Genomic DNA, 72089 nt, shown 5'->3' with positions numbered 1-72089 from the left:
AGCTTTCAGTTTTTCCCCATTGGTTGTGGGTTTTTTGCAAATGGCCTTTATTATGTTGAGGAACTTTCCTTCCCTATCTAAAGTTGGTTTTTTTTTTTTTAATGGAGTCTCACTTCATTGTCCTGGGTCATTGCAGAGGCCTCATTGTAGCTCACTGCAACCTCAAACTCCTGGGCTCAAGTGCCTCCTGACTAGCTGGGACTATAGGCGCACGCAATGATGCCCAGCTAATTTTTCTATTTTTGGTAGAAACAGGCTCTTGCTTGCTCAGGCTGGTCTCTAACTCCTGACCTCAAGCAATCCTCCCTCCTTGGCCTCTCAGAGTGTTAGGATGATAGGAGTGAGCTGCTACACCTGGCCTTAAACTGTTGAGAGTTTCTATCAAGAAAGGAGGTTAAACTTTGTCAAATGCTTTTTCTGTGTTAATTGAGTCAATCATGTGGTTTCTATCTTTCATTGTGTTCATGTGATGTATGACAATGATTACTTTGCATTTATTAAACCAGGCTTTTATGCAATAGATAAATCCCATGTAGACATAATATATAATCTTTTTGATGTGTTGTTGGTTTGCTAATATTTTATTGAGGATTTCTGCATAGTGTTCATCAGAGATATTGGCCTATAGCTTTCCTTTCTTGTGGTGTCTTTGGAGAGAAGAAAGGGAGGAGGCTGAAAAACAATTTGAAGAAATAATGGGAGAAAAGTCCCCAATTTGGCAAAAGACATAAGCCCACAGATTCAAGAAGCTAAGGAAACCACAAATAGGATAAAACCAAAGAAATCATGCCAAGACACATTATAATGAAACTTCTGACAACTAAAAAAAAAATCTTGAAAGCCGCCAGAGAGAAAAATCCATTACCTATACAATAACACCAATTCAAATTAAGCTGACTTCTCACCTAAACCATGGTGGGCAGAAAGAAGTAGTAACGTTTTTCAAGTGCTGAAAGAAAAAACTGTCAACCACAAATTCTATATCTGACAAAACTATCAGCAATAAAGGGGAAATAAAAATATTCTCAGACAAAGGAAAACTAAAAGAATTTGTCACTTACAGACCTACACCTATAGAATGGCTAAAAGGAATTCTGCAAACAGAAAGGAAATGATAAAAGAAGAGATCTGAGAGCATCAGGAAAAAAGAAAAAATAAAAAAAATAAGTGTATATCGTAAATCATTCTTCTTGCCATGAGTTTTATAAATCATTTTTGTTGACTGAAACAAAAATTATACCATCTGATACTTGAGAATTTAAAATGGAGAAAGTAAAATGATCTAAGTGGAAATAAGTTTTCCATACATCCCTCAAGTGATGAAATGTTGGTATCTATAGATCGCAATAAGTCATATATGTATATAATACCCAGAGAAACCACTTAAAAAAAAAGACTATACAAGGAGATACACTCAAAAATACAATAAAAGAAAATCGTTTAGACAAATACAATAGTAATGAAATATGGGATTGATAAAATATGTAAAAGACATCTTAATAATTGTCCAAAAAGCATTTGACAAAATCCACCATCAATTCCTCATTTAAAAAAAAATAAATAAACTAGCAAAGTACAAATAAAAGAAACTTCCCTCAACCCGATAAAGTACATCTGCAACAGACGTATAGTAAACATCATACTAATGGTGAAAGACTGAATGTTTTTTTACTATGATTGAGAACAAGCCAAGGATGTATGTTCTCTCTATCTCAACATTATACCAGAGGTCCTAACCAGTGCAATAAGACCTGAAAAAGGAACAAAAGTATCAAGATTAGAAATGAAGAGGCAAAGCAGTGTTTGTTGGTAGACATCATCATCTACATAGAAAACTTGATAGAATCTACAAAAAAGATACTTCAATTAATTAGTGGGTTTAGCAAGGTTGCAGACTACAAGGTCAACATACAAAAGTAAACTGTATTTTCATATATTAATACTAACAACAAATACTTAGAAATAAAAATTTAGACTCAATACCATTACAATAGCATCAAAAATATGAAATGCTTAGGGATAAATCTGATAAAAGATGCATAAGACCTATAAAATGAAAATTCACTCATCACTGAGGGGAAATAGGGACGACCTAAATAAATGGAGAGAGATACCTTGTTCACAAGTCAGGAGATTCAATTTTATTAAGATTCCCAAATTGGTCTTTAAATTCAACTCAATCCTAATCAAAACTCCAGCAAGGTATATAGAAATTGCCACGCTGATTCTAAAAGTCATATGAAAATGCAAAGGACATAGAATAGCCAAAGGAACTTTGAAACAGAAGAACAAAGTTGGAGGGGGTATCATATCTGATTTCAAGATTTTTTATAAAGCTGTGTAACAAAAACTGTGTGTTTGGTATCTAGATAGACAAGTAGATCAAAAGAATAGAATAGAGACTAGAAATACCCAAACAAATATGGACAACTGATTTTTGACCGAGATTCAAAGGAAATTCAGTGGAGAAAAGACCTTCTTTTCAACAAATGGTGTTGGGATCATGAATATCCACATGCAAAATAAATAAAAAATAAACACATAAGACAGTTTGATCCCTACCTCAAACTACATACAAAACTTAACTCAAAATGAATTATAGACTTAAATGTAAAACCAAAAACTATGAAACTGTGGAAGAAAACAAAGGAGAAAATCTTGTGATTTTGGGCTTGGCAAGGATTTCTTAGATGTAAAGAGCAAAAAACATAATCCATAAAATTTTAAAATTGATAAACTGGATGTCAACAAAATTAAAAACTTCTGTTCTTTGAAATGCGCTGTTAGGAGAATGGAAAGACAAGCCACAGACTGGGAGAAAATATGTGTAGGTACTATATCCAACAAAAGACTTAAATTCAGGATATGTAAATAAATCTCAAAACTCGATAATAAGAAAAAAAACCTAATTAAGAAATGAGAAAGATATTTGAATGGAGAATTTCACCAAAGATATACTTGTTCCAGATAAGCACATGTAAAAATGCTCAAGATCATTAGTCATTTGTAAATTAAAACCACAATAATATACTACTATATACCTACTATATACCTACTACATACCTGTTAGAATGGCTAAAATTAAAGACTGATTAAATGATGTCAAGTATATGAAGAAACTGGAATTTCTATACACTGCTGGTGGGGATATAAAATGATGCAACTGCTTTGGAAAATTGCATGGCAGTTTCTTAAAAAGCCAAACTGACACCTGCCGAAGTATTCAGCCATTTTATTGCTAGGCATTTACCTAAGAGAAGAGGAAATATATGCCCCTGAAAAGACTTGTACACAAATGTTCACAGCATATTTACTTGTAAGAGCCCCAAACTAAAAATAAACCTTAATGTCCACTAACAAATGATGAATAAACATGTGTTACTCATATCATGGAATATTACTCAGCAATTACATGAAATTAAACATTGATACACTCAACAAATTTATTTTCAAATAGTTTTAAATGTACAGTGAAACAGATGAAATTAGTTTCAAAAATATGTTTTATTTAACACAATATGTAAAAAGTACTTTCACTTAAACATATAATAAACAAAAATACTGTATTTAAATTGAATGTAAATTAATTATAACTAAATAAAGTTAAATATTCAGTACCTCAGCCACACCAGCTACATTTCACAATAGCCACGTGAGGCTGGTGGCTACTGTGTGGGAGAGTACAGATCTAGACCATTTGAGGATAAAGTTTCTCAGTGATCTGCATTTAAAATTTTTTTTATTTTTAATTATTATGGGTACATAACAGTTGTATATTTTTATAGGGTACATGTGATGTTTTGATACAGGCATACAATGTGAATTAATCAAATCAGGGTAATTGGGGTATCCATCACCTCAGGTATTTATCATTTCTTTGTGTTAGGAACATTTTAATTCCATATTTTTAGTTATTTTAAAGTACATAACTTACTGTTGATTATAGTCACTTTGTTGTGCTATCAAATATTGTTCATTCCATCTAACTATCTGACTATATTTTTGCACCCATTGCCATCCCTACTTGATCCCTGCCTCCCCACTACTCTTCCCAGCCTCTGGTAACCATCATTCCACTCTCTGTCTCCATGAGATCAATTGCTTTTAATATTTAGCTGCCACATATGAGTGAGAACATGCAAGATTTGTCTTTCTGTGGTTGGCTTATTTCACTTAATATAATATTCTTCAGTTCCATCCATGTTATTGCAAAAGGCAGGATTTCATTCTTTTTGTGGCTATATAATATTCCATTGTGTGTATGCATCACAACTTCTTTTTTCTTTTTTCCCCCTAAAATTACTATTTATTTTTTTAATTCTTTTTTTTTATTTCAGCATATTATGGGGGTACAGATGTTTAGGTTACGTATGTTGCCCTGGACCCCCCTCCCCCACTAAGTCCGAGTTTCAAATATGTCCAGTCATCTGCTGATGGACACGTAGGGTTGATTCCAAATCTTGGTTATTGTGAATAGTGCTGCAATAAACATGGGAGCATAGATATCTTTTTGATATACTGAATTCCCCTTATTCAGATGTATATGTAGCAGTGGGACTGCTGGGTCATATGGTAGTTCTATTTTCAGTTTTTTGAGGAACCTCCATACTGTTCTCCATCATGGTTGCACTAATTTACATTCCCACTAACAGTCTACAAATGTTCGCCTTTCTCCACATCCTTGCCAGCATTCATTGCCTGTCTGTTAAAATGTCTAAAAGCCATTTTAACTGGGGTGAGATGATATCTCATGGTAGTTTTGATTTGCATTTCTCTGATGACTAATGATGTTGAGCACTTTTTCATAAACCCGTTGGCCATTTGTATGTCTTTTTCTGAGAAATGTCTATTTAGATCCTCTGCCAGTTTTTTTAATTGAATTATTTGATTTTTTTCCTGTTGAGTTGTTGCAGCTCCTTATGTATTCTACTTATTAATCCCTTGTCAAATAGGTAGTTTGCAAATATTTTCTCCCATTCTGTGGGTTGTCTCTTCCCTTTGTTGATTGTTTCCTTTACTGTGCAGAAGCTTTTTAGCCTGATGTGATCCCATTTGTCCAATTTTGCTTTGGTTGCCTGTGCTTTGGGGGTATTACTCAAGAAGTCCTAGCCTAGATCAATGTCCTCAAGCATTTCCTCCATGTTTTCTTTTAGTAGTTTCATAGTTTCGGGTCTTAGATTTAAGTCTTTAATCCCTTTTGATTTGATTTTTGTATAAGATAAGAGACAAGGGTCTAGTTTCATTTTTCTGCATATGGATATCTCATTTTCCCAGCACGATTTATTGAAGAGACTGTCCTTTCCCCACTGTATATTCTTGGCAACTTTGTTGAAGATAACTTCACTATAGACGTGTAGATTTATTTCTGTGCTCTCTATTCTGTTCCATTGTGCTAAGTGTTTGTTTTTATGCCAGTACCATGCTGCTTCGGTTACTATAGCTCTGTAGTATAATTTAAAGTCAGGTAATGTGATTCCTCCAGTTTTTGTTTGTCTGTTCAGAATGGCTTTGACTATTCTGGATCTTTTGTGGTTTCACATAAATTTTAGGATTATTTTTTCTATTTCTATGAAGAATGTCATTGGTATTTCAATGGGGATTGCACTGAATCTGTAGATTGCTTTGGGTAGTATGGGCATTTTAACAATATTAATTCTTCCAATCCATAAGCATGGAAGATCTTTCCATTTTTTTGTGTCCTCTTCAATTTGTTTCATCAGTATTTTACAGTTTTCATTGCAGAGATTATTCGCTTCTTTGGTTAAGTTTATTCCTAGGTATTTTATTTTATTTGTAGCTATTGTAAATGGGATTACTTTCTTGGTTTCTTTTTCAGATTGTTTACTGTTGGCATATAGAAATGCTACTGATTTTTGTATGTTGATTTTGTATCCTGCAACTTTACTGAATTTGTTTATCAATTCTAATAGGTTTTTTGTGGAGTCTTTAGGTTTCTCCAGATATAAAATGTTATCAGCATTTATGCAAAACACAAAGGTCAACTTATTTCTTCAAATACTTGCAACCCACCTACAACAAATGACTGAAGCCTCCATAAATAGCTGGAAAAAGGGAGGCAGTCATCTCTTCTCCTCTCTGTGTCTTAACACTTCATTTTTAGAAAGAGATTGCAAGTGGCATTTTGGAAACAGCTGGGTGTATTCAACTCGTCCTAGTTCTTTGGACCCATCCTCCCTCACCATTGGCAATCTCTAAAGCTCCCTTAGAACAGTCAATTACTTTTATAATTTCAGATTCCCCCACCTCAGTCTGCAGTGTGTCTCTTGTGCTTCATGGGGGGTCAGGGGGGTACCTTGTATTCCTAGAGTGGCCTTCCTACCTCCCATCCCAGGAAAGTCATCAGCTAAAATACCTCTTACCTCAACAACTCTTCCTCCTGCAAATCCTTTTTTATTCTCTCCAGCTACTGACCTCTGGAACTTCCTCCCACCCAAAAGGCAGATTATGTAAGAGATTATGGGAGAAAAGAGCAAGGTCAGTGGAAAAAAAAAAAAGTTTTACAACATCAAACTTTTCTTTTGTGAGTCAGAAGTGAGAGTGACTCTCTGAAGAAGTCCAATAAATAGAGGTCGATTTACAGTAACTGATTCAGCCCAGAACTGGTGGGTTAAAATCTGAAACTTGATATGGAGAGATATGCTAATTTCTTTAGTTTGTGTTTGACAAGTAGTTATAAGATTAACATTGTTGTACCACACTTACAGGGGGTCTTTCCCTCTTCTTTTTCTCTAATTAAAAAGAAGTTTCTGGGGCCTTGAAGTGGAGAAAAATCATTGTCATGGGAGCCTGATTTGTTGCCTTAGTCATGGGGGCTGTCTTTATGGGTGGGCTTTGTTTTCCAAGACATTTTCTTCAACTAAAATGAGATTTTATGTCCATCTTCTGTCATCTCTGTCTCTACCATGTGCCTCCCCACTCCACCCTGTAGCGTTTTGGGAAGAGGAGAATAGGATATGCGCTCCTCAGTTCCCATTGGTCCCAGCTCATGGAAATATGTACAGGATATGGAATGGGCAGAAGAAAAGGGGAGGGAGAAATGATTGAAACCTAGGACCTATATTACCTGTTTAACTCAAGCAAACTTCCAAACAACCAAAGCTGCACACTCGCCCTGAGGTTCCTATTCCTTTCCAGTTTGTGATTGTCAGAATACATATATAGAACCCTGATGACTCACAGGTTCTGAATGGAGTCAATGCTTAGTCTCTTCTCAGTTTAAAGGTCTGAACACCACTCTTTCCTTCAGGAGCCTCTAATTCCTACCACGGGTGATTGCAGCCAACATAATTAACATTCTGCTCCATAAGAACCACTGAGACAACCCGATTAGTGCTCCCTGCAATTTGTGGGCAAAAGAACAGGCTCCTGAATCACATCTGGACAGGTAAAAGGCAGGATGCTGTGGCTGGCTAGCTGCTCTAATTGCAAAGCGGTGACTGCATGGGGAATGTCTGAAACTGTCATCTGAGCTTTCCATGACCCAGACCTATAGCTTCTGAAATGGACTCTGCCTAGAATGCAATGTGGAGGAGCAATTATTAGCTTGTGCGCTAGCAGAAATTTCACTCAACAATAACGCGAAACTGCTGATGCACAAAATGTAAATGAATTATTTACATACGGGCAGCACATATGTGGAGCACTCTTCTGGGCTCCAGAGTACGAGTATGACTCTGCTGCAATGGGGGGCATGTGGTAACATCTACAAGCTGGCGATGTGATGATGATGTGGGCTGTGCAGGAAGAAGATGGCAATGCCATGGTGGCCTCAGTGATAACACAAAAGTTTGAAAATTCTCAATCATTTATATATTTAAGTGGGTAATGTTGTAAAGCACAGAATTATAATTATTCAAATGTATATTTTATATCCTGTCTCTTGATCCACTTAATGGATCAGAAAACAAACAAAATGCACCCAGAAGATGTTGGCACTTCATAAAAGGGCAACAAAAAATATACATTTTTGGAGATAAGGTAGCTAAATTCCAGGAATATCATTAAATCAGAACAGGTCTTATCCAAGACATTCTCTGTAGATAAACTTATTGTAGCAAAAAATGTTCCTTGGTATTGTGTCTGTGGGCAAAATTTAAGTACTGCTGCTTCCCTGAGCAAAACCTGTGATCAGATGACCTTTTAATTACATCAATACATTCCCAACAATCTAAAGCAGTATCTCCAAAAAGTTTATAAACTTCTTAAAGGAAGAACTGGGTCTATCATTTTTGGTTTTTTCCAGAGGGTCTTTATTTTGCACAGTTAATAAATGAACAAATAAATTAACATTAGTTTATAATCAATTTAGCTGTTTATTCTGCCTAACCCTAGTCAATTATGTTTTAGTGATGCTACATTTTCTAACCTGCATGAAATGATTTTATGACATGTTGATAGTGTGTGAAGTATAACAATTGCCAAGTTATGTGTCCTACAGTTGTCAGCAAGCTGCAAGGGGAAGGCAGAGCTGGTAGGAATGAGGAAGAGAATTAAAGGACTTAAAATGAATGAATCTAAGTCCCCAAAGACAAATGGGGCCAAATAAAAACAATAACAATAATACCTAACATATATTAGGCACTTATTGGCCGGCATTATGTCACTTAATAGTCAACGGTGTAATGCAGATGCTGTTGTTATTTTGGAAAGGTTGAACAACACATCCAAGTCACATGGTTAGTAAGCGAAAGGGCTGGGATTTGAATGCAGGATGCCTGAACACCAGGCTCTCAACCTCCCCCTCACATAGGGCTGCCTCCTGAGTCTACACGGCTTTTATTGGCAAGTTAGAGCAGTTCCTAAAATGAGCCAATTCAAAAGGGAAAAAAATAAATAAATAAACACCATTGTTTGGCATTATGGAGACAATGATGGGATTGAATTTGTGAACACAAGGCATTCTTTTTCCTCTGATCTGGAAAAATCACTAAAATGCCACTTTGTCTTTTTTTTGTAAGGTTTGTAATGTTTTATTCACTTATTTTTAATTTCAAAATATTAAGGGAGTGCAGTGTTTTTGTTACATGGATACCCTGTATAATGCTTAAGTCAGGGCTTTTGGTGTGCCCATCACCAGAATAGTGTTCATTGTGTCCAACAGATAAGTTTTTATCCCTCACTTCCCTCCTCCCAACACCCCCTTCTTGGTTTCTCATGTCCTTTATATTGCTTTGTGCCTGTGTGTACCCATGATTAAATTCCCACTTACTAGTGAGAACATATGGTGTTTGATTTTCCATTCCTGAGATACTTCACTTAGAATAATGGTCTCCAACTCCATCCAAGTTGCTGAAAATGAGACTATTGCATTCCTTTTTATGGCTGATTAGTACTCCATGGTATATATTTATACCACATTTCCTTTATCCACTCATGAATTGATAGGCACTTGGGTTGATTCCACATCTTTGCAATTGTGAATTGTGCTGCAATATACATTTGAGTGCAGGTGTCTTTTTGGTAAAATGACTTCTTTTCCTTTGGGTAAATACCAAGCAATGGGATTGCTGGATTGAACAGTAGGTCAACATTTATTTCTTTGAGGAATTGCCACACTGTTTTCCATAGAGGTTGTACTAATTTTCAGTCCCACCAGCAGTGTATTAGCATTCCTTTCTCTCTGCATCCATGCCAGCATCTGTTGTTTTTTGACTTTTTAATAATGGCCATTCTTATAGGTAAGGTAAAGTTATATCTCATTGTAGTTTTAATTTTCATTTCCCTGATGATTAGAGATGTTGAGCATTTTTCTTGTTTCTTGGCCATTTGTCTATCTTATTTCAAAAAACTTCTGTTCATTTCTTTTGCCCACTTTTTAATGAGATGGTTTGTTTTTTTCTTGCTGATTTGTTTGACTTTTTTTGTAGATTCTGGATATTAGTCCTTTCTCAGATATATAATTTGTGAATATTTTCTCCCATTCTGTAGGTTGTCTACTCACTCTGTTGATGTTTCCTTTCTGTGCAGAAGCTTATTGATGTAATCAAGCTCCATTTATTTATTTATTTATTTGTTTATTTATTTTTGTTTTTGATGTTTCTAGAAGAGTTTTTTCCTATGTTTTATTCTAGAATTTTTATGGTTCCATGCCTTATATTTAAATATTTTATCCATCTGGAATTAATTTTTGTATATGGCAAGATAAAGGGGTCCTATTTCATTCTTCTGCATGTGGCTATTCAATTTTCCCAGCACTATTTATTGAATATGGCTTCCTTTCCCCAGTGTATGTTGTCTGCTTTGTCAAAGATCAGTTGGTTGTAGGTAGACAGTTTTATTTCTGGATTCTGTATTCTGTTCCATTGTCCTATGTCTTTTATACCAGTGCCATGCTGTTTTGGTTACTGTAGCTTTATAGTATAATTTGAAGCCAGGTAATGTGATGCTTCCAGATTTGTTCTTTTTGCTTAAGATTGCTTTGACTATTTGATCTAATTTTTGGTTCCAAATGAAGCTTAGGATTATTTTTTCTAGATCTGTGAAGTATGACACTGGTATTTTGATGGGAATTGCATTGAATCTGTAAATCACCTTGGGCAGTGTGGACATTTTAACGATGTTGATTCTACCAATCCATGAGCAAGGGATGTTTTTCCATTTGTTTGTGTCATCTGTGATTTCTTTCATCAGTGCTTTGTAGTTCTCCTGGTAGACTCTTTCACCTCCTTGGTTAAGTATATTCCTAGGTAATTTATTTTCTTTGTGGCTATTGTGAATGGCATTGAGTCCTGGTTTGATTCTCAGCTTGACAGTTATTAGTATATAGAAATGCTACTGACTTGTGTACATTGATTTGTAACCTGAGACTTTGCTGAATTTTTTATCAATCCCAGTAGTCTTTTGGTGAAGTCTTTAAGGTTTTTTAGATACAAGAGTATATCGTCAGCAAACAGGGATAGTTTGACCTCCTCTTTCCCAATTTGAATACCCTTTATTTCTTTCTCTTGCCTGGTTGCTCTGGCTAGGACTTCCAGCACTATGCTGAATAGAAGTGGGTAAAGATGACCAGATGATCATACGGTTTTTGTTTTCTTTCTGTTTATGTGGTGAATCACATTTATTGATTTGCATATATTGAACCATCTTTGCAACCATGGGATGAAGCCCACTCGATCGTGGCAGATTATCTTTTTGATTTGCTGTTTAATTCAGTCTGCTAGTATTTTCTTGAGGATTTTTTCATTTATGTTCATAAGGGATATTGGTCTATAGTATTCTTTTATTGTTGTGTTCTTTCCTAGCTTTGGTATCAAGGTAATACTGGCTTTGTAGAATGAATTAGGGAGGATTCCCTCCTTTTCGATGTTATGGAATAGTTTCAGTAGGATAGGCACCATTTCTTCTTCGTAGGTCTGGTAGAATTTGGCTCTGACTCTGTCTGGTCCTGGGCTTTTTGTTGTTGTTGGGAGATATTTCATGTACTTATTTTGATTTTTTTAATTTGCTGAGATTTATTTTGTGGCCTAAGATATGATCAATCTTGGAAAATATCCCATGTGCTGATTAAAAGAATGTATATTCAGTAGTTCTGGGGTAGAATGTTCTTCTGTAAATGTCTATTAGGTCCATTTGTTCTAGAGCCCTGTTTAAGTGCAGTGTTTCTTTATTCATTTTCTGCTTTGATGATCTGTCCAGGTCTGTCAGTGGAATGTTGAAGTCTCTGACAGTTAAGATGCTACTGTTTATTTCTTTGCCTCAATGTAGAAGAATCAGACTTATGAAACTGGGAGCTCCAGTGTTGGGTGCATATATATTTAAGATTGTTATGTCTTCTTGTTTAATTGCTCCCTTTACCATTATATAATGGCCATTTTTGTCTTTTTTTTTTTTTTTACCGTCATTGATTTAAAGTCTAATTTATCTAATACCAGATACATTTGCTTTTGGTTTCCATTTGCATGTAACATTTTTTTACATCCTTTTACCTTGAGTCTGTGTGAGTCCTTGTGGCTTAGATGTGTTTTTTAGGTTGTGTTTTTTCATCCATTCAGCAAGTTTATGTCTTTTAATTGGGGTATTCAGACCAACAAGCTGAGTGTGCCCTCCAGTTGGCACACAGGGCTGGGGAGCATGGCCCACTGCACAGAACATAGGTCCACAGGGGCATGGTGCATAGGGCCTGGAGGGCTTGTTCTTTCAGTCAGTATATGGGACTTCAGGGGCATGGCCTTCTGTTTGCTGCCTGGGTCTGCATTGCAAGGGCTGGGAGCCTTGTTCCACTTGTAGGCACACTGGCTGCAGGGCGCTGGTTGCTGGATGGCTGGGGCTCTCTCCTCACAAAAGTCCTGCTGAGGCCGCTACTGTGGGACCTCTCAAACTCCGTTCCAGTTCCCTAGTGTGGGGGTGGGGAGCACTTTCCTCCTAGTCATAGGTGTGTGGAGCATCTGCTCTCTCTGCTCCCTTCCCAGCCCGGCAAGGTATGATGTCGCAGCAGCTGCAACAAAGCTGACCCTTGTGTAGACCAGGAGCTCTGGACTTGAGAGCTTAGAGGGGCATCAGCTGCGGCAACCTGGGAGCCAAGGCCAGGGGGTCCCTGCTGAGCCTGCTCTCCGATGCAATGTTCTCATAACGTCTCCAAGCAGTTTGATCAGCACAGAGGCCCGCAGTGGTGGGGGGTGGGGGGGGCGCTCGCAGCTCATGTGGCAGTGACTAGGTGGGGAGCATGAGGTCCTAGGGCTATCTCCTTTACCCCTTCCCCACGCGTAGAGTCCTCCCCCAGATGCCTCTGATCTTGGCAGGTGAAAATCCCTGTCCTTGCCTCCTTCACTCTGAGTGTCCTCATGGTTCTCTGATGATTTGCAATGCTCTCTCTCTCCAAGATGATCCATCCATAGGTGGGCACCTACTTGCAATTTTTGATCCTTTTCTAGAGCTCGCGTGTGATGGCTGTTTCTAGTCTGCCAGCTCGGCCCTCCCCGTCAAAGCCATTTTCATGTCATTCCCTAGACAGGTCTTAAAATGCTCCACCCCTGAGGGAACTAGGGGAAGCTCGGAGTGGGCCTTAGCACCGACCCTTGCCAGGGATCCATCCACTCTTCAATTTTTTCACTCTTCAATTTTCTCATTTGTGGCTTCATCTGAAGCAGCATGATGGTTAAGAAGGCTTTGGGCAAAAGCCTTTCAAAATTGCATCCCAGACACCCATTTGAAGCTCCTCAGCCTGTTGATAAGCATGTCTCCTAACTTCAGAATAAGTGCAGTGGGATCAATGCGCCCCCAAGACAGACGGAAGGAATTCCACACACTCCTGGGCGCTTCACGGCCAACTACCAGCCACCAAAGCCTAAGCTGAACCTGGGCCTCCTCCCCAGGCTCTAGATGTAGAAATGGCCATGTGGTTCCTTTCCGCCAAAAAAAGTATTTTGTGCTTGGTGCACAAGTACAGCTGGGGGTGGAAAAATTATGAAAATTAATTCTAATCAAAATTTTTGGTTTGTGAGTTTGCAGTTAGATAAGAGAAACAAGGAAGCAAATGGCCCCTCCGTTCTATTACCCAAGCAGGGGCTCCCCCTGCTGGAAATCTATTTTGAAACCCATAAATTGTAAATGTCACCTTCTTGAATTACCTATTTGGTAGTAGAATAAGAAAAGCACCCATAATTTAAACTTTTAAGACTGATATCATCTATCTACATAGGTAATGAGAGCTTTCCCAATACTTCTGGAGCTAAAATAAACGAAAGAACTTCAATTTGCTTTAGTATGAATTGCTTGAATATAGAATGGTACTATAAATCTTAGGAAAATGCCACTAGAGAATGCTTTGTTGTTGTTATTGTTAATTCGGCAGGGAAATACAATTGTCTTGGGAAATACCTAACAGAACCCAAAAGAGCAAAGAAAGTGAAAGGAGTGATTTTGTACTCAACACCCTGATTAGGACGATTAGGAAATGTTTCTTGGCTGCAATTTCTCCGAGATGTGGACTCATTGCATATTTCTTAGAGATTTAGGTCCTGACTAATCATGTAGGTGCTTCAAAGTGATTGCCATACCTCTCCAACTCTTAAACCTGCTTGCTTGAATGAGACAAATCAACATGGAAGATTTTATATCCTAAATCTCTGATGCAGTAACAAAGCTTGGGCATTTAAAAATCTTATATTACCTTGGCTCCATTTGAAATTTTTTTTAAAAAAAGGAACAATATAAATTCCAAATAATATAATTTGAAATTCCAAACATGTAGATTTAAGTTTTGGAAGGCACAGACTAGATTGTGAGTGATACAGTCTAAATGGCATTATCAGCTATGTCAAATCAATAGATCCATCAATTGTGACTTGTCTTGCAAGTCACAACAGTCACTGGTAAAAAAAGTGCACACGTGAAAACTGCAAAGTGTACAGAAAATGACTCTTTCCATAGAATGACCAACAAAACTAACATTTTATCTATACTAATAGAGACTGAGTTTATATCAAATTAAATATTTCCATCCTCAACACACACATAGACACACATGCACACTGACACTCATGCAGTCTAACCAGTTGGAAAGCTTGAACATCAAAGTGAGAAATCAAGATTCAATTCAACATTACTGAGTTCCTTCTGTGGACTCCCTGGGAGATTTATAACAAGGAGCCATAGCTAAAAGATTGTAAAAGGTAAGTGCATAAGGTATGTTCACAAATAAACGTTTAGAGTGTGAGTTAAGTAGTTTATTCATTTTTACATTGGAGATCCATGACTCCATTAACATTTTGACTTCTGATATATTCCAGTTTAGAAAAGTGTTCTCCCTCATGGAGCATATAGCCTGTTCAAAGCTGGACCCAGGCAATCTACTATGGTATTGTAGATAATCAACAAAAATGTACTGAATTAAGTTGAAATGAGTAGAATTATATTGAAATATTGTCTTATAGGCAGTTTTTATCATTTTACAATGCATTGTGATTTTATTCCCATTTTTATAAACATTGTTCTACATTTTTAATGTCTGGTATTTTATTTTATGTATAAATCATCATTTATTTAAATATACTTTTATTATTGTTTCCACATTTTCCTATTATAGACAACTCTGCAAAGAATATCTTTGAAGCTAAATCTTTGCATATGGCCTTAACTATTTCCCTAGAGTGAAATCCAATAGATAGAATTGCTAGGTCAAAGAATATTTTCATATGTAATAATTTTGATACACATTCACAAACTGTCCCCAAGGGAGGCTATATCAATTTATAATCCTATACTAATGTCTCTTCTAATTTAGTAGCCACAAAAAGAATCTTAATTTTTAATTTTTGATTCATGTTTGGCACCTTTTATAATTTTTCATTTGCAAATTACCTGATTATAGCCATCCATTTTTCTATCAATATGTTCATTATTTCTTATTCATTGGCAAGAAATTTTTATATTCAGTATCCTAAATAAGCATCCACTGATATATGCATTAGAAACATTTTCCTATTCATTTATTTGTATAATGAATATTTAAGTGTCTACAATGTACAAATATATATACCAAACTCTATAAACAACATGGGAAAAAAATCAGGTAATTTTTAAAAGAACAAAAATATGACCATTCATAGGCTCCTAAGATTCCACATTGAACTCCAAGAAGAGATCAAGTAGCATCTTGAGGTGAAAATTTGTGAGCTCAGCATTTCATATCCAACCAATGCAGCTATTCAGGTAACAGAAGTCCATTTTCATTTATTCACAGATTCAGAAAACACTGAACCCACATTTTCTCGAAAAATTAGCTGAAGATGTCCTCCAACAAACTAAAAGATGAAGCACATGTAAGAATTAAGGAATGAGGAAGCCATGGTATGAAAATACTGGCGAACGGAAAGCCATGAGAACAGTGATAGTGAAACATTTGCTGATACAGTTACAAACTTACAAAAATGATTGTTAGTGTTACAACCTATTTCCAAGTATATGTATGTGACAGGGTACAGGAAATGCTACCCCTTTGGGGTACGTCGGCATACGGAGTATTTTAAACTGAAGGAAATTGAGAAAAATGCAGAAAAAGGTCATTCTGACACTCTCTCTTGAAGACCCTCCAGTGACAGGTGTCCTCTCCTATATCCACAGGGAAGAAATGTTACACAGAGAGGCCAAGAAGAATCTGAACAAACAGGATTTGCTAAGTTCCCCCAAGTTTATTACCGTTAGGTCATACCCCTTTTTTGGCCAATCATATTCTGTACAACTATCCATTCTTCACCAAATCTAAGCATAAAAATACACAGTTTTCTCTGGGTGTTTGGGCCTTCATTTCTGAAGGCTCCCATGTCAGGTAAGACTTTGGTAACATAAATTTGTAATATTTTTTTCTTATTAATCTGTCATTGTTACAGGGGTGTTAGCCATAAACCTTGTGATGGGTGAGAAAAAAGATATTACTTTTTATCCCTAAAAATAGTAATATGAATTTTAAAAACCCAGTTCATCTTAATAAAAACTGAAAAATGGAGAATATGGGGGAAGGGGTGAGAAGTGAGATGAGAGGAAATGTGTATATGACACTTTCCTATTTCGCAGACGTCTGAGAATCAAGTAAACATAGGTTCGAGAGCTTGGAAATCCAAATGTAATGACTGATACAAAACAACATACAAGACATATATCCTCCAAAACACTGAAGAAGAGATCGTAGCAGAGAACACACAGTCTGAGCCAAAAGCGGACATTAAAAAGATGTTTAATATTAAAAGCAAAGTAAAGATATGAGCACAGGAGTATCGAAGAAATACAGACAAAAGAAAATGGGATGACAATGTTATATTCATAGAAAATAAAATACCGGGAAAAAAACATTAGAACAAGCAGGGCCATGTTACATTCTGCGAGGTGTAATTCAGACAAAGATATAGTCATAATTATTCCTTATACAATAACTATCATAGTATCAGCACTAAAAAAGCAGGAAATTATTAGAGATCCAGGGAAGAAGGGACAAAGAAAAATAATAAATTGAATGAAAGCAGGAAGGGAAAAGCAAGAAATATAAGAGTGCTAGTGATCTAGAAAGAACTCTGTGAAATTGATAAATATAATATTTTTCAATAAAATAAGAGAGAGAAACCATTACCAAGAAGAATCAACAGAAAGAGAAAACACAAATATGTAACACTGGGAACAAGAAAATGGATACAGGAGATTTAGAATAACTATTAGAAAATCCTGTATGACTTCAAGAAAATAAAATAGAAAATCTGAATAAAATATATAATTTCCTAGAACAAATGAATTATCAAAATAAATCAGGAGTTCAAGTGCTTAAATAGGACACAACTCATGGGACAAAAGTTTGAGAAAGGTGTCAGAGTCCTGTTCTTTAGCTGGTAGGATAACTATCCAAGAGCCACGGAGTTTTCCCTGATGAGCTCTAGCAAATTGTCAAGAAAACCAACAACACCTACATTACACAAGCCCTTTAAGCACACATCTAAAAGATAGAATGGTTTCCACTCATGTGACAGCCCTAATGTAACTCTAAAGTTAAAACCTGTTAAACACAGCATACCAAAACCTTAAAAATAAATCTCATTTATAAATATAAACACTAAGAAAAGCCATAATAAAATGCTAGCAAAAAATTTCCCACAATATGTCAAAAGAATAATGAACTAGTAAGAAGTCACTTTTATTTTGTTAAAAAAAGAATGATTCAATATTAAGAAAACTATTGATAAGATTCATCACAGTAATTGGTTAAAGATAGAAAAATAAAACAATGTTCTTGATAAAGACTAAAAAAATTGGTAACATTTAATATAAATTATGGTTAATCTTCCTGTTGTGAATTGAGAAATATGTACTTACTGAAAAAAAAAATTTCTAAATAACTAAATTATAAGCACTAGCATTCCCATTAAATTCAGGGGAAAAAAAATAAAATGACACCCACTATCCCAGCTATTATTTGGCATGTTCTAGAAATTCTAGGTAATCAATAAGGCAATTAAAAAATTAAGAACTATCAATTTGGGAAAGGAAGAAGAGACAGATACATTATCTCTTTTTTTCTGCTTTTGCTCATGCTGAGATTATTTATGTGAAAAGCCAAGATAGGAGAAATATTGGAGGAAAAAAAGACGATTCGTAAGGGAACCAAGCATAGAACAGGTTTAGAGAAATCAATTGTTTTCCGACATGCCCACAATAACCAACAATAAAATACAGTGAAATAAAATCAATTCAAAAAAGCCATAAAACATGTAAATTTCTAGAAATAAAGTTAATATATAAGATATTACATTTATTAATGAAATTCATTAATATATAGTTATTTTTATGATGAAGAAAAAAGTTCACTAGAGTATAAAAGAAGAACTGAATAGAGTTATTCATACTTTATCTACTTAAGAAGGTATCAATCTTACTCCAATTAATTTATAAGTTTACCATAACTCTTTCAAAATAGAAACTGAATTTTCATTTCCAAAATGGAAGGACCTTCTGTACAGTAGCTTGCAGCAGATAAATTCTTCTAGGGCTGAGAATTACTGGAAAATCTGGATAAAATTTAAAAAAAAAATCTGTTTGAAAGCATCAAGTATCTCCAAAGCCAACACCAGGACCTGAGAAGCCGGTAGATCAGAGAGAAGAAAATCCATTGAAGTGAGCCCAAACTCTTTCCTGAATTTCCCCTTAAGGAATTTGCCAATTGATAAACAACAGACCAAGAGCTTGAGAAGTCCAGAAAGATGCTAACAGCAGAAAAGCCAAGCACAGTTTTCAGCACCTAAAAGCGTTAGGGAAACAAAATTGGAGTTCAGGCATGCATGACTGGAGAACGTGATTCTGGAAAGAAGAGACAAATGCAACCAAGCAAGCCTGGTATCCTGAGTGAGCAACTATTTCCCTCAACGCATTTGCCATTTTGCAAACAAGACACTCCCAGAGTCTGGAAGCAGAGCAGAAAGCAGCTGCTAAGAGGGCAGTTTCTAATCAAAACTCCATTTCTGTAAATTCCTAAGATTGAAATATTTCTCAGAAGTGCTCAAGGATGGAAAATAAATGTCATTGAAATAATCCCCTGGGAAATCCAAGATTCTGTTAGTGAAGAAATATGTTAACTGTTCATCTCCAATATCCTGTTTTGCTTTATACTGCTCAGAAGGAATAAAAATCTCATCCCTTTAAAGAAAATAACCCAAACCACAAAAATAAAAGGTGTATTAGTTTTTAAACTGAAAGAAAAGACTTAATAAGAGAATTAGGAACATCTGGAGCAGACAGCTGTCTCTTCTTCTTTAACAGCTTTATTGAGATATAATTCTCATACCATACAATTGACTCATTTAAAGTACACGATGCATTGGTTTTTAGTACATTCACATTTGCGAAAAGAGGGGCAGCCATCACCACAGTCAATTTTAGAACATTTTCATCATCTCAAAAGGAAACATCGTACCATTTAGCTATTACGACCTTACCCTCCCATCCTCACTCCACAGCTCTAAATGACACTAATCTACTTTCTGTCTCTATAGATTTCTCTGTTCTGGGTATTTCATATAAATGGAATCAAATGTGGTCTTTTGTGACTGTCTTCTTTCACTTAGCATAAAGTTTTTTTTTTTTATTTCAGCATATTATGGGGGTACAGATGTTTAGGTTACGTATGTTGCCCTTGCCCCCCACCCCCAAGTCCAAGTTTCAAATATGTCCATCCTTCGGGTGGTGCGCATTGCACTCTTTGCGTATGCATATACCCATCCCCTCCTCCCTCCTCCCCCCTGCCCAACATCCAATAGATGTTATTCTTATATGTGCACTTATGTGTTGATCAGTTAGTACCAATTTGATGGTGAGTACATGTGGTGCTTGTCTTTCCATTCTTGGGATACCTCACTTAGTAGAATGCATTCAGCTGTATCCAGGAGTATACAAGAGGTGCTATATCACCATTGTTTCACTTAGCATAAAGTTTTCAACGTTCATCCACGTTGTAGCATGAATCAGTACTTCATTCTTTTTTATGCACAAATTATACATTATTATTGTAATGTCCTAGCATCATTCCAGGCATCAAGTAGTGTTTATCCGTTCATCAGTTGATGGGCTCAAGATGATGCAGGAAAGTGACTCCCAATGCCGGAAGCCACTTGCACTTCAAGTGGGTCCTTGGCTTCACATAAGAAAGAATTCGGGAGCCAGCCAACAAAACAAAGTGAAAGCGAGATTTATTCAGAAACCATAGAAAATCAGAAAGTCTACTCCACAGACAGAGCAGAGGAAAGTTCTCTCTGCAGAAGAGAACCAGGCCCCTGGCTCCTGTTGTCTTTCTGTTTAAGCAACGGGCTAAACAAGGGGAGGAATATTCATGGCGGGGCCACGTTCCTCCACCTTCTTGGTTCTAATCTGTTGGAACTTGCCCTGCCTTCATCTTGTTTTCATCAGGGCAATTAGAAACTTCGTTTTGAGACTTCCTGGTTTAGTAAGGTAATGTTGCAGCAATGCCCAAAGCAATGCCATACCCAAAGGTCGTTTCCACCTTTTGGCTATTATGAGTAATGCTGCTATAAACACCTGTGTACAAGTTTCTCTGTGGACATATGTGTTCATTTCTCTTGGGCATATATCTAGGAGAGGAATTGCTGGGTCACATGGTAACTCTATGTTTAATCCTTTGAGGAGCTGTCTTCTAAAGCAGTTGCACCATTCTCATTCCCAACTGCCATGTGTAGGAGGGTTCCAGTTTCTCCATATCCTCACCAACATGTGTTATTATCAGATTTTCTGATTCTAGCTAACCTAGTGGGTGTGAAGTGGTATCTCATGGTTTTGATTTGCATTTCCCTGATAACTAATTACTTAAAGCGTCTTTTCATGTGCTTACCAGTCATTTGTGTATCTTCTTTGGACAAATGTCTTTTTAAGTTTTTGCCCATTTTTGATTGGGTTATTTGTCTTTTTGTTAAAGTGTAAGAGTTTATTATGTATTCTGGGCACAAGGCCCTTATCAGATATATGATTTGCAAATATTTTCTCACGTGTAGTAGGTTGTCTTTTCACTTTCTTTTTTTTTTTTTTTGAGACAGAGTCTCTCTCCATTGCCTGGGCTAGAGTGCGGTGGCATCAGCCTAGCTCATAGCAACTTCAAACTCCTGAGCTAAAGCAATCCTCCTGCCTCAGCCTCCAGAGAGGCTGGGACTACAGGCATGCACCACCATGCCCCGCTAATTTTTTTGTTTCTATTTCTAGTTGCCTAGCTATTTTTTTCTATTTTCAGTAGAGATGGGGTCTCGCTCTTGCTCAGGCTGGTTTCGAACTCCTGCCTTCAAGGGATCCTCCTGCCTCAGCCTCCCAGAGTGCTAGGATTATAGGTGTGAGCCACCACACCCGGCCTTCACTTTCTTGACAGTGTCCTTTGAAACACAACAATTTTTAATTTTGTTGAAATTCAATTTATCTGCTTCTTCTTTCATGGCTCATCCTTTTGGTATTATATCTAAGAATCCTTTGACAAATGCAAGGTCATAAAGATTTACCTATGAGTTTTCTTCTTAGGTTTTTATAGTTTTATCTCTTACATTTAAGTCTTTGTTCCATTTTGAGTCACTTTTTGTATATGGTGTTAGGTAAGAGTCAAACTGCATTCTTTTGCATGTGGATATTCAGTTGTCCCAACACCATTTGTTGAAAAGACTATTCTTTCCCCTTGGATGGTCTTGGCACACGCTTGCCAAAAATCAGTTGGTCATGATATGTGAGTTTATTTCTGGACTTCCAATCCCATTTCACTTATAAATATATTGTCGTGACAGTACCACACTGTCTTGATTACCATTGTTGTGTAGAAAGTTTTAAAATCGAGACATTTGAGTCTTGCTACTTTGTTCTTCTTTTTCAAGATTTTTTTAATTAGTCTGGGTCCCTTGTGATTGCATTTGAATTTTAGATTCAGCTTGTCGATTTCTATAAAGAAGTCAGCTGGGATTCTGATGGGAATTGCACTGAATCTGTAGAACAGTTTGGGAGCACTGACATCTTAATAATGTTAAACCTCCCAATCCATGAACATGGGATGCTTTTTTGAGTATTTAGATCTTCTTTAATGTCTTTCAACAATATTTTATGATTTTCGCAGCATAAGTTTTACATTTATTTAGTTAAATTTATTCCTAAATATTTTATTCTTTTGGATGCTTAGTAGATTTGTTTTCTTTATTTCATTTTAAAATTTTTCATTACAAATATAGAAATACAATTGATTTTTATATTAACACTGTATCCTGCTACCTTGCTGAATTTGTTTATCAGTTCTAATAGTTTTTTAGTGGATTCCCTAGGATTTTCTATATACAAGATCATGTTATCTGTGAATAGAAGTAATTTTAAAGTTCTTTTCTAATCTGAATGCCTCATATATTTTTTTATTGCCTAATATAATGTTAAATAGAGGTAAGAGCAGACATCCTTATCTGATTCCTGATCTTAGAGAGGAACCATCTAGAATTTCACTAATAAGTATGATATTAGGTGTGGATTTTTCATAGTTGCCTTTTATCAGGTTGAGGAAGTTCCCTTTTATTACTAGTTTGTTGAGTGTTTCTATCATGAAAAGATGTTTTATTTTGTCAAATGGTTTTTCTGAGTCTATTGAGATGATCGTGTTGTTTTTGTGTTTTATTTTGTTGATACGATGTTTTACATTAGTTGATTTTCAGATGTTGAACCAAACTTGTATTCCTAAGGTAAATCCCACTTGTTTACGGTGTGTAATGCTCCTTATATGAAGCTGGAATTGGTTTGCTAGTATTTGGTTAAGGATTTTTGAGTCCATATTCATAAGAGATACTGGTCTATAATTTCTATTTCTTGTGATGTCTTTGTTTGGTTTTGATATCAGGGTAATATCAGCCTCATAGAGTTGGCAAGCGTTCCCTCCTTTTCTATATTTTGGAGGAGTTTGTTAGGAATTGGTATTAATTCTTTTTTAAATATTTGGTAGAGTTCATCAGTGAAGCCATCTGGGCCTGGGTTTTTTTTATTTGTAGGGAACTTATTTTTATTACTACTTCAATCTCTTCACTCATTATAGATCTATTTAAATTGTCTATTTCTTCTTGAGTCAATTTCAATAATTGTGTCTTTCTAAATTTATCCATTTTAACTAAGGTATCTAATTTGTTGGCATACAATTATTTATAGTATTCCTTTATAATTCTTGTTGTTGTTGTTTCTGTAAAGTCAGTCTATCGTCCCCGCTATCATTGCAGGTCTCCGAGGCAGTTTCCCAAGGCAGTGAAACTGGACCATGGGTGAGAGATTAGTAACAACCATGTCCACAGAAACTAGCAGCAGATAAGCTGTTTCTACTTAAGTGTTTTATTTTAACACTTTTCTGTTCTCGGTAGAATCCATGAGTTACATGTTGAAAGTAAGGCTCAACTGTCAATTGGAGTTGGCGTAATTTTTCTGGAGACTAAGCTGATAATACCTATTAGATTTTTAAAAATATGCCTGCCCTTTGTCTTGGCAACATCTTTATCAGGAATTTAACACTTGGACGCACTTTAAAAATTCACTAATATTCATGTATAAGGATGTCCACTGAAACATTAATAAAAATAGGAACACAATCAAATGCTTATCAATAGGAGGCTGGTACATAAAGATTTGTACAGCAACACAGTAAAATACTATGCAAAATTTTGAAAGAAAGAAACAGTGCTCATTAAAAAGAATGAGGTATATGCTAATATAAAATGATCTCCAGTTTTTATCATTGAGTGAAAAAAAAGGTACAGAACCAAGTGAGTAGTACGAACATCTTTGTATAAATTTTTGAAATACATAAATAGATGTATATATGTGCGCATTTTTTCCTGGAAGAAATTATAAAAAACTATGTCTTATAATTACCTTTGGCAAGAGATTATGGGTAGGTGGGAAAGAAACTTTCAGATTTTATTTTTCCCTCTAGAAATGGTTAGGATGTTATAATCTTGGATGTATTTTACTTTTTTAAAATGCCAACAGGGTTACTTAGTTGGGTAGGAAGATCTGGGGACCATTTTTGGTTTTCTTCTCTGTTCTTATCCATATTAATTTTTGATGAAATGTTATAAAAGACAGCCTATGAAATTAAAACAGATGCTTTCAAAGTACAATCTTGTGAAATAAAATTCTTAGTTTTCTTAATCACTTAGTCTCATATGGCCACCTTAAAACTATCTTAGTCAAAACCAGAATAGTGGGTCACTACTGAAAACCTCAGAAAGGAGAAGCCCTTCTGTCACAGATGCCCAAAGACAGGAGAACATGAGGTGCCTGAAGCTGGCTTCCCTCTGGGCCCTTGCTACTCAACGCATGGTCCACGGACCAGCAGCCCCAGCGCCACCCAGGCCCTAACTGGAAATGCAGACTCTCACCCTACCCAGACCTACTGGATCAGAATCTGCATCCTACAGGACTCCCAGGTGATTTGTCTAGGTGATTTGTTAGCAGCTTAAAGTCTGAGAACTCCTGGACCATCTCAGAGGTTTCATCCTTAGTTACATGCTGTAGGCACCAGATGTGTCTTTAAACCTCTCAACATGGACTCACAGAATCTGAATCTCCAGCGTGGGCCCCTGCATATGAGATTCCAATGTGCAGCTTGATACTGAGAACACCCCGTAATAATCAATATTTCCTTCTTCCGTGCTCCTCCAAACACACTCCTGTCATAACATTTGTGAAAACCACTCTAATTCATGGAGTGCTCTCTAGGGACCAGTCACTACGCTAAGCACTTCACCTGTATCACTTCCTTTTAGTCCCTGCAACCCTGTAACCTCGGCATTGGCCTCCCCATCTTACAGATGAGAAAACTGAATCTTAGAGTTTAAGTAACCCTCCCAACCCTCTGCAGCTGACAAGTAGGCTGCTTAACTTCTGTGCTCTTAACTCTATTATAATATAGTCACCGGTTTGCTTGTATCTCTCACTACAATGTGACCTTTCAATGTTAAGAATTATGTCATTCTTTCTTGATCTCTGGTGCCCAGTTCAAAATAGGTACACAATAAATATTTAAGAATATCAAATGCACCATTAGCTTGATATATTGCAGAGGCACAATAAAAGGTCGATGAGTAAAAATATGTATGCGTGAGACACGGCCCAGAAACCTCGAGCCAATGGCAAGGTCGGCCCTTCCCCTCCCTCGGGATGGTGTTAGGACCTCGCTTGGTGCCAACTAACATTTTATCTGAAAGTCTGGCCTCAAGTCCCCATCGTTCAGACCTTTCACCATGTCATACCTCAAGGTCAGGGCTCCGTACTGCTCATGCCAACATTCCCGGTGTATCAGGGCGGCTCATGGCATGCATCTGTGCTTCCCATGCAAGGCATCAGAGAACAGAGCACAAGAGAGGGCTGAGCAGAATGAGCATTCCAGGCCCTTCCGGTCCACCCCCCAGCTTCTGTTTCGGCTACAATTCCCAACTCTCTCCAGTCAGCAGACATTTGCACAGATGTCTGAAGGTGTCACGTGTTCCCCGTAGCCTGCAAAACAGCTATGATTTCAGTTCCTTAGCACCATCCTGCAGCCCAAATCACCACTCAACTTTGTTTGCCACTGAAGCTCTTCACCCGACCCTGACACACACCTTGTCCCCATGCCCAAGTCCCCACAAAAACCCAAGAGAGATCAGTAAGTTACTCTGATGTTTATTTTAATGCATCTTAGTCCACACAGTTGGTATAAAATCAGAAAAAGCAAAGCAAAAACAAAGGTCTGGAGTCTTAGCATCAGAAGGGCACCGTATATACATCTACAGTTGGTGGCCAATATGGGTCATTGCCAGACAGTCCTTGGAGGCACAGAACAGCCTAGATCCAGCCAAGCTCTGGGAACTCACAGTCCCAAGGGGTCTAGACACTTGTCCTGATGCTCTGACCGTAAGAAAAAACTACAGGAGTGAAGAAAGCTTTACGATTTACTCATTATGGTAATAACAGCAGCCTAGCTAGGTACAAAAGCAGTTATAAACCATTTATATTACACAGAATTATTCAGGTCTCCGTTCTATTTTACGCTGTAAAATCGTTAATTGAATCTCCAGTGAGTCGTTTAGATGATTAGTGATAATAAGGAATGGTAAATCCATAGCACCATTTCACAGATTTGTTGTCACCGATTCGCACTTAGATGCGTGACCGAGATACCCCACCTGCAAGGGCAAGTATTCCAAAGCCGCAGCCGTGTTTTTGCCGAGGGCTCCAGTTTGGGCACTTTGTCCGTGCGTGAGAAAGGCTTCACACGGAGCTTTAGGCAGCGATGTTTCTGTTGAATGCACGGGGTCACCCACAGTAGCAGGGCTCTTGGCCATGCGGGGTGTACCCACACTTTGGTTTGCTAAATGAGGTGGACTGGGAGGGAGGTATCTTCTTTCAAATGAAGGGGAGGGGGGCGAGACGGAGTTCTTTTGTTTGTGGGCAAAACGAATAAAAACAAAAATACTGAGCGTGATTATACTGTTAGGATGTAAAGTTCCTTAGCTACTTCTTTAAGGTTCAACACGAGGCTGATGGTCAACATAAAAAGCAAACAATACTATGTACATATATGTAAAAAGTGTTATAAATAGGTTTTATAAACCGTAGATATATACATCTTCAGTCAACAGCAACCCCCCCCACAACTGCTTTCTATTTGGTTTGGTTTGAGTTTGGGTTTTTTGGCTAGCTCTTTTTTTCTGTTTTCTGGTTTCCTTCCTCCCTTCCCCATGTACGCTCAGAGCCTCAGACTGACCGTCTGGGCGCCTCATTCGCGTTTCCGCAAGATCACGTAGATGACGCCGCTGAGAAGGGCCAGGGGGAAGGCCACCCAAGCCAGGATGTAGGCAAAGCCGTAGGAGTAGTCGGAGTTGAGATGCCATTCTGGGTGCCTCACCGTGTAGATGGCCGCTGCGCTCATCACGCACAGACCTGGGGAAGGAAAGGCACAAGCTGGGTGAGGGAGAGTTCACCGTGGGGCGCACCCCCTCCCCCGCCACCTCCAACGCTGACAACACGTGCAGGAAGCATATTTCTAACTCTGGAAGGAATCTGCTTCCAGATCCAGAATTGAGAGGAGGCGGCCGGAAAGTATAGGAGCAACGACAACAGCTTGCTCTGCGCTTCCAATCTTGGCCACCCAGGCCATAATCTTGAGGGTCTTTTCACTTTTTCTGCTCCATTTTTCTTTCTTGAACTGTCACCACTCCCCAGGCCACATGAGGTGACCAGCAAGCATTCAGGTTGCAAGACAAACCAGGCTGTCTCTTTTCAAGGGTGGTTGGGTGTGGGAGCCCCCGGAAACCCGTGAACCACCCTGCAGATGAGTGGTGGCGTTACCCAAACCGGGGGAAGTGAAATGCACTTCACCATTGCTAGAGTCGGGCCGCAGCAAGAGCACTGGTCTCCATGCAGACCACAGAGCGCCGGTGCCCCTGGCAGGGCTGCCACATAAGAGATGGAGCATGCCATACCCATGGGCACTGCTGGGCAGACGGAGGAACATGCGCAGGGGGACAATGAGGGGAGGGGGAAACGAGGAGGATGGAGACAGGTGAGTTGGAAGCAAGGCTTCAGAGGAGCAAGGCTGTCGAGGGCAAATTCCATTTCACTGGGTGCCCCCAGGATGAGGTCTGAGGACCAAACAGGGGCCCAAGGGCATCAGATGCACAGGTAGGTCAGGCCACCCTTCCTGGCCCACCAATGCAGTCCTTTGGTGTGTAAGAGAGAAGAAAGGCCTCCACCTCGGGCCTTGTGGGACAGCCAAGCTCAAACTGGTGGCTCAAGCCCACGTGACAGTCAGCGTCCCCCAGCAGGGAGGGGTCTGGTGATGTCAGCACCCTAGCCTGGAGCTGCACAAAGCCCAGTCTGTTCCCTCCTAAAAACAAGGTCTTTGAGAAGCTGTGAGTGACTCTATTATAAACCCAGCATGCCGTGTGGGATTCATGTGGTTCCAAAGCTCCAAATGCCCCCCTGGGCCACCTACATCTAACCTACGCTGCTATTTGGGCTGCTATTTTACTGGACACTGTAACTTTGTTTGACAAAGTGCAGAAGTGGGACTATGTCACATTAGCCACCCTGATAAGATTGTCCTTCTGCAACTCAGAGGAGAAAACTCCCACTCGATTGGCCCCTGTCGACAAAGCCACACAATAGTCTTGGAACTACTGTGGGATGGGATCCAGGACCTGCCACCTACACAAGGCTCAGGAGGCAGCAAAGATGTCCCTGTCAGGAGGGGAACCAGAGCTGGTGAACTGCTGTTTGGGGAGAACAGCAGTTTGACGTGCTGGTGACATACTTTATTTGCCGTGGGGTCTGGGACCCTCAACTATCTTGCCCTGCTGCTCCACGGCTCACCTCTACAGAGTGCTAATTCTTGTCTTTAAGACATAGTGAAGTTGTCTCTTGAGTTCTGTCTGACCTACCTAAGGAGGGCAAGGCTATAAAAAGGGAAACATGGCGTGTAAGAGAAAGCGGTGTTAAGAGAGTGCTAACAGGGCAGGACTACGCTTATCGTGCGGGCGGGGCTCTCAGACGGGGTGTTTGACCAGCGCAGGAGTGAAAAATGCCTCACTAGCTGACGGGACCAGCTATAGCCCAATCTCACTGGCAAAGAGAAAACATCGGGCTCCGTCCTTGACCAAGAGGGACAGAGAGAGGCAGGATGCACAAGTGCAGTGACTGACCAGACGGCTGACATGTATGGCTTTCGCCCAAGTAGAGGCTCAGAAATGAACGACTCTAAGCTTAACTGCAATAAGCAATACACTTGGATATCTACAAAGCCAGAGAGAGCATTCGTACTTATCATTACTGTTGTCAGGACACTGATGTCTTAGGGATATGTTATTACCAGGCCATCTGTATGGAAAGCAACAGATGGACCCTGAAACACAGAAAGAATGAAATTCTTTGGCTGGGTACCCTCCATCTGCAGCCCGGAGCAGTTGATGTCATGCAATAGTTGTCTCCCAAAGCCAGCTATTCTTCCTAATAAGTGGATCATGACTCACTTTCTCAGCAACCAGTGGGTGGAGATACGTCATCAAAGTCCCCCTGGTGAGGGCAAGCGAAGCCCTGACATGCAGGCAGACATTCTGCCTTTCCTGCAGATGAGCAATCTGCTCTTCGGCAGTGACCTGGACCCCCTGGGAGGGACGTGAGTCTGGGCATGGAGGTCAGCTGTGAGTGGAAATACACTGACCCCGTCCACACAGCAAGAAAGTGCTGGGCCTCCAGGTCACGAGTGTCTCTACCTGTTCCTGGATGGCTGGCTTGCAACAACTCCCTGAAAGTCCTCCCTAGCGCCCTTGTGAGGAGGAGGTCTCCAGCCAAGCCCCCTTAACAGCAACTGCAACCCCGAGTGAGTGATTGGAGCACGGAACCTTGGAAGGGAGCCCCCAAAGGCAAAGGGAGCCACGGCGATTCCCGCTACTTCCCCATCATCTGCATTCCCCCTGGTTCAGTAAACATGTAATGAGTGCCTACTGCATGCAGGCACTGTTCTAGATGTACCCAGATAAATGCGACAAGGCCCCTACCTTCAAGATGTGTCTGCCCAGAGACAGACGTACCCACAGACACTTTCAATGTAGCGTGACGGAATTTTGAGAGAAGGAGAGAAGCACACCAGGTGCCCCGAGAGCACAGATGGGCAATGAATCCCAACCGGGGCACTGGAGAAGCCACACGCAGTCTCGCATGACAAGCCGAGAGCTCCCCACCAGAAAGAGAGGGCCTTCGAGGGCACACAAAAGAGGCTGTGATGAGAAGCCTCTGAGGAACCTCGAGCGAAGGAGAAACACGATCCGATGTGTGTTTCAGGACGCTCGCTCTGGCGGCAGTGCGGGAGAAGGATTTAGGGGCGGGGACAAGGCAGGTGGCTGGAAGGGGCATGAGGAGAGCTTTGCATAGACGTGCTGGCGTTAGTGAGCAAAGACAAAGGAAGCGGGCACAGTGCCTACCAGGGATGCCACATGTGTTGGGACGTAGTGGCGGACTGGCCCCGGGCTGAGGCAGAGGCGAGAGGCCGCAGCACTGCCCGGTGTGTTCTCTCGGCAGTGGGAGCATGGGGATGTCCAGGAAGCCAAGCGAATAAGGTCGCAAGGAGCGAGCCGCCGGCAGTGTTGAAAGAAATGGCGCAAGCCAGCAGATATCAAAGTGCGCCTTGGAAACCCCCACAAACGCACCTGGCTGAAGGCCAGAGTGCAGCTGCTAGGAAGCGATGTCAGGGAGACCGCCAGGATGGTCTGGGAAGGCCATGATGACAGGCTGAGGAGCGAGTGCCTTCACCTCACCCCTCCTCATCCTCAGCGCAACGAGGAGGGCGGGGGCTGTAAGACTGTTCCCCTGAGAGCGTCGGGCTGCACGTGTGACTCACACAGAGGCTTCTCTGTGCTTCTGGCAGTCTTTACTCTTGCATTCACCGGACCCCTGCTGCCTGGAAAGCCACCCACACACAGACCCTGCTCTGGGCATGGCGGGGAGACATCCAGAATGACTCACTCCCACGAGAGCTGCTAAATATGGTGTCCGACGTGAGCCACGTTTCAATCTCCGGACAGAAGGGCACTGTACTTGTATTAATCCCCCCAAATTCTTTTATTCTAAATGCCTATATCTGTATTGATCTGTCTAAAAATAAAATCCAAAATGAAACAAAGTAAATTTAAAAAGTGAACCTCACTCAGAAGTCCCCACTATCTTTTCTGCTCAAATGGAACCACACATTTGACCTGCGTCTGGTTCCTCCAAGGAAAAGCAATTATCTAATCATCCAACCAATAGTTATTCAGGGCCTTCTGTGTGCTCTGCATGGAGCCAGTTGCTGGGTCTAAGTAGGGAAATAAATCAAAACATGCAAAACTTTCTTTCTAGGTCTGTATCTATACGAATTCCTTGATGGTTTCCCATCTAGTGTAACCGACCCCATAGAGCCGAGGAAAGGATAACTTCATCCAGAAACAGATGGCTATAGGTTCTGAAAATAAGAATGGCTCCAAAATCCAGATACAGGATGAGGATGTTCCTTCTCTGAGAAGGAGGTCTAGAAGACTCTATAGCCCATGAATGGGATGAGTCGTCTGTGAGGGAAATGTCCCGGAAGACTTTACAGTGGGATTAGAGCCAGCTTAATGGCTACACCAGTGGTTCCCAACCCTGGAAGCACATCAGAATCACCCAGGGACTGGCCCCAGAGCTCAATGAGACCCTCCAGAGATGATGCTTGAGCACTGGCATTTTTTAAAAAGCATCCTAGGTGATTCTGATATGCAGCTCAGGCTAGAAAGCACTGAACTGGAGGAAGGCGCCCTTTGATATGCACCCAGGAAGCAGCCAACCTAAGAGAAGTATGTAATCAAGACAAGACAGTTCTTAGCTGTGAGCCTTGTGGCTAACTGGAGAAGGGATGATGTGGCAAACCAGGGAGCCCTCTCACCACACAGAGAGCTGTAATCTAGAGCAGGGAGACGGAGCCCGAGCCCTGCGCACCTTTCAACCTGCCTTTCCTGCAAAGTTCATGTGCATGCTCTGTAAATACCACAGCTGGGCCCCCGAAGGGAAGCCGGTGCAGAGATAACCCAGCCTGGAACAGCCACTTGGGAGACTCAGCAGAGATTCAGGGCGTTTCCACTTGAAATGCACTTGCCCTGCACGGAAACCAGCTCCTGTGGAAGGCACACTCTTAGATTTCATATCCCATGACTGTGGGGCTACTTTCTTCTTCTTTCTTTCCTTTCTCCCCTCCTACCTTTCTTTATTATGTCTTTTGTTTTGTTTTAGCTTTTCTGACTTCTTCCTTGATGTTAAGTAGTCACTTCCAAGGTTTTCACTAGTTCTAGTCTCCAACAACCCTACCCTCATTTGCTCTCTAGTTACTAGCTTCTTAATAGTCCCTGAATTGGGAAACAGCATGACAAAGTTCATTTAGAACTGTCACATGCTAAAGGACTCAGGAGATCTCTGAGTAGAGTTCCTAACTCTTTCAGTTCTTAGCTTTAGCAGAAAGACCCTGCAGCAATTTCAAATGTAATATGCCAGAGAGCTGAGGTTCCTAGAGGACCAACTTTCAGATCATTTGGACTGGGGTTGACAACAAAGGGCAGAACATTCTCGGGACTTGTAAATTACACTGTTATTTTAGCTCATTTCTAATTCAAGATAACTTCCTATTCAAACAGGGGCCGCTAAACTGACCAGCTGATAGCTAAAAACTAGGTCTGTCTGTCGAGAGATAAGCAGCTAGATCTGAAAGGGGATAAGAGAGGAAGGGATCATGTGCTTTCACATCAGAGGTGTTCACAGCACAGTTCTAAACACTTATATGGAGTTCAGAGAGCAATCAAAGCAGTGAGATGAGAATAAATTAGTAAATACATTTTGGAAGGCTAGAAAATCTTGATACCTAAGAGAGTTTGGCTGAACTGAAATATTTTAACACACAGCAGTGCAGTTACTTGTGTGACTTAACGGTTCTTATCTCTGGGCTGAAGTTTTGGCCTAAAATGTTGTTAAGGAGATATTGTTTGAGAATTTAAAGCTGAAATATCTCAGTGGGAAGAATGAAGATGAAGGTGCTGCCTATTGCTCCTTCAACAGCATCTGAACTCTCCTCAGTCCCTATAGTTAGTGTGACGACGTCCGATGGTCCAGGTTCGTGTTCACCACAGATGCTCGGGAGCTTCAGAATAATGAAGGTGCAAATTTGCACTTCCCCTCCAATGAGGGTGATCAGTTCCAATGAAGGACAACGTGAAAACAAGGGCTTCTGCCTTGGATGTTGTGTTCTTTAACATTTTTGGTGGAGTCTGTGTCTCTAAATATGAGGAGACATGCCCAGCAATATTCAACCCGCATTGTGTGGAAGTGTAAGCACTCAATCGTCCCATGAGCTGGGTGACCTGGGCCTACATTTACCTCTCCTGGGCTCAGTTTATTCATCGGTAAAATAACAAGCTTGTATGGATTAAACATAAACATGTTATAAAAAAAAGTCTGGCCTGTAAGTCCATATAATTATCTAGAGGACACAGTCACTGATGCAATGGATATGATCATCATTCGATTTGATATCAAACCATGAGTGAGCAAAAGAAGAAACCCCAGAATACATTACAGCTTTCTTTATCCCATCTGAAAATGGAGCATAGCTCTTCACTTCAATGTACCTGGAAATGGTATCTCGTTGCATAATTAGTCACTTAACAGAGCTGGCAGCAATGCAGGAGCTTGGGCTTGGTATAATAAAACCTGTGCAAGTAGCAAAGCATCGTTTGGTTTTAAAATCCCCAAACCATGAACATTGAAATGTTGTATTTAAGTGTTTAACGGGGAGTGGCTCTTCAGTTTACTTCCTTTTTCCAGGAAAGGGTAACTCTCTGGCTTCTAGAAAAGGTCGCCAACACTCCCCCTCAGGCCGTGTCTTCCCATATGACCCTGCATAAGGCATCGTATCTGCCCATCCATGCAGCAAGCACGCACGGGCTGCTCTCAGCCTTCCGATGACTGCCCCTGAGCACAGGATGGTGACGTGGCGCCACGGGCGTCTGACAGCCAACCAAAACAAGAGATGCTGCGTCCTCTGTCTTCTCAGGGGGCCAGAATCCAGAGCATCTCCCAGTACCCAGAGCTTGTGATTTATGAACTTGGACTACAGAATCCACCAGAGCAGCTGCCTCTTACTCCTCTCCAAGGCCCTGCTGGCTCAGTCCACCGGCAGTCGACAGCCCGGGGGCTGGGGGGTGGGGAAAGGAAGAGCCAAAGAAGCAAGACACCGGCTAGAATCCGGAGACACTGTGCATGTGGATAACCTCTCCAATGAGGGAAGCTGAAGACAGTTTAGGGAGGAGATGAAGGAGACCATTCATGTGTTTTCATGTGTTGTCATGTTCGGAAATGATGCATGTTACCCAGCAGTGCAAATGAAGACATCAGAGGATGACAAGAGTAAATCAAAGCCCAGTAGAACCTAGCAACTAGAGTAAAGAAGGGCAAGAATTTATCGGTGTCACTGCGTCACAATCTACAGCCAGAAGACACATACAGAAGACACATGTGCCAGCTCTCAGCACATGAGGGCCATTTTCTACACTGAAGCAGAGGTTTCTTGGGCATAATGTAATCCGCAGGCAACAGCCCTCGAACTTGGCCTTTGCTCTACCGACATTCTCAGTATTTACCTCTGATTATGTGTCCAGGTTTAGCTTCATTCCTGATGATACAACTGGCTTGGGTGGGGACCTTCCCTCCAGAGCCTCTCAGCCCTTGTTCACATACACCCCATCCCTGGGAGAAGTGGAGAGCTCCCAAATTCTAAGACACATGTACACACGCACACGCACACACACCCCTCTGCACTTTACGAAAAGCGTCCACCGGGCAGACTCACAAACACCAGTCACTCTGGGGTGACATCCTTCTACTAAACAACTCATTCTGCAGGCTTGGACAGGCCCAGCTGCCACTCTGACTTGCCCACCCACAACTTACCAGCAAGGATCTGAAAGACTCCAGTGATGTAAAACCGGCCCCCTTTGGTGAGAGTGAAGAGCTGGCAGAAGAACAGGAACAGGGACAGAACACTGAAGATGACGGACAGGATCATGGTGGCCTGGACAGACTGCAGCCATTCTGTGGGGAAGAGACACGTGGTTAGGAGAGCTGGCCACAGCCAGGGAGGGCTCTGCCTCACAGGCAGCAGAAGCCCTCTCTCCTTAGCAGAACTCGGACAATTTCACTTTTGCCCTCTAAAAAGTCAGTCTTCATTTCAAAGTTTCTTTGGGAGAAAAAAATACATACATATATATATATATTATATATATATATAATGCATGTTTAATTGTGGACATTTTAGGAAAGGGCTGTAAGAAAATATCTACACTCTTACCATTAGGGGTTAAACTCAAGTTGAAATATATTGAATTTCCTTCCAGCATTTGTGCTAGTGTGTTACTTATGGGTATATATTAACGCATGTGTTACAGAGGGCCTGGGCCTCACCCACTGTCTTTCCTCTTCTTGCCCTCGGGGGTCTTTTAAGGGCTTATCAGAACTCCTATATGCCAGGAAGAACAGTTGAAAACCACTGTTCGAAATATCTGTATCCCCCAAGATGTAAAGATCAAGGGAGTGGCTGCTGGAGCCCAAACTAATTTTTTAGAGGAATGGAGGAAAACACTGATAAAGCAAGGTACGCTCTGTATGGGTCTGGAAGGCCATTTGCTTGGCCACGCCATGTGTTTTGTCTTGGTCAGTCTTGACCACGGCCATTAGCCTCTGCACAGCGCAGCTCGTGCTCAGCAGATCACCAGATAGGATCGAGGGTCACACTTCCTTATCTCTGTTGAACTGCAAACCTTAGATCAAATCTCAGAGCCTCCAACTGAAATTCAGACAAAGAAGAGAGGAAGAGAGTGTCCCTCGTGGTCTCTCCAGCTCACCATCCACTGCAAACTCATGGCATTTCAGGAAGGAAGAGGGAACAACCCGAATTCCACACTCTAGTGGGAAGGCCACGGGGTTTACCTAGAAGAGCTGCATCTAGCCTTTGTCCTTTCTTCCCAGTGCCACATGACAGGGGGCGGGCACTGCTCTCAAGAGGGAGCAGCTACTGCGGAAGCTACAGGGTTTCATCCTCTCACACATCAGTGCTTAACCCAGTACTCAAAGCCATGAAATCTGGATGGTCTATAATTAACTGAATAAGATAAACCAGTTTTGAGTCGCAAGTAGCTCACGGCAGAATTTTAAGGGTGCTGATGAGATTAACTGTTACTACAGTTTCACGTGAGATTTTTCCAAGACACAGACTGGAAGCATTTGAGAGTTGGAAGAAACCTGAGAGATCAAATAACGCAGCTTCTTTGCACGGAGAGAGATTTCTGGAGAGGTTCGGCCAAGCCCAGGTGACCCAGCCAAACCCGGGAGAACCTTAATTCCATGCTAGCACTCTGTCCACGGCAGCACTACAGACGCTTCTTTTATTTTTTCAATGTCTTTGTCAATTAAGGCAAGAAAATGATGTCTAATGGGTTGTGCACCATCCTGATTCCATTGCGACATAACCTTAATTCAATCTGTTTGTCTTTACCCAGCAGAGAGGTTCTTTCGGAGGAGCACTTTGCGATAAAGATAATGTTGCCATCATATTACTTTTTTTAAGTAAACGAATTATGTAGCACTCTGGTAGATGCAGCTGGAAACACAAAGAAATCTGAGACCTAAATCTGGAGCTAAACAAAGGGATTCACTTGGGCTGGGAAACGTTCTTCTCTGTGCGCTCTCACAAGGAACACGGCTGGTGGGGATGACGTCCTAAATCTCTTTCTCCAATTCTGAAAATTTACCTCTGGCTTTTACCTCCGCTGTCATTGTGAACAAGAACTTCAACCAGATACAGAGAAAACTTAAAATATTTATATGTTTAATCTACATGAGTAGGACATGTCCCTAAGATTTAATAATGGAACTAAATACTTCTTGAAACTTCTTTCACCAGTAAATTGAATTTTAGTTCCAACCCAATTACTGAGTTTTAGTTCCAACCCCATTACAAAAAAACTGAGTTGTTTTGCCACAAGTTGATTCTCAAATCAGATCAGAATTAGGGGATCAAGGACATTTTTATTCAATGAAGATTTGTTGAATACCTACTGTTTTGAGCCAAGCCCTCTGGTTGGTTCCGGTGATACAAAGATGAAAAGGTGGTTTTCAACCATAACCATGATAAATAAAACACATACATTAAGGCAGCAAGTCCAACTATATCACCAATCACGATATACGTGAAGGGGTTCCAGGCACTCATTATAAGACGTGGAATTTTATGTTGGATTAAATCATTCCAGCTATATTCTGATACAAGAAATACACTAAAACAAACAACAGTCGAAAACCAAAAGATTCTAAAAAGAAGCTCCACGCCAATGTTAACAAAAAGAAAGCAGGTAAAGTAGTAGTAGCCTCAGACAAAATAGAATTTATGCTAAAAGGATGAACGTGTCTAAAGAGGGTTGTTTCGTAAAGGAAAGATTCAGTTGACTTGACCTTTACTTCCAGTTCACTTGATCTATGAGTGAAGAAATCACAGCTGTGAACCTTCATGCGCATAATAACATGGCCTGGGAAAGTATAAAGCAAAATCAACCAAAGTAAGAGAAGAAATTGATAAAGCTGTGATCACAGTGGAAGACTTTACCTTCCTCTCTCAGAATAGATAAATCAGATAGGCCAAAGATAAGGAAGGATATAGATTATTTATACATAACAGGATTAACAAATTCGAGCTAATGGATATATAAAAAATTTGTGTCTAAATGACAAAGACTATAAATTATTTTCAAAGACACATAGGATGGTCTTACAAACTGACTATACATTAGGCAACAAAGAAAATCTCCATAAATCTTAAAGAAAGCAGAAACGATATAGGTACAACATACAACTATGACAAACAGAAATTAGAAATCAAAAACAAACTAGCCAAAATAAATTTGAAAATTCAAAAAATGTTCCAGATAATCTCTTCGATAAAGAAATCAAGATGAAAAGTAAATATTTCTTCAGCAAGGAATGATATTGAAAGCACTACATGTCAAACTTGTGGGCTGTGGCCAAAGCCATTCCCAGAGGAAAGTGTATACCCTTATGTGCATTTACTAGAAAAATACTGAAAACGAGTCAACTAAACTTTCAACTCAAGAAACTAGGAAAAAAAGAATGAAATAAATCCAAAATTAATTGACTTAATACCGATAAAAGCAGAGATTAATGAAATAGCACAAGTATAAAAAATAAATTTAGTAAAAATATCTGGTTCTTTGAGGGGAGACATCAATAATGCAGACAAAGTTCATTCAAGTACATAAAAGAAGCACTAAAGAAACAGAAACATACTATGTTCCTCGATGGAAACAGTTATAAAGATGCCAATTGCATCCAAAATAATCTACCAATTCAATGCTATCCTAATCAATATCACAAATGAATCAAAAATTCATCTAAAAGACAATGAACAGTAATAGTCAAGAAAAATTTTGAACCAAACACAACAGCCACTGAAAAATAAACAAATGCAAACCAGAAAAACAAATAAAACCGATGAGTCAGATAGCACCTACCAGATAGCAAACATATATCTACGCTATGTTTATTATGCTATGCTATATATCATATAATAAATAATTGTAAGTTTCCATAATAGCTATATAGTTATTAATAAAATATCTCATAGACATACAAAGCTTATATTTATGTTATAAAGTTTTAGTAATTCAAACACTATAGTATTAGTCATGAAAGAAAAATAAAAGAACGGGGCAGAATTAAGGCTTTGGAGGTATGCATGTAAATTTAGTGTATAATAAACATAGCATATGAATCAGAGGGTAAGAATACACAGACAATAAGTGGTGTTGGCTGTTCATTTGGTAAAACATAAAATCAGATCTCTAGCTCACATTATTCAGAAAATTAAATTCCGGAGTGATCCAAGAGCTAAATATAAAATTAAAAAGCCATGTGATTAGCTAAGGGGAATACAACTGGCCAAAGAACATATTCAAATGTGCTCAACCTCACTAGTCCTCACATGAAATCCATGAGGAATGTGATACCTATTTTTATCCATCAAATTGGCAAAAATAAAAAAATTCATAATATCAGCAGAGTAAATGTGTGATAGGTAACTATATACACTGTTTATAGGAATAATAATAATAGAATCCTTTTATGACCAGCAATTTGGCAGAATATATTTAAAATTTTCAACACCTGTAATATAATGACTCAACAATTTAATCACTATATTCTGGATAAATTCTTGAGCTTATACTCAAAGAGAAATGAATATGGACATTCATTGTAGCATCACTCCTATGAGGGAAAATAAATTAGGGGTATATCCCTACAATGGAATATTTTGCAGCAGTTAAAAAACTCATGAGTTAGAAAATGAATAGCCTTTGAAAGAGCTCCAAGACAATGAAAAGAGTAAGGTATATACCGAACAGGTCATCATTCTGTAAACACACCCCAAAAAACTATGTATGTGTATAGAGACATCCACATGCCAGCACATGTTCGAAGAAAAAAGGGCCAAAGATGTGTCAAGCTGACGTCAATGGGGACCTCCAGGAACTGGAGTTGGAATGAAGGAGCGTTTGGTTAAGAAGGCCTTTCGCTCCATCCTTATTCTTTGATTTATTTTTAATAAGGAGAATATTTTCATGTAATACATGTACTACTTGAATGATTAAAACCAATTTAAAAAATTACAAAGTTAAGAAAACACAGCAGTCAATAATATTAATAAATTAGGAGTTAGGATTTCAAAGCTCAGAGAGCTGCTGGAATCCTAGGCAGGACGGGGCTTCCATATGCAAGGAGAATGGGGACTTTTCCTTTCCCCAAACTCCATGGATCAGAAACTACATGGGGCAGCAAGGGAAAAACAGCCCAGCCCAGGAGGACGTGGCCTCCACGCCAGATCCAAATGAAGATTCGAGAGCCCTCCAAGCTGTTGTTGTTCAAAGGGAAGCCCACGGTGCCCTGCGGAGATTCCTAAGCTCATATGATGTTGCTCCCCAGCCAAAACTGTTCATCAGAACTGGAACAGACAGATGGCCAGGGCAGTGACGGACAGCAGGTATCACATGCTCCAGAAACGACAGGACGGGATCCCGTGTGAGGATGTGCAAAGCCTGACTCTACCCTGCAGTTGTGCGCTCCAGCTAGGACAGCCCAGCGCATGGGTTCTGTTGCAAATGCTGCTGACCACCTGCCTACCCTGCCCTGTTCCTTTTTCAGGCCTTGAATTCCTCTTCTCTAACTTGAAGTACTCACTCATTTCATACACCTGTAATGATCCAACCAAAGAGTTGCTAGAAAAGCTCGGTTAAAGGACGGTGCAAATAAAACAACCCCAGCCAAAGGCCGATGTGAGCAGCAGGGTAGACAAGCATTGCAGACTGTACCAGGGTACAGTTCCTGGGCCACACCAAGCAATATCATAATGGGGGCCCCAGTGTTCACACAAGCCAGGTCATAAGCACACCAACCACAACCCAAAGAGTGTTTTGATGCAACTTTGGCGTCAGTTCACGTCTCTCTCCAACACAGGGTGCGGCAGAGTCAGACAGCAAGTACTTTAGGCTTTGCAGCTTGTATGGTCTCCTGAGCAACTACACAACTCTTCCTTTGTAGCACAAAATCAGGCAAAGCCAAGGCCAGTGTGTCAGTGAGTGGGCATGGCCATTTATCCAACAAAATCTTATTTACAAAATTAGGCTGGATTTGGCCTGCTGGCTATACTTTGCCAACCTCTGCCCAGCAAACAAGTCAGATGTACAGAAAATACTTATTAGAGATGAGAGAAATACAATTCAAGGGAAGAGGCCGCCAGTTGCAAACTGGTTTTATATAGGTTGAACCTAATGTAAGGCCAACACCCCCAGTGGCAAACCTGTGGACTTCTGCGCTCACCCCAGTGCAGCAACTGCAACTCTGTCCCTCCCCCGAGTTGCAGTCTGCAGAATTAGAGCCCATGTCCAGTACCTGCTGTCCTTCCCCAGGCCTCCCACAGTGCCTGGTGCAAAGTGGATAGCTGGTAAATATTTGTGGAGTTCCCAGCGGCAGAGTTTTAAGCCAGTCTCCAACCTTCGTGCTGAGCACTGGAATTAAAAACTCTGAAGCTTTTTGAAGACCTACTGCTCTACTGTGAGTGTCAGGAACAAGAGCTTCTGACAGCCTTCCGACACGGGCTGCAGCTGCCCACAGCCCTGGCTCCCCCAGCAGATAACGGGAAGTTTGAGTTGCAAAACGATCAAAGCTCACGTCAAGGTCAGATTCCTGCTGCAGGAGCAGCTGAGCAACGAAGGAAATGCATCTGCCCCCTCAGCTGTATTCTTAGCCCGGGGCCCCCAGTCCAGTGAGCTAAGAGCTCAGAAAGGATAAAGCACTTTGAAATGTAAGGGTTCATCTGCATCTCTCATTATCAGCTTGGAGCCACCCCACCCTTTCCCCACCTGGAGTCACATTCTGGGCACTTAATTCATAAAAGCTTCCTGACTCAAGAGAAAAGGTTTTGTTGAGAGCAAAAAGAAAGACAGTTGCAAGAGAGTCAGAGAGACGCTGGGGAAGCTGGAAGAGGAAAAGCCACGAGGAGGGAGGCCATCAGAGGGTGAATCGCAGGGGCAAGAGTTCATACCTCCCATGGGCGTAGTGCCAGGCTGTCTTCAAAGCATGTGACCCCCAAGACCAGGACCCTCACACCTCCCAACCCACTTCCATCACACAGATCGCCATTTTCCTAATTTCTCAGTGTGGATGCCATTCCAGGAATAGCTGAGTTCCCAAGAGGCCCCCATCCTAAACAATGCAGCCTTTGCCTCTACGCTTTGCCCACCCACTGGTGCGTGTCCAGAGCCCCACGTGGCGCAGCCGCAGGAATTCAACTTGCTCCCCATACAGCCCAGGTGGTAGCTTGGCAATGGGACGCAGGGTGCAAGCTCATTTTGCCAGGGACCCTCAGAGAAGGCAAAGAAGACGGGGAAAGCTACCTGTGGGCCAGGAGCTCACAGAGATGATGAAGGCCACATGGAAGGCACTTTCAGCGGGTTCTTGTGGGGGGCATTTTATCTGGAGCAAACCCTGTGGGTGGTCACTAGTGAGCACAGACTGCCCAGCAGGTGGAAAGCATGTCTAGGGGTTCCTGCTGCACCCGACACAGTCATTCCAGTCACTGCACTCCTGATTCCCAGGCTTTGGGGCAGGCACAGGAACTAGTTTCAGAGTCTAGCTTTGTGGTTTGACACCCAAATTCTTGTTCTGCTAACTAGTACTTGGACTTGAACAGGGAATATCATGCAGCCACTGAGGTACCTGAGGTTACCTGAAAATAGTAAGCTGTTTGAGGCTTTTTTTATATACTTGCTGGAAATATCTAGAAACAGGAGGATCAGGGTAGGATGTATTTCTCAAAGAATTGTTCTTGGAAGATTTACTCCACCAGCTGACACTAAAGAAAAAAGAGAGGGGGGGCGCATGGGTTGCATGATCAAGGATATTAATATTAACCTCCCTCCCTGGACAGTCACAACTTACAACGAATTATCAAAGGCTATGAAAAGTCCTGCCATTTTTTTAAAAAGCCTGCTTAATTTTTAAAGTTTACTGGTTTTTTAAAACTGATTTATCGGGAAAACTTTTTTTGGTTTTTTAAGAACAGCCTACTTGAAAACGCTGAGTTTGGCCACAGAAAGTGGCTGGAAAGGAGAAAGACAGTTTCCAATGCAGTCATGAGCTGCACCAACAGAGACTGGACAGGGAATAATTGGGTTCCCTTCAAGATCTTTGGGTTTAGAAGGAATTCTCCGTATAGGAATCAGAGTCCCCCTTGTTCCCCCCAAAGTATGCAAAAAGGCCAAGTACCATGAAAATCAGGAGCCAGAAATAACATAGCCGTCACCCCCAGTTGTGACAATAAACCACACACCCTTCCCAAGGCATAAAGCCCCACTCCGCTCCCTGTGCCTGCTGAAACTCTACCCAGTCTCCAAAGCCTGGCCCAAAGGCTAACTCCTTTTAGGCTCCTCCCATGCCACGATCACATCCTGAACGTGAACAGAGTCCCCGGGACCCATGCCATGTGTGGGCACCAACTCCAGGTCCTACACCTCAAAGCCAGCTCTGCTATCAGGAAACCAGGGGACTGGCCCAGGTTACCCAGTTTGTTACAGGCAGACCCAGGGCAGAAAAACAAGGACTCCTGACACCCCGTCTACTGTTTTTTTCACTACAGCACACTGGGGGCGCTGAGAAGGTCAACGATATGTTTGAAATCTAATGAATTAAATGATCCTATTGCCATTCTTCAGATTTAGAACCCGCGGAAGCCAGAGCGGGAGGAGGGAGAACGGCGTGGCAGAGGGAGAGAGGCTGTCCCTGCTCTCTGCCCGTCACCCTGCCGAGCCGAACCACCAGCCCGACTGCAGAGGGGCAAGACGAGGCCGTGCTTGCTGTCCACAGGCCGCACGCTACACAGCGGGGACTCCAGCCGATCCACCTGCACCACACAAGCCACCGCAGGAAGGAGGGGGCATCGCCGGAGGAGAAGGGAAAGTTGGAGTGGTCAAATACTTGAAGAGTTGTCACACGGAGGAGAGGGTGCATCACCGCACGCTGGTCCGGGGGGCACTACAGAGATTTAAATGGCTCGAGGACAAGCCATGCAGCTTGGTCAAACCCACGTCCAGCGCATCAAGCATGAACGAAGGCCGCCAGAAATGACTGGACAAGAGGGCAGGACTTGGATTTAACGAAGGGACTTGTTGAGCGACAACACCCCCTGGCACTCCTCCCACATCACTAGCTGCCCTTCCCGGCCTCCTCTCCCTCCCGGGCCCCCGTGAACTGCCGGAGCGCCCAGGACTCAGCTCCGGACCCCATTCCCTTCTTCCCTTCTCCCCGCCCTCTCTTCTCAGCTCTCCCCACAAGTGACTTTATTTCGCATCATGACACTGAATACCCTTCTGTATAGACGAATGACTCCCCAGTCTGAATTTCCAGCCCAGACCTCCCCCCCGAGCTACACACTTCTAAATCCAAGTGTTGGCTGACATCTCTCATGGCCAAAACATAAATCCTGATCTCCACTCCTGCCCCACATCCTCTGTTCCGCCTCCAGGCTTCCCTAGCTCAGCTCAAGACCCCGTTATACACCCAGCCGCTGAAGCCCAGAAACTAGGAGTCACCTCCAATCAGTCTTTCCCTGTCCCCTCCACCATCAGCAAATCCTGTCATCAGCCCTGGTTCCTTCTCTACTCCCCTCCCCAGCCAAGCCACCACCTACCCCCTGCAGTTCCCGTGAGGATTACATGCAGAGCTCCTCAGAGGACGCCTGGGCCCTGCGTGAGGCGTTGTGTCCTACCATCTCAGCACCGGCATCCGCGCCCCGTGTGGGCGACGGCCACAGCCTCTTCCCTGGTCTCCAGTTTCCACTCTTGCCTCTCCCCAAAATTCACTCTCAACATCACAGCCACAGTGAGCTTTAAAAACACAAATCAAATCATGCCACACTTCCACTTAAAACCCTTCGCCGGTGTCCCACTCAGCCTTCTCGGTACAACAGCCTGGCAGGCCCCAGCCATCCAGCGCCCCTCCCCACCCCACCATCCTCCTTCCTCTAGCTAACTCGTCCTGCCTCAGGGCCTTGGCACCTCCCTTTATCTCCTGGAATTTTCTTCCTGTGGTCCTTCACGTGACAAGTCCCGCCCAGTCTTTTAAGTCTCAATCCACATGACTAGGGAAGGAAGCGGCCTTCCCTGACCAGCCCCTTCCTCCAAGCCAGGCTTTCTGCTTCATCACCCTATTTGCTTCCTGCAGGCACTTTCCGCTAACCATGATGATTAATTTGCTGTATACGGCCGGTTTCCCCCCAACTAACTGGCGGCCTCGCAAGGGCAGGGACCTGGGCTTTCTTGCTCCTCTCCGTGTGCCGAGCTCCTGGAACAGTGCCCAGGACATAGGATGAGCTCCAAAGACTTGAGGAACAAATGAATGGATCTCGTTGTTATCTATTCAGAGATGAAAGGGGCCCTCTCGAAAGGTACTGAGTTCTCCATCGCTAGTAGGATGAACACATGGTGGGCGTCTGCAGCTAGCTGGGCTGGAAGGAGGGATGGCCTAGATGACTCCAGGTCCCTGCCAGTGTCGGGGGCCCACGTGTGTGTGGATGACTGCACACTCAGAAGGCTCCATCCCAGACATCACAGGCACCAAAAAGCAACAGCCACAACCTCAGGCCGTGCATGGCTATCCCTGCTCCTGAAATACAAGGAATATTTTCTCCAAGCTGGTGAAATCCCAGAGATGCATCTGAAGTTTTTTAAAAGCAAACACTTCAAGGATTATATGGTTCAGACATAGGTTCAAACGAGCATTCCATACTAGTTCCTGCACTGGCATCTGATGCGAAATTTTTAGGACTGAAACATCAGCATTTTGACACCACATCCCATCCCCTCTCCCTCTCTCACCCCTCCAGGCCTCAGCATCCCACAAGGGCCTGTAAAATCAGAGCCATTACTTGGGTAGAGATTGTGGGTTGGCCCGGGGAGCCACAAAGACTTTAAATTGTAACACATGAACCCATAAATGCAGAGGGCCTCTTGTGTTTTCTAAAAGCTGACCAAATGCTGAGCCACAGACGAGGAAATGGCCTGGTGTCCTTGCCAAGATGACAATGTCATCGCATGGATAAACAAGGTAAGTCTGGGGTCATTTTGAAGACAGAGAGGATAGGAGACCACGAAGGGCCCAAACTGAGGGCTGCTGAGATGGGCAAGATTTATTTTTTCTAATTTCAATCCAAAGCATTGATCTAACACTACCCACAACCTATCGATTGTCATGCATTTGTTGCTGTGGCCGCTGCTGCTGCTGCTGCTGCTGAGAAAGGAAGAGAAGGATGTTCAGTGGTCGTCCTCCCAGCTTTGGGTCCTGGCCCAGCCCACGCTCTGCGACCCCCTGCTGTCACGGAGAAACGAGGGGCTACAGGGACTGCCTTAGACCTGGAGGTGGCCAAGGATGCTTTGGGGACCAATTAGAGGAGGGCCCAATGACTCCCTGTATGCTTTGGCATTGAGCCTTTTTAAAAATGAAAATGATTCAAGAATGTACACATTTTATGTGCCTCGCAGCTCAGTATGAAAAAGTGTATCAACTCCTTTTTCTTCTGAGACAAGAGAGGACGTTGTAAGAGGAACAGGGCATGGGAAACAGGTTTTACTGAAGACAAGCTCCACGTGGGCCGAGCCTCAGTTTGATTCTCTGACAGCGATGAAGGCCAGGCCGGGACTGTGCCCTCCCAGCGCCCAAGTAGTCCATGGCCGGATTCTAGTAACCTGACCCATCTGCTACACACCAGGCCCATACGGATGAAATAAAGAGTGTGGGATGCTTACGAGTACTGGGCTTAATATCTGGATAATTTGGAGACTTCAAAACAAAAACCACAGGTTCACTCAATAGCAAGGCAAACGTTTTTCCTGGACCCTCTGGGTCAGTAGGTTTTAAACTCCCCCATGGGGACTTGGGGAGGAGGCTGGGCACACCCCCACGCTGACCCAGAGCTGCCCAGATCTTATCAGTTTGATAACTGAGGCTCCAGGAACTGGCCTCACTCATCCCCGCCCCAAGTCTGCTTGTGTGGACGCTCCCCATGCCCCGGTCTGCCGTGCCCTAGGGCTCCACTTTCTTAATTAAGGCAGGGAGAACCTGTTTATTATTCAACCCTAGTTTTCTAACACAAAATTGCGTTAGTACTTATTGTGTGATCGTGAAAATAAAAGATCTCAACGAGGATCACAGAGAAGGCAATGAAGGAAAAGAGAACGACAAAAGTGATGAGCCTCCCATCAGTCAGGACAATCGCTGGAAATACACTGGTGCATTTCTCCTTCACGGGATTTCGGACATACTCTGCCTTACACACGTTTCTGGACTGTCATTCCAAGTTGCAATCAAACAGACCGCTGAGAAACACACGTAAGACACAGCAGATCTGAACGAAATCATAAAGGTTAGTAACACATCCACATGCACCCACCCCTGCCTGGTGTCTAGAAGGACCTTCAGGATGGCCCGTTATTCACCCGCCCCTCACTCCCCCTGCTCCCACCACTCTGGCCTGCCCCGTGTCCCAACTATGCCAAGCTCCTTCCCTCCCCGGCAATCTTGCACTTGGTGGTCCTTCTGCGTGGACCCTCCCCAGGATGCTCACCTGGCTGACTCCTGGTCACCCTCCAGGGGTCACTTCTCAGAGGGACCTCGCCTCCCCACAGCAACATCACACTGCCCTGTCGGATTCTCTTCGTAGCTTCTTACTCCTGCCCCCAAATCGTTTACTGAGTGGCCTGCCCTTGTTCACTCTTGTATCCTCAGCGCCTGCAACAGCACCTGGTACAGGGCAGGTGGTCAACACATGGTCCTGCATGACCACGAAGGAAGGCAGGAGGGAGGAGGAGAGAAAAGGTGTGAATCCCGAAGTGGGAAGTCGTGTTTCAGGCAGTAAGAGAATGGTGAAATGCCAACGCGAAGGGGGAGAAGGAGGGCAGGTGAGATTTAACAGAGGCAGGAGCAGATCATTCAGGTAGACCCCGATGGGCCTTGTTAAAGATTTTCGTCTGAAGAGTAAGACCGATGAGGGGCCTTGGAAAGGCTTCAGAGTGTTACAATTAGGTTTGTATTTTTTAAAATATCACCCTAGATCCAACATGAAAAATGAATCACAACAGAACAAGAAAGGGTGCAGGGCGACTAGTTAGGGGCCACCTTGGTGGCTCTGACAATCGAGGAGGCTGTGTGACCACCAGCATGGCAACATGTAGGAACGACGGGGTGGCCTGCGGGACCCATGGCGATTCTGAGGAGGGAGGGAGAAGGCGACATGCCAAGGCAGACTCTAGACGTTTGGCAGGCGGCTGGGGAAGCAGCTTTCACTAAAACACTAGAAGGCGGCAAAGGGGTAGATCTGGTGAGGAAGATGAGGATGGACTTTGGACATATTGGCTGGGGGGGCTCTTGGGTGCCCAGTGGAACTTCCCAATACACAGCTGGGATTCAGAGATGTCTGGACTAGAAGAAAACAGAGATTAAAGAGACCTCATTAAACAGTAAGACCTGACGAAGACTGGAGAGGTGGAGAGAAATAGAGAGAGAAGCCTAGGAGGATTCTACATTTCGGATATGAGCCAGTGAGAGAACGGACAAGGCGCTGACAGAGCCCAGGACACAGCAGAGGTGGGACACTCAAAGAATGCCAAAATAATTGGGCCCTGCTCTAAAACTGCACAGGACCCAGATGAGCTATAGCAAAGGACTGGGCTTGGAGGGGGTGGCCAAAGCCTCAGAGAGAAGCGTTTCAAGCCAGACTTATAGGGAGGCACTTGCTCTCAAATTTCTATGAATTGGGAAGCCATGCTTCCCACGAAGCAAAATGACTACATTTCTCAGCCTCCTGTGGAAACAGGAGTAGGTATGGCCATGTGACATTTCATTAAAACAGAACCGGATGCATTCTTCCCCTCCTCCTTTCTCCACCCTACTGCTTGAAGCATGGATGAGATGGCTGGAGCTCTAGCAGCCATCTGGTCCCTGAGGATGAGAGCGAAACCCAAGGGACGGCAAAGAAATGAGCTAGAAAATGCCTGAGTCTCTGACAATTTCATGGAACCTCCACACCTCTCTCAGGCTGCTTACTTACAAGCTCCTTTTAAAAGAGAGAAATAATCTTATTTAAGCCACCACCATTTGAAGATATTCTGTTATACACGGTCAATCGTAAGCCTGACCAGAACACTAGCCAACTGGTCTACCACGTCCCATTCATTGCTTCCCCCTTGTCTTAGGTCACGTCATTGCCCTAACAGGGACTATCCTCCCCCTTGCCTGTATTTACTTAAATCCTGGCCGTCCTTCGGAGGATGGATCAAATTCTGCCTCCCACCCGAGATTTCCCTTCCTCTTCCTCCCCTGAACTCTGGCGCTGTCTGCCTGCCCCCACTCCTTGGGCATCTGGCCTCTGCTGCCCTCACAGAGAGTGATTCCCCTTTCCATACTTACCCTCTGGCTCCTCTGTGGGGCTCAAGGTCACCAAGGGCAAGGCCCAGGCTTCCAGGACCTTCCACTGCCTGGCATCTGATACGAGGTCAGAACGAATGTGCCTGCACCGAGCCTCTCTTACCTCTGCCTGCAGCCAGGATCCAGAGGAGGCCAGAAAGTATGTAAATAAATTTAGAAAAATGAGAAGGCAGGCAGAGTTGCAGTCAGTTAGTAAGAAATCTAAATCTACTTCCAATATCGAGAAGTAGCTCAGGGAAAATATCCGAGGTGCTTCCTCCAAACTCTATAACTTAGATGTTAGACTGTCTCGTGGCACAACACCAGGAGGTGCCGCTCACACAGAAAACAACACGAATGATGACCCCCGCAGAGAGGTGCGGTGCCACGGGCCTGCACACAGAAAAACAAGTTCCTCTGGAAACAGAAAGCAAGTCACAGAAACCAACACGCTTGCAACATATTTTTCACAAATCGGTATCCATAACAAATGACTTCTGATTACTGAACAAGTATTTTTTCAAACATTATCTAAGATCAAATATAGACAAGGTAAATGGTTTGCAGCTAACACAGGCCACTTGTAAAGGCAGCCTGAAGTTTTTAAGAATTCCATATTTTTTCACCTTATTGTCCACCACAGCAATTGCTCAACTCAACGGAAGAGACAGAAGAGGCCCCTGAGGATTCACCGCTCGAGCTGAAGCTGTGACACCCACTGCTGCGTCAGGCGGATGTCAGCGGCGGCGACTGCTACTGGGGACGTGCACAGGAAACTTCTAGTTTAGAATCAGCCCGAGTGGAGACAAACCCAGCTCGTTAAGGGGTGTGTCCAGATTCCTCCAAATGCCCTTACTGTGAAAGCTGAGAAGGCAGATGTGGAGGGGGGACACTACGGGGTCCCCACAGAAAGCAACCAGGCGGATTTGGAACCCACACTAAAGACCCCGCAGTCATTTGTAAATGCACCCAAGAAGATGAGCTTGGCACATAAGGAACAAGTTGAGAGATGAGAAGCTTCCCGATTAAAATAACACTAGTGCCTCTTGAGATCTGCTTATAGCACCAGCTGACAGCTATTCGCAGCCTCAGAGACGCAACATACAGGTCAGTACGAGACTACAGGCAATATCGCTTTCCTTCCTGCAGACAGTTGCAGCACAATTTAGCATTTCCTCCGCCGCCTCCTTTCTGCTGAAACTCAGCCGGGTTTTAATACGCCTGCCAAAACTGCCCCCTTCTGGGCCTAAGAGTCCAGGATACCGTGCCAACCCGCGTTGCCAGATGCCACTTGGGGACAGCGCCTGTGGACACCGAAAGCCTTCCCTTTTCGGGTTGAATCACCACTTGTGACCACCAGGTGTCAGTAGCGAGCGGGAAGACTCCCATACCGAGGCTTCAGGGAACTGCAGCCAGACCCCAAAGGGGGAGAAACTAGATGCTGTGGCTTTGAGGACAAGGAGCACTACGGTCACATTCTCAGGCACTCACGAGTATTTCATTCACTTGGTTGCCAATTCACCATGTAAACTAACCGTGTAACCTCTCAGATGGCTTCAATTCAATGTATTTCACACACTCAGAGAAAGATTAAACACTGCTCCCTTCAATAGGACTGTCATCTTTTCCCCCATCCCCCTGGGAAGGTGAAAACATAAAGCAGCATTTCCTACTCCTTGCCCATCCTCCCCATAAAAATTACCAAATGCGTATTTTAGCAGTTTCTATTTATACTGTGGCTCGAGGTGTTCGCTTTGCAATGCTTCAGCAACACACTTGGATACTACTGGGTGCAGAGCCCATAGGAGGGAAAGTCCAGCAAAAACATGACTGTGCAAAGGCAGAACCAAGGGCCACTTCCCTGTCTGCTTTATTGAGCTGGATCTAAATTGGCCTCCCTTACCAGGTGTAGTGTCTTGAACATAAATATTCCATCTGTGAATAGCTGCAGCAACATTTAAAGGTGTACTTTATTGGCCTTTTGAGCCCTGCCATATCTCTAGCTACTTTCCTGTCCAGGCTGAGGACACATCCTTTGGAACGCACGACCATGCTGAGCCAGACCTATGGGGTCTCACCTAGTCTCTGTGGCCTACCCAGCCACCAAAACAACACGTACTATTTACCTCTACCATCCACATCCAAAGACGCAGTGTTCCTGCTGGGCGCTCCTCCCCTCTGGGTATTTGGGGTATCTAGTGGGTGTTTCCACTGCTAACTGTCCCTTAACTTGACCCTAGTAAAGCTTGGTTTCCAAATCTCATAAGCAAAGGTGCTGAGGACAAAGGAGGAATGCAGTCTTCTAGATGAAGGACCCCCCACCCTCAGCTTAGGGTTTTGCAAATAGCTTCAAGTCTCCATTTTGCAACAAGGAAACACTCAAAGGTTTTGATGCTACCTGGCACCACTGAGGCTCAAGATCTGGAAAGGTAGTGTTGTAATTGGGGAACCCAAAGCTGGCCCAACCTTCCATGAGACAGCCCCACCATCACTGCAACAGGAAGAGGCAGGACATTTCTGAATAGAGACAGCCACCAAACCAAAGATGTCCATTAGATCAAAGGTCTCAATGGGGTCTTCCTAAGGCTTAGCTATCACACCACTTGGATTGCTTACCTGTGTCCACATTTTTTACTCACAAAAAAGCCTTACACTAAGTGATCCAGAGGTAGTTAAGGGCACGTCTCTAGGTGGAGAGAATCACAGTGATACCCAGGGTCTTAGCTTACACAGTGAGATCGCTGCCCCTCCCCCTTAATCTTGGATCCATGCTCCCTGTCACATCCCACCCCACCCCAGCAATGACGTTCTAGCTCGTGTCTTCCAAGAATAAATGTTTCTGGGTCTGGACTGAGAAATGTGTTATAGACATCGAAGGATGAGCTTGTGGAGCACAAAGCCAGTCTCACCGTTTGGGGATGATGAGAAACAGTGGTGGACGTTTCCCGAGGAGGAGGTGCTACAGTTCTGCCAGAGATCTGTCGCATGTCCGTTGCCCACGATCCATTGCTAGAAAGAATCAAACATCCTGAGTCAGGGGGGTGGTGAGGGGCGAAGGAGCGGGGCAGGGAGAAGGCAAGAGCAGCCTCATCCACCCGGCCACCCAGCCTGCCATTCACCCGCCTAGTGCTGCACGGCCAGAGCCCACTCCCAGGGTAAGTTCACAGTCATGTCCCAGGAACAAGAGAGATGGCAGTCCGGTACAGGCAGCACGCCGAGGTGAGCGCCAATGTCTTGTAAATTAAAAGGACTTTGTAATGGAAAATATCTCTCACACACACACACACACACACACACACACACACACGCAGCTACTGGGTGCAGAGGTGTATGCTACAGAGGAGGCACCATAGACACAACCCGGGACACCTGTATCCAGGCCTCCTCTCCTCCCCTGACCTCTGGGTATCATGGCCCAAGCCACCACCTCTCCGAGTCTATTTCCTTACTTCTAATTCCTATCGATCTGACAGGGCACAATGAAAATGTTGTGAAGATGCTACTAAATGACAAACCAACTCACAAATCCCCAGTGTAATTATTTCTCACATAGACTAGAAAATCATGCTTATGACTTGCCTTAAATTAAGTTAAAACCACCACTACATGAGTGCCTGAATTTGTGCTCATCTTTCCTAGCCAAGAAAATAAGTTCAAAATCTAACACGTTTGATAATTTTGTAACAAAAGCTATCCTGATGGCCAGTTGGTATCAGTGGACGCTTTACTAACAAAGTGCTGTGGTCATTTCCTAAAACAGACCTGGGACTTGTCGACTCTTTTCCCAGAAACATAAATTTTAACTTTGCAATTTCAAGTCCTTAAAGGGGTGTTCTATAAACTAAGCCACCCACCTGACCTATGGTCTGGAGAAAAACAAGTGTTCATAGATACTCCGCTTACTTCCTCAACGAGGCTGCATCGAGAAAAATGAAATGCTGAACAGTCTCATCAAGTGAAAGTCCGGGGCCCCTGGATCTGTGCTCAAATTATTTGGCTTAAACACAGGCCCTGTGCACTAATCTAGTCCAGTGCTTGCTTCCTTCCTAGCCCTGAAGCTGCTCTGCTTTCCTCAACACAACTGACAAGGGGCAGATTGCCAGAAACTGCCCTGGGACATCTGAGACTTCACGCTGTCCGCAAATAACGACACAGTCCCGACCAGAGGGAGCGCCGCCTGGGAACGGAGATGGGGATCGCGGCAGCCCGCGGAACCGCCACGCCCGGCACTCACGCTGACGATCGTGGAGACGAACAGCAGCACGAGCACTGCGACGTGGAGGACGATGATACCCAGCAACAGCAGCAGCATTCTGGCAAGTTCCGCTCAGCCGAGTTTCTGCCTGCGGGGAGAGCGCCGGATGAGAGGCCGAGCGCGCGGGCCGAGCGGCGAGGGCGGAGCGCGCAGAGGGAGGGTCCTCGCGCCCCGGCGGAACGCTGGGCCTGGCCCCCTGCCCGGCAGCCTGCGGCCCGCCCCCGCGGGAGCGAGCCCTCCCGCCGCCCGCCGCCGAGAGGGGGCAGCAGCCGACTGCAGGATCCCCGCCCCGCGGCCGCCGGGCCCCCTGCTGGGGAACATCTTTTGCTTTTGGAACAAAACAAGCTCTGCGCCCATCTAAATCGCCCCAGGAACAGGGGTTTCCAGAAAGACGAGCAGAGACCACAGCACGCTTCCACCCTCCCCGGACACCTCCCGGGGACAGTCCTTCTGGGGGAAAGGGGAGAGGCCACGTTCTCCGACCTCTGGTTCAGATGGCGAATTCCTCTACGGGGTGGAGGCAGGGGTGAGGGAGGCCGGCGCCCAGATTTCTCTCGGAAGCCTGGGGACACCAGCGGCGTGCTGTGGGGAGATAGCGCCCGGGATGCTGGTTTCCCGGGCCCCGGTGCGCTCCGCATTCCGTTAGTCTCCAAGTTTCCACCCAGCTCTGCCAGCGCCGGGGAGCCGGCCTGGCCCCAGCTCAGCCTGGCGTGTTCACCGGCGGCTGCGAAGAGGCGGTGCGGAGCCGGGGAAGTGCGGAAAGGAAAGCATGGCTTGGGAGGGTTGCCCGGACCCTGAGCTTCCCGCCCACCGTGCGCTTCCCCGGGCAGCCCCGGGGGCGGGAGGCATTCTGCCTGGGCTAGTCCCGCTCGTGCCCCTGGGGGTCCTTCTGCGCCTCTGGCACGAGGAGCCCAGACGCCGACCTGGTCAAGCCTGCGCTCTGGTCTGGGTGCGGCAGGACGCGAGCCCAGGAGCCCGGACCAAGGCGAGATGTATGGCGGGAGGGAGACACAGAGAGTAAAAGGTGGAGTCCGAATTCCAGTGGGTCACAACCCGCGGGACATCCATCCGAAGCAGTATGATCCTACCCCCTCTTTTACAGACTTTGGGGAACTAAAGGCAGGGGGTACCTGTTAGAAGATAAATAAGGCTGAGTCTTTGGGGACCACTTCAGGACAGAGTCTTGGGCCAGGGAGACAACGTTTCAACAAGTCAATTTTTAAAGCAGCCAATCCCAGGCCCTTCCGTTCCTCTCCACAAGCAACACATTCAAAGAAACTGTGGAATGCACGGGAAGAAATAAACAAGGTTTTCTGATGTCTCCCAGAGGGTTTAAATTAAATCCGAAGGCTCCTAGTGCCCGGGAGCGGCAAAAGGAGGACGCTCCGGCACGTGGCTAGGAATTGGGGGACCACAGGAGTCCAGTACTCCCGGGATGTCCACCGCAGGAACTGCTTTGCCAATGCGCCCCCGAGTCGACGCATCTCCAGCAAGGCAAAAGCTGGGCTGCCCTTATCCTCTATCCAGAAACCACCACCACCACCCTCGCCTTGTAAAGGTCCACAGACCATAAGGCACTTATTGTATTCCTCCAAGCCAGCTAGGAACGAAACACGACAGGGCATCCTGCGCTCCTGACAGAAGCCTCAGGGAGCTGGCAGAGCCGCGCCTGCTCTGCGCTTTCTGGCCCCATCGATGAAAGATGCCCATAGATCTCTTCCATCTCCTCCACATTCCCCACCAGATCACTTACAGCCCAAGGAATAACTGTCCCGATGCTCAGGGTGGCCTCGGGCACAAACTCCGGTGCGTTCGCTCCGCTGCTGGCGTCCGCAAAGACCGCTGCGCTGCGGGGCTGCGCGCGCGCGAAGCAAGGGGGCAGTGGGAGGCTCCCGGCGTTCCCTTTAACGGGAACAACGCCCTGTTTGCGTCGCTGCAGTAGGGTGTGTCCCCGGGTCAGCGTGAGCGGGAGGGCGGGACTGGAGAGGAGAGGGGGCAGGACAAAGGGAGGGCAGGAGACAGTTACTTGGCCTTAAATGCGCCTCAAGAAAAAGTTGATCTCTGCAAAACCGCAGCGACTTTCACTCGAAACTAGAGGCGACAGAGCTTTCTCACCTCCCACCTCCCCTGGCTCCACTGAGCTCGTGGAAACTAAGTGTTGACCGATAAACCGGCCCCTCCGCCCCCTCAGCCCACAAGGGAAAAGCCGCGGGAGGTCGCCCGCGGGTGCCCAGAGCTGGGCTTCGAGGTGCACCGACGCCAACTGCGCCACGCGGGGGCTGGGTGCCCCTCCGGCTGGTAGGGGGAGCAGGAAGCGCTGGAAGTCGTCCCTCTCCGCTAAGGTCCTGCGCACCTAGCCTGCCCTGTCCTCGCTGTACACACCTGCAGCACATGGGTCCCCACTATTAGTGTCTGCACCCAGGAAGTGTGCCGGCTTCCTAGGATTCAAGGGGATGGATCTAGGGGGTCCCGCTGGGATAAGAATTAGTGGGAGGAGAGTCCGGCCGATCACCGGACAGCAGGCCTTAGGATCGGGCTCCTCCTAGCCTGGGCAAAACCAGACCACAATGGAATACGCTCCAGGCGAAGTTGCCTGCATCAGTCTGGCTTGGCTCTCAGCCTTGGCCGGCGTCCTGACCAGAGATGGGGTGGGGGGGAAGAGAGAGGTGGCCATTTGAGGTGGGGTTGGAGCAGCCAAGGAAATCAGCTGATTCATAGCGGGCTAGATGTGGTCCGCCCAGCGTTGTAGAGAGAGGCCAGGCCTTCTATCCTTGGCAAAGGTGCGCCCTGCTAAGACGCTCGGCGCAGGCCAGCCTTGATGCATGGAGCAGGGAGCAGGAATGTGAATGTTAAGTGCCTTTGCCTACAAACGCAGCAGTTCACAAACACACACATACACACAAACACACACACACACACACACACACACACACACACACCTCCCTACCTGCTCTGCGTCATAAAACCTCATAACCCTAAATGATTTGAATAATTCCATATTATTTTACCGTTTGAAAAGAGCTGCTATATTGGCTAATTGTATATTCTTACTCTTTAAAAAATAAATTTGAAAAATTCTTCAAACAATGATCCTTTTAAAACTGTTATATTGTCAGATTAAAAAGAAACACACGTAAAAATTGAATTCAATGCACATTATATGACAGGCACTTAACAGGGACTTTATACACATGATTTGTAAGAGGCAGGATGGTACAATGGTTAGGCACGCTGGCTCTGGGCTCAGACAAACCTGATCTTACTCCTGTTGTGAATTTGAGCAATTGCTGAAGTTCAATAAGCTTTGGTTTTCTCAGGTGCAAAAGGCACTAATAATGCCTGCTGCTGTTGATTAAAGGAGACAACAACGTGTACAAAGCAGTTAACATAGCGTGTGGGACATAATAAGGGCCAGTGCCCAAATCGTCACTACCATTATTATATCACATTTAACCCTCACGTCAACCCTTCAAGGAAGCCCCGACCACTTCTGCACTAAAATAGCTTATAACTCTCATAATTATGTATGTGTGTGTGTAGTTATATGGAAGCGCATATGCAAGTAGAAAGAAAAGAGTAAAGAAATGGAAGTGTTTTCTCTCCTCCATGGGTCATTTTATAATCAGATTTGCTCTATAAATTAGTGCCTTGTTTTATGCCATTTGGACTTAAATTTATTTAACCAAAATTTATGTGGTCAGTACATACTCAGTACTGTTCTAAGTAAGCACTTTACAAATATTAGCATATTTAGCTCAAGATTTGCTTCCCTTCCCGTTTTTAAATAAACTTTTTAATGAAATACAATACACATCCAAAAAAGTGCACATGTTGTAAGACACAGCTCCCTCCTTTCTTTCGAACCCAATTTTTTAATCAATAACCACCCAGGTCACAGCCACACCATAAGCTGCCAGACAGGTGGACCCATCCGTCCTTCACTGCCTCTGGCTCCCTGCCTGGCTCCCAGAGGTGGAAGTGAAAATATTATTCAGCGTATGCACATGCTGACCAGGCCAGCCACACCCAGGGCTCTGCCACAGGTGGAAGCTTCTCCCTACCCTGCTCACCAAGACCACCTGCCAGCTGTGTGCACACAGCTGTTGTCCACCAGGGAAAAAGCATCTAGGTCCCTTTCTCCTTCCAATCTGGACGTCTTAGGGTTTCTGGATGCTCCCAGGCAGCCCCTCTGTCTCCCCAGCCAAAGTATATATCCAGCTCTTAAGCAAGGATTTTAAAAATCCTCTGACTGACTCTCCAGTAAATTCCAACACAGATGCACTGTCTCCACTGCAATCCTTTCCATTTGCGGTTTGCAGGGAGTGGGGACTTAGGCAGCTCTCTGTAAAGCATAAGCCCACACCACCCAGAGGCACGTTTGCCAATAAAACTCACCAGGCCAGTGTAACCCCTTCCTCCAATGGATTTCTTTGCAGTCAAGTGTAAGGGATGCTACAGCAGTGCCCTCCCCGCAGGGCAGCTGGAGACCTGCAGCTGACAGACTCTGAGCCTGCTACTTCCAGCCGGGCTCCCCGAGATGTTCCCTGGTGGTGCTCCCTGTGACTGAAGCCAGACCAGGCGTCTTTCCAGTTTATTCAGGGGCTAGTCCAATGCTAGTATATGTCATGGTGGCCTGAGAGGTTCTCAGCCTCTACTATTTAAAGAGACAGTGTCCAGTGCTGTGTGCTTTCTCGGAGAGAGTAATCCCGAGAGGCCCTGCAGGGCATGGGGAACCTGGAATCGGCAGGAGAAGTGCTTTGTGTATGCCCAAAACCTGTCATGCCAAGGCTGTTCTTCCTGGAAGTGCCTGCCTGTGTAATAGCAAAGAGGTCCCACAGACTCTCAGTGCCCGCTCTCCCCTTCCAGTGAACTCTGTGGAGATGAAATATACTGTGTGAAGGGCCTGTGTGCATAGCCATATATGTATGCAGATAGGGTTCATTTTAAATCAACATCATCATTTTAAGGAGCTCAAACATTGCACAGAGAATCTCTCACAGCGTCGCCCCAGAGAAGCTAATGTTCAGAATTACCAAATCAAATCCCCTTGCTCTAACCCCCTGGTTGGAAAGGTGTCTGCTACCTGACCTGTTTGCCTAGACCCCACCCCAACTTAACCACACTGGCCTCGCATTAGAATGAAATTTAGGGAAATGAGTTCTTCCTGCTCTGTCTTTAACGTGCCCTTAATTAGTCGTTACTGAATGTTGACCTTCATGAGATAATTCAATTCAAGTAAACAAACCTCTACTGGAAACATTCTAACCTGTCAGGCAGGAGAGGCTGGGAGAGCAACTGGAAAGGCTTGGGGAGGGAGGCAGGGAAGGCATAGCAGCCATCAGGCATGCACCCACCCTTCCGTTCTCTGAGTCCTCCATCACCAGAACTGCTCCTAGGTGGGAGCTCCAAGACTAAGGGACTAGGTTTCTCTGAATGAGTTTCCTGGAATTCTAGCAATTTCCCCATTTCTTATGTCAGGGGTAGCGACCCGCAGGGTTCAGGGAAGTCCCCCCACTGCCTTAGACATTTTATGTTTCACTGGGCTCCCCAGTCAGGAGGGGCTCTCAAAGGCTCTCTCTCCTGTTCTGCTCACAGCCAGCATCTTTCTGGTCCAAATATGGCAGTTTCGCCTTTCTCCCTTTGCTTAGGTCATTTTTTTTCCCCAGCAGTGGTTCTCAGCCCTGGCTGCTCTTTAGAGTCACCGGAGAGCTCTGCAAATGACCTAGCCTAGGCCCGTGGTCTGGGACGGGCTCAGGTATAGGCGATGTCCAATGCTTCCCTTCCCTGGATGTTTTCTTGTCCAGCCAGATTGTCATCTGGGGTTAGACGGGGCCTAATTTCCTTCCAGCTCCCTTCTGCTGTGGGACCCAAACTGAGGTCAGACACAGGGTGGGCTGCAGTACTGTGCAAGTGTGGCTCAGTCTTGCCAGACAAAACAGGGGTGTGTGTGCACGAGAGAGAGAGGAGCCTCCCTCCATCCTCTTCTGACACGATCTGTGCAGGGGCTGGGGACCAGACAGCATGGTTTTCCCAAGCTCTCCAGACAGCCCCTCCCTGGGCGCTGCCACGTTCAGATTCTGAAGGTTGCATGACACCAGCTGCTGCCTCTCAGGCCAGGACTAAGCCTGGAGACATCTGAGAAGATTATTTCTGATCCAAGAGCTGAAGATTCAGAGGAAGGGGGCCTTGGTGGGGGGGAATGGATTTTCTTCTAGCCAGAGAGGGCCAATCTGATCAGCTCCCCCATCTCCATGAGCTCCACATTCCTGGACCTGCTCTCCTGGCCTCTGTCTCTTTTGCCCCCTGCTCCCGTCACCAGCAACCAAGCCTGGGAGGCCCTGCTGGCTGCTGGCACCAGAGCCGGTCACTGCTGCATTCCACTGGCCCCGTCTACCAGGTTCCAACACACTTGTCTCCACCTATCTGGGCTCAGCTCTCTGCCTCTCCATGGAGCCAGCTGAGGAAATGCCTTCCTGGTCCCCTCTGTCCCACTTCTAGTAGTCCTGTCCTCAGCCACCCCAGCATCTGTGTTGAGCAATGTGTCTGCAGAGCCCTGGAGAATATCCCACTGGGCTCCTTGCCATAAGAATCACATAAAATAGTCACCAAATAACATTTTGTATTATTATTAACTACCCTCCCCCTTTATAGGTGGGAGAGATGAAAACTGGGACACTTCACTGAGGAAACACAGTTAAGTCACATCAGACTGGCTATTTCCAATACCTGAGCTTCTCTGCTGCACCATGTTCCATCAACTCAGCAGAAATAAATCCTCCATGTCATTGATGTTAATAATAATAAATAATAGCTCATATTTACTTGGTGCTTACCACGTGCCAGGCATCGTCCTCAACATTTTATATGAATCAAATCATTAAATCCTGACAGCAATGCTATGGAAGGTGCACCACTATCATTCTCTTTTAAAGGAGGGGAAACTGAGGCACAGCCAGACATTGAGTGACTTTCTCATGAAACATTGCAAAGCAACAACAGAGGCCGGATTACAGCCGGGCATTCTGGCTGCAGAGCCCACGCTCTGCCTGGGCCGTCTCACATCCTGCGGTGCTCCTAATTATGTCCGCACCTTCTTCATTGTGCTTCCATAGATGCTATCATTTCATTTCCTTTTCTCATGAAAGATGCTGACATTTTACGTATTAGGCATTCATATTTCTTTTTCCGTTAAAAGCGGAGGAAAATGTTCTAAAACATCCATTTTTCCAGCACCAGGCACATTGGTACCACTTTCAAGAATCCTACCTCATCCTGTTGACAAGGCTGTGTGCTCCTGCAGGGAGGTCCGTGTCACACATATCTGTGTGGCCCCAGCACTGGGGCAGAATCCTGCCAGTAGGTGACAGTTGGATTTTGTAAGACCATCACTGTTGTCCTGGACAGTGGAATCCCCACAGACTCTGGAAGGGGAAGGAAACCTTTTTTGCATTTTTATGGCTAACAAAATGTTGTCACATATAGTATCTTATTTAAGAGAAATCATTAAAAACATTTTCTATGTGAAGAAATTGAAGCTTGGAGAGTTTACAATGTTTCCTCCAGGGGCCAGCTAGTGAACACCAGGGCTGGAATTTAAAACCAGTTCCTCTGATTCCCATTTTTCCATTATTCACACTCCCCAGAGAGAAAAGGAGAGGTGAATCTGAATCCGGCACTTGTCCAGGTGATGAAGTTGTCTTTGGAGCATCTATCCCACCAGGTGCTTGGTCAATATCTGGACCGTGTTTACGCTAGAAACGAAGTCTTTCCTGTTCCCTGGTAGCCAGCAGCCTGCGTGGGAGTTCTTGGCCAGGCCTGGACACAGCTGGTCTGAAAGGGTCCTGAAAACTCAGGTCACTGCCTCATCTAGACTCATCTAGACTGTTCTGACCTTGGGTGAGAGCAGCTTATTAAAAAAGCAAGCAGGGGGGGAAAGAAGGCAGAAGAGAAGGGCGGGAGAGAAGAAGGGAAGGAAGGAAGGAAGGAAGAAAAGAAAGGAGGGAGGGAGGGAAGGGAGAAGGGAGGGGGATATAAATAGAGAGAGGAGAGGGAAGAGGAAGAGAAGGGAGAAAGGAAGAAATAGAAAAAGCCAGTTTTACTTCCATGACAGACCCCTCTATAAGTACACAAGTTTGACATTATATCATGTCTAGATCCCTGGAAGATGGTTTCTGTGGACAACACAGAGGCAGACAGAAATACAAAAAATGCAAGTTGCCCTAGGGCCATTGCCTAAACAAGATCTTTAAAATTCACAAATTTATCTTGGGATAAATCGCATCTTTAGTTCCTTCACCTGTGAGAGAGAGAAAGCACAGAATAATTACGCTGTGGCCACGGAACAATACAAAGTACAAAGGATTCTCTGTTTCCCAACGCATTGTTGCTTAGGAAAGCCGGATTCCACGGATGCAAGTGGAGGGGGAGAAAGCAGTCCGTTCTCCGACATCTCATGAGCTAGCACAGCAAAGATCCAGCGGCAATTTAAACAAGACAGGGTCAGAAATAGATGTGTGCTTGGGATTGCAAACTCGGAAACTTTTCTAAGGTTCTTACTCCTAAGTGACGTGACTCTGCTCCAGCAGGGCACAGGCTCCCCGCGGTGGGGCAGCCAAGCCATCTTGCCACATAGGAAGGGATGGGATAGGGGAGGAATGAATGGATTTTCTAGGCGGCTGCAGACCAGGCTAAGCAATGCTGAGAAGGTTGTCCTTACTGAGGGAAGTGAACAGGAAAGGCCACCATAACCCAAGGAAATGGTTGATTCAGGCAGACGAGGCCCTGCCAGGAAATGGGGCATTAATCTCCAGCAAGAAGAACGAGGTGAACAGAAACAGCCCTGGATGGGAACCTGCAAGGACAAGCTCCACGGCGCATTGCTGTCCCTACGATGCGTCGTGCTGTGTCCTCCTCTGAGCTTAAGGAACAGCAGTTGCACTTACGGTGAACTTGAGGGCAGATGTTTTCTTCATGTCCAAGTTCCTGAACCACTTATCAAGTGTGAAACCTCAGCCAAACCAGGGAAGTTCACAGACAAAGGTCAAATCCCTTTGAGAGGCTCAAGGGAAAAGTGGGTAAAGCTTCAAGAATGTTTACTCTTCATTATTAACGACTAGGAAATATCTAATCAAGACAACTTCAGCGGTAAGCCTGGGTCTCCTGTGACAATTACTTTAAAATTTGGGCTCAGAAATTGAAATTCTAGAAACACATCTTAAAATAATCATGGGCCTACAAACATTTGGCTATAATGGTATTTATTGTGATACTTTTTTTTCTTTTTTTTTATTTCAGGATATTATGGGAGTACAAACATTTTGGTTATGACTTTGCCTCACCCAAACCATGATTTGAGGCATATCTTTTCCCCCCTAAAACACTCACCCCCAAACCCCCAACCTCCTAAGACTATCACTACTGTGTGAGCACCTTAGTGTTGATCAGTTAGTGCCAATTTGATGGCAAGTACATGTGGTATATTATTCCATTCTTGAGATACCTCACTTCGGAGAATGGGCTCAAGCTCCTCCCGGGAAATATTGTGATACTTTTTATAAGGAAGAAAAATGTGAGCATCCGAAGTCTCAAACAGTAGGAGAATGATTGGATAAATTTTGGTACAGTCATAGGACGAAATATTATGTAAGTATTAAAAGTAATGTAGAGGAAGAATATTTTTAATGAAATGAGGAGATACTGATGATGTATGCGAAATACTACACCTACAATTGAGCACTTACTATGAGCGGGGCACTGTGCTAACCCTCTCATTAATACCTACAGCAATTCCACAAGGGGAGAACTGCTCTGACCCACACAGCCATCAAATGATGGAACCAAGATGTAAACTTTAGCCATATGAAGCCAAGACCCCGTGTTCTTAACTACTAAACTCCCATCAAATGTACAGTCTTGGAGTCCCACTGTAGCAAAAACAAAAGCAAAACCCCCAAAGACTGCAAAGCTTGGAGAATGCAATGCAATAGAATTCTTTCAGCACTATGCTTCCACGTTCTAACACAAAATGGGACAAATAACTGCCTGGAGCTGAACATACAACAGGGCTAATTGTGACGGATAATCACACATCTCAGTCTTGTGCCTCCATCGTAAAGAACCTGTGACTTTCTGACTTATGCGTAGGAAATGTGCACCGGAGCCACACCAGGGTGGAGCTGGGAGGGCCATGGGCCAGGTCTTGCTTCATCTTTTGCACTGTTTCCAAAGGGAGCTCGCGTCCAGGCACGGGGGTGGTACGGCCGTATTGGGATAAGTCGTGCATCTTACAACGTTGATGGTACAATGTTGGCATTTATACAGACCATGAGTTCAATAGCCTTATTTTACATTTATTTAAATACATCAGGAGAATTAAAACAACAACCAAAAAAGGAAGTGGCCTGGACATTTCCTGATCTTGAGGGATCCCGAATGCGCCAACAGTTCATGGTTCAGGTATGTGACTTTGAATACGAGAATCCCTACGACCCACAGCAAACGCAGGATTGGACATGTGGTTCAGAAGGGTAAAAGCGCACAGAAAGCCGTGATCAGTTTGACAGAGGCAGAAAGCCCTGCAGAGTTGGCAGTGGTCTGTCACCTACTACGTTGTCTGCTTTCTCAGAATGCTCTCCTCCCTGTCCCTCTCTCCCTGCCTCTCTTTTCTCCCCTTCTCTCTCTCTCTGTCTCTCTCCATGTGCCGGCCTCATGGCATGCAACCATAATGAAATCAAAATAACATGAATGTCTGAATTCTACCACCTTGTGAGCTCCTCAGTGATTGGGAGACTTCGGAACTTTTCTGAATTTCCCCTCCCAGCAAGATACCTCCACGAGTCTTCCCTGGGCACATGTCACGTGGCATGCTCTTGTGCATCACTCTTATGTGATCCTGGGTCATTTTACATGTGTCTTATGAACTTCTGCGAGGGGACAAGATTACAAAGCATTGTCTAAATTTATTGGACCAGAGAATTTTTGTTCCCGGATCACCTCCAAGACTTAGGTTCCCTGGATGCACTATTCTAGCCTCCATCCATGGAGGCAAACTGACATTCATTATACAGTCATTTCACGAAGGCAGGAAGTATAGGCTAAGGACTCCAGCCCAGCTCACTGTCCCCAGGCAGGGAACAGAAAACATCCGTAGAGGCCAACATTGTGAAGAAATCCAAAAGTGATTTGCTGCTGTGGTTCCAAGTAATTGGGTGGATGTGGTCTGAGGTCACGCTGTGCTCGGAGAGAGCGCTACATCACTCCCAGTGGCCATGGAGGCTCTCCCTTGTCATGTGTTTATTCTCCTTTTGGGAGGGAACACAGTGTTTCAACTCACGGGTGGCCTTGTCTTGTCATGGTCTTTGGAAGGACTCTCCAGAACCCAAGCTAAAGTGTTATATAACTTTTTTTTTTTTTTTGATACAGAGTCTCACTCTGTTGCCCCAGGTAGAGGGCAGTGGTGTCATTGTAGCTCACTGTAACCTCCAACTCCTGGGCTCAAGTGATCCTCCTGCCTCAGCCTCCCGAGGAGCTGAGCCTACAGGTGCGCACCACTGCACCAGGCTAATTTTTCATTTTTTTTAGTAGAGACAGCGTCTTGCTCTTGCTCAGGCTGGTCTCAAACTTCTGAGCTCAAGCGATCCTCCTGCCTCAGCCTCCCAGAGCTAAGGTGTTATATAAATGAGCCCAAGATGGCCTCTGTATATTGCTTCCTAAAGTGGTTTATTTCTTCGCAGCAGGCTGAGAACCATTAACTCAAGAGCCCACTGGCCTCAAATTCAAATTTTTACACATCTAGTTATTTTTAAAATAACTCAAACAAGCATATATTTTAGCCATTTGGAACCTGCCTGCTTTGCATACCTCATGGAACCTCACCCCACATCTGCTGGCCATGAGGACCACAGAGCCTTGTGGTTATAAGACTCCAAGTTGCTATGGCCCTTCCGAGTTCTCTGACCCAGAGATGCTCCACCATGCTGTGAGTGACACTGACATCACCCGGACTAGTAGCCCTATCCTGATGTCCCCTTCCCAGGAGTTCCCTCCTCTCCCACCCTTTCTGCAAAGTGAGCCCTGCACCACAGTCTCTGGAAAATCTCATGCTGTCCTGTAAGCCTGCCCAAGCCCCACTAATAAAGCTTGTTGTGTCTTGCTGCCTCTTGTTGGCCTATCTTTTTCCTCAATCAGCCCCCAAAGTCCCTACTAATGGGTGGGGAACAGTGGAATGCAGAGGATCATGGGAGCCGGGCACAGAAGCCCAGCATCACCCCTGAGATTCAGGCATGAAGGGAGGGCGGGCAGAAACCCTCTGGAGAAACAAGAGCATCCTAGTGGGACTGTCACACAGGCCATCCCAGCTTCCTCCAATAACCCCACAAAGAGTTCCTTCCCAAGAACCCAGGGGAAAGCAGTTGGCATGGGTTGCCAAGGACAGCCCCCAGCTGGAAGGCCTTGGGAAAGAAACCTTCACAACAGCATGCCGAGGGAGAAGACTGGGCCTGGGTACGGATGCACAGGCTACTCAACGATGGCGTGGTGGCAAATCGTAAGCTGGCACATACACCTGTGAGTGCTGTGCCTCGTGGAAGTCCACGAGGGCCCCACTCTCTGACAGCACACCAGGCTGTGCTCCCACTCAGGGGACTGAGGGAGCCATTTTTCACCCAACAATTCCAGCCTCTGATTATCAACCCTTACTCCGTCCACACAATGGTGTGTACAAATGCCTGGGGACAGCCCAGACCGGCCTGGCTCTTCGTAACAACTGCACACTGAAGTATCAGTTCCCTGTCTACACCGGTGGTTTCTTCTGTAAAGGAAACAAAAGCCATACAGTTCCTTTTGCTAAGGTCACTGGCCTTTGCAACTTATTCCAGGATGAGGGAGTAAACAGAAGATGACTAAGTGTTTTTGGCATCCAAAATCATCCACGGTCAGAACCAGAGTCTGGGAGAAAAATGTTTTGAACATTGTAACCTCGACTGTGTGAGGAGAAGGAAAACTGAAGGCCTCTTAAAACAATATTCATTCAATAGCTATTTATTGAGCAGCAACTAGAGGCCAGGAGTAAACCACATCACTCCGCTTCGAGGATCTTCAGTAGAATGCAAACGTAGCCCCAGCTGCTTCCCATCCCTACGCGCATTGCTCCTTGCAAAGTGGCTTTTCTGTTCCCTCCATGCAGAGGCAGGGTCTAGTCCTCTACTCTTTGCATCTGGCCATGTGACCTGCTTTCGTTAATGTGACATTAACACCATTACACAAACAGAGGCTTTACTTGCTCACTGGGGCTTGCTCTGCTGCTGCTGGGGACCCTTCCACCATCATCTGGACAAGCCCAGGCAAGCTGCAGCTGTCGGCAGGCAACATCGAGAGAGATCCTAACCGCCTCCGCCACCCCAGCCCTAGACACATAAGCCACCCTAGGAGAGAACAGCTGCACCTGGCCCAGACCAGAAGGAATGCTAAATGAAGTCCAGCCACCCCACAGAATTGTGAAAAGCAATAATTCGTTGTTTTAAGACACTAAGTTTTGGGGTGATTTGTTACACAGCAAAAGCTAACTGATGCATTAACAATCCTAGAGTTGGGGTAGATACCAAACACATTGTATTTAGAATAGGACTCTATGCCAGTGGGGGCAGAGGTGACTGCCCATTGCAGTAGCAAATTGACTTCCGCTTGCTCCTGGGGCCTGGAAAATCGACTTTAATAGTCAGCTCAGCTACACGTCTGAAGGAGCCAGACCTTACCACATCAGTGGTAAGGCAAGAGAGATTGAGAAGATTCCTGGAGTTCTGTGGGAATCACTTGACTCTATATTAACTCTTGGGCATTTTTCTGAGTCTTGTACTACAGAGCATCCTGTGGGTCTGTAAAGAGTCCTGTGGGTTTGAGGGGCTCTCTGAGGTACAGCGTAGAGCAGGACTTCTCAGACTAACTGTGGTGAAGCACATGTTTGTTTGATCGTATTTCTCATTCACCACGGTCAGTAACATGATCTACAGGACATGGGAAACACACATGTCCACTGACCATGAACTTGGTTGCCATGACAACATCAAATTGCTATTCAAGCTTCTGAATTCTTACTCTCACTGTCTGTACTTACCTCAGGGCAGCCTGTGACAGTTTGTGAACTGGTACCTGTCCCGTGTGTGGACCACGCTTTGCACAGCTCTGCTGCAGGGAGAGCTGAGGCAGCCCTGCAAGCACACAGACCCGGGCCCACAACTGGTAACACTCATCTTGACTACTGACATTCTTCTTTGAGCACGGAATGAAATGGCATTTCTTCAGTCCCCAGTGCAAGGCCTATGGGAAATCAAATAGCAGGAAAGCTTTCATGAAGGACAGAACCCTGGCTTAGAAAGGGCACTGAATAATAACACTATCTCTCCACATTCGGCACCTCATTGGCTATAAAAGGTAGTTGGACCAGGAAGCATTGATCTGTGAGCCACAGTCTTAATGGCAACATTGATCACGTGCCAGTTCCTTCTGAAAGCTGGTGTAAGGGGTGCTGGTGAGGTCTGCTCAAGGAGCCGCGGGAACGGCCCTCAGCGCTGGCTGGGGTTCTCCTCCTGCCTTGTGCTGCAGCCGAGCGCTTTCACCAATACGCACTGCCCTCCGAGGGCTCTGTGGAACACACGAAGTATTATTATTTGTCAGGGAGAAAAAAGCCCATTGCAGATCTCCTGATGGTCATCTAAGAGTATTCTTAAGAATCTGAGAAGTCCTGCAATTAAAAAACAAAGAAGAACAAAATAAAAATCTGTTATGGCCTGTTTATTGGCCAGTTAAAATCCTTTTCTCCTATAACCCAAAAGGTAGCATGATGGTGCTTTGAACCCACTACATCTTCCCTTCCAGGTAACAGGCGGCTCACTACTTGTGGTCTCCCTGCCGTGCGGCCTCAATCTGTCACACCTCCACACTGGCTCTTCCAACCCGGGGAATTCTCTGTGGCCTCTGTCTGCTCTTAGCCTCTCAGACTCACATTCATCCTCCAGGTCTCAGTTTATTATTTTTTGGAAAGTTCCCACATTCCCTGATTAGTAATCCATCTCCTGAGCTCCTGCAGTGCCCCACACATCCCCACAAAGAGCCCTCATCCCACCAAAATCTGCATTGTCTTTTTCTGCGTCTGTCTTCTGCACTGGTCTCTAATTTGGGCAAAAGCACCATTTCTGATGCATAGCAGGTAGATGGTTGTAAAACCATAAAAGTAAATTTTAACCGTAATGTTCTGAGCAGAAAATAAGTGGCCCAGTGTGTCACCAACACGAGCCCTTTAATGACATTTTGTTGCACGTGTTCTTGTCCCACAAAACTGCAAACATCACAATCCCATCACCTGACATGGCGAGGGTTGCGTGCTTAAGAGCCTGTGCCAGGCTGTTCTTCACCCAGAGGTGGTCGCTGACTGACATGGGAAGGGCCCCCAGCTGGCTGTTGACCACAGCCGCAGCTGGACTCAGAGGACTGGAAATGAGCAAGAGGGAGAGAGCTCAGATCTCAGCCAGCTTCGTGATGGCAGTTCAACTTCACGTGTTCTTACAACAATCCTCCTTTCTCTTCCCCTGCCTCTGTTTGTACACCCAAATGCCTCACCAGCACTCCCAGGATTTTTAGCATTTCTCCATGTCATTGCTGGAGAGCCATTCTTTCAGGTTAGGATTGTTAAAACAGGCATGCTTCGGTTCTATCAGGAGTTCGGGATGGGACGAGACGAGGAGGGAGAAGGCAGGAAGGAGGCATCGTCGGGCAGTGCGCCTCCTCCCCGGGTGTGCGCTGGCAGGCCAGGGTGAGCAGGCGGCGGCTGGACTTGGATAAGGGACACTGGGAGCATGGAGAAGGAAGACGCTAAGGACATTGAGTGAGCACCAGAACGTGCCGGCCCTAAGCGCAAGCAGCATCGCTTCTTCCCGTCTTCACGGTGGCCGCGCGCAGCCCCGCCGTGTCTGCAGGTTCCTTACCTACGGGTTCCGCATCCTCAGACTCAGCCAACTGCGGATTGAAGATATTCTAAAATAAAGAAAGAAAGAAAGAAAAAATACCAATGCAACAATAAAAAAGACTAATTTTTAAAATACAGCGTAAGAACTATTTAAGTAGCATTTCATTGTATCAGGTATTATCAGTACTTTTGTGATGATTTAAAGTACACAGGAGGATGTGAATAGGTTATACGCAAACACTACGCCACCTTCTCTCAGGGGCTTGAGCATCTGTGGATCTTGGTGTCCTCAGAGCCCTGGAACCAATCCCCTGCAGTTACCAAGAAATGATAATAATCCCAAATTAGCCGAGGCTAGGAGAAATTCAATGAGATGCCCAAAGTCACACAGATACCATGTGTTTACAAAAACTATACTCACTAATGATGCAATTTCAGAGAGTTTGTTTCCTTTACAACTTTTTTTTTTAATGCCTAAAGTGGGCAGTGTTGGCGTTCCATCCACATCCGGTCAAATCCTACCTGATCTTTTCTGTGTACCGTCTCCCTGGCCTGTCCCCATCTCTGGGCTTCCAATGGCCAGCACCTGCCGCTCTTCTTTGGAGGCTGCGTTGGGCATCTGGACCACTCCCCTTGCAGGCGAGAAGAACTGGAAATGCCTGGGAGCCCACTTGTCCCCTCCCACCCGCTCCTGGGCCATTAACCAGAGGGTCAGGTTGAGGATAATGAATGTTCAGAGCACTTTCTGTGGGTTGGGGCAATTGTGAGGTGTAACTTACCCTCCAGTATTCCCTGTGGGATGAGGCTGCAGCTACCACTGCAGCACTTTTCCTGGAATCCTGCCCTGTTGGCATCGTCTCCTTGCTCCCCCCGGCCCCCACTCACCTTACCAGTCTGTCCTGGCAGCGCTTGCTTAATAAATCACTCACTCACAAATCCTGGTCTCACTGTCTATTTCTGGGGAACCTGGTCTAATCTTTTCTTGAAGGTGGTGGAAAAGGAAGGGGACAAGGAGAGCAGAGAAAGCAGACAGAAAAGGAGAAATACTTTCACCTTGGACGACCCTTTGTTGCTTATGGCCTCGGAACACGTAAGCTTGAAATGGCTGAGACATTTCTTTCCACACCACTGTTTCACATAATCGTTGCTTTTATGTCTAAAATTACAAAGATAATATGACATTTACAGTTTATAAAATATTTAAGTAGACTAGAGGGACTGCAGAGATTGGACACTGGCAGCCGATAGGCTTAACTCAGCCCAGGGACCCATGTGGTCTACACAATTTGAATTCATATTCAGCTTTTTAAACCTAGAGTACATGAAAAATCCCTATTTCTGGCTAGTCTTCAAAAACTGGGATATTTGGCCTGCATTACTGTCTGGCAGTAATCACTTGGAGCTGAGTAATGGCTCACAATTAACACATTAACTGCCATGTGAGTTGTATTTAACTCACGCTAGTTTTGAGCCTGGGGCCTTGTGCAGCAAAACCTGGGCAAAACCCTGCAGTTGGTTCGTGAAAATCTTACCTGTTGATGTTCTCATTGCTACAATTAATATTGACAAAGTAATTTTAAAAATGTGGATTAAATGAAGTATAGAATAAATTTCATTTTTCATTAAACTTTTCATTAAATTAGAAAAGATTGTTTTGTTCTTGAAGTTTTTACTCTATTTTCATAATCAAACATTATGGCCCCAAGGAAAACATTTTTTTCTAGTGTGGCAGTCAATGTGTTAAATATTGATTATATATTAATAATTAAATATTAATTATATATTAATCAGGATAGAATGGGCTCTGCTGAAACAGCAAATAAAATCCTAAATCTTAGTGTCCTAATCCTACAAAAGATTTCTCATTCCCTCAAAGGCCACAAGGGTTGGCGGTGGCTCTACTCCAAGTAATGATTCAGGGATCCGGGATTCCTCCTCCTTGTGACCCACCCTATCAACAAGTAGCATCCGAGGGTAGTGTGGAAAGGAAGGAGAGATGGAAGGAGGCACATGACTCTTAATAACCTGGACCATCATTTTTCTTCAGAGTCCACTGACCAGAACTAACCCAATGGACCAAAGCCAATTGCAAAGGAGACAGAAAAGTGTGAGTGAGTACATGGTGAGCACCATCTCTACCGTAGAGGGATGTGTGTTCTCTGTTTTGTTTCTCTGTTTTGCCAATTATCCATAGACCCTGATAGCGCCCTGATGCTGACGGTTATCTGCCATTCATCATCTCACACAACCTCTTCACTCATTACATTACTCCAGGTTAAAACAATATTATGAAATTAGAGAACCTGTGGACCCAGAAGAATACGCCACTTCCCTCTTCAGGACTGACGCTGTCTGAAGTAGCGGGAGCCTTGGCAGGCCACCCCAGGGAGGGGAAAGCCTCCACGCCCTCAGACAAGCCACTAACCGGACACTAGACAGAGGTGATACTCAGTTGTTCCCAGACACCAGACCTATCACCATCATCTATTTCCATCTCAAGAAACACTTGGCAACTGGGAAAAGAACTTTTTGAACAAATATCATTTTTTCTTTCTGCATATCATCCAACATCTTCCCCCAAAACACATTGTGTAAAACGGAGACTGAGTCTTCACCAGGCCACAAAACTGACTAAACACAGAAGGTAGTTGAAATTCCCCATATGGCCGAGATGAGTTTTTGTGGGTTAGCTGGGAATGAAACTATCACTTACACCTGATTCTATGGGAAATGATATTTCAAGGGCAAGCAACTGGCTTATGAACATTTCTTGCAATTATTGCTTTGAAAACTGGAAATTACCTGTGTTGAACAATCTGAAACTGACTTATGAAATGTCCATTTTCCCACCATACCTTGTATGAAAATTAGACTCCAGACTCCTTTTACCTTCGGGATAGAAGAAGCCTACAGTAACTTGTTAATATCCATCAGAAGACGGGAGAGTCATTTGCTATCTTCTACAATTGCAAAAACCCTCTATGTGAGTACTGCCTAATAGAAATATAAGGTGAACTATGTGTGTAAATTAGAAATTTCCAGACGTCACTTTTTAAAAAAGTAAAATAAAACAGTTAATATAATGTTCCCAAAGATTTCAAGATATGAAATGATAATATATTGTAAAGGGACGGGGAATAGATTCTGAAACAGCACATATAGAATATGCAACATTTTTACTTAGTGTTCTATATGTTGGTTGTCATTTCCATTTGACAATATATCTTGGAAGAATCTTCATTAATGAAGCATTAACTTTGCTTCTTTTTA

The 72089-nt window shown here is 44.2% G+C and overlaps 1 protein-coding gene across 1 annotated transcript; it reads right to left on the bottom strand.

Annotated features, from left to right (window-relative positions):
- Positions 1-25642: 25642 nt before the first annotated feature.
- On the bottom strand, positions 25643-54777 carry PMP22 (peripheral myelin protein 22). The gene is made up of 5 exons (XM_012651416.1): positions 54615-54777; positions 52841-52949; positions 51516-51615; positions 34480-34620; positions 25643-26916 (listed from the first exon to the last, which is right to left on the bottom strand). Exons 2-5 carry the CDS (start codon positions 52916-52918, stop codon positions 26753-26755), a joined length of 483 nt encoding a protein of 160 aa, XP_012506870.1. The 5' UTR covers positions 52919-52949; positions 54615-54777; the 3' UTR covers positions 25643-26752.
- Positions 54778-72089: the final 17312 nt, after the last annotated feature.

Source organism: Propithecus coquereli, unplaced genomic scaffold (assembly GCF_000956105.1).
Source record: "Propithecus coquereli isolate 6110/MARCELLA unplaced genomic scaffold, Pcoq_1.0 Scaffold355, whole genome shotgun sequence".
Taxonomy (NCBI): Eukaryota; Metazoa; Chordata; class Mammalia; order Primates; family Indriidae; genus Propithecus; species Propithecus coquereli.
This window is presented reverse-complemented; position numbering and strand designations above follow the sequence as displayed.

Excerpts from the sequence above, each read along its gene's own strand:
- PMP22 (XM_012651416.1), bottom strand. The coding sequence starts at position 52,918 with ATGCTGCTGCTGTTGCTGGGTATCATCGTCCTCCACGTCGCAGTGCTC. Across the intron at positions 51,616-52,840 it reads TCGTCTCCACGATCGTCAGC|CAATGGATCGTGGGCAACGG; the intron begins GTGAGTGCCGGG and ends GATTCTTTCTAG. Across the intron at positions 34,621-51,515 it reads TTTCTCATCATCCCCAAACG|AATGGCTGCAGTCTGTCCAG; the intron begins GTGAGACTGGCT and ends TCTTCCCCACAG.